The sequence below is a fragment of the Chenopodium album genome, chromosome 26 (assembly GCF_948465745.1).
Source record: "Chenopodium album chromosome 26, dcCheAlbu1.1, whole genome shotgun sequence".
Classification (NCBI taxonomy): Eukaryota; Viridiplantae; Streptophyta; class Magnoliopsida; order Caryophyllales; family Amaranthaceae; genus Chenopodium; species Chenopodium album.
Genome location: NC_137859.1, coordinates 14,619,079 through 14,680,026, shown reverse-complemented (window position 1 = coordinate 14,680,026; position 60,948 = coordinate 14,619,079). Strand labels below are relative to the sequence as shown.

General features: G+C 34.2%; 8 protein-coding genes across 10 annotated transcripts in view; 5 read left to right on the top strand and 3 right to left on the bottom strand.

The window, feature by feature from the left end:
• Nucleotides 1-765: 765 nt before the first annotated feature.
• LOC145616876 (uncharacterized) lies at nucleotides 766-1,323 on the top strand. Its single transcript, XM_081671593.1, has one exon. The coding sequence runs from the start codon at nucleotides 766-768 to the stop codon at nucleotides 1,321-1,323; it is 558 nt and encodes a 185-aa protein (XP_081527719.1).
• Nucleotides 781-5,471, top strand: LOC145617597 (uncharacterized). 2 transcript variants are annotated; one of them, XR_014107761.1, is made up of 5 exons: nucleotides 781-1,273; nucleotides 1,430-1,716; nucleotides 2,598-3,887; nucleotides 3,971-4,646; nucleotides 4,738-5,471. XR_014107761.1 is itself a non-coding variant. In XM_081672312.1 (5 exons), the coding sequence occupies exons 4-5, from the start codon at nucleotides 4,256-4,258 to the stop codon at nucleotides 5,346-5,348; spliced, it is 1,002 nt and encodes a 333-aa protein (XP_081528438.1). In that variant the 5' UTR covers nucleotides 781-1,273; nucleotides 1,430-1,716; nucleotides 2,598-3,887; nucleotides 3,971-4,255; the 3' UTR covers nucleotides 5,349-5,464. The 2 variants fall into 2 exon arrangements, 1 of the variants encoding a protein (XP_081528438.1); XM_081672312.1 differs by having other exon boundaries at nucleotides 4,738-5,464.
• Nucleotides 5,472-5,484: 13 nt separating this feature from the next.
• Nucleotides 5,485-6,009, bottom strand: LOC145617599 (uncharacterized). Its single transcript, XM_081672313.1, has 2 exons — nucleotides 5,775-6,009; nucleotides 5,485-5,693 (listed from the first exon to the last, which is right to left on the bottom strand). Exons 1-2 carry the CDS (start codon nucleotides 5,997-5,999, stop codon nucleotides 5,571-5,573), a joined length of 348 nt encoding a protein of 115 aa, XP_081528439.1. The 5' UTR covers nucleotides 6,000-6,009; the 3' UTR covers nucleotides 5,485-5,570.
• A 16,052-nt stretch (nucleotides 6,010-22,061) lies between these two features.
• Nucleotides 22,062-26,139, bottom strand: LOC145616455 (sugar transporter ERD6-like 7). The gene is made up of 18 exons (XM_081671175.1): nucleotides 25,895-26,139; nucleotides 25,733-25,795; nucleotides 24,960-25,049; nucleotides 24,796-24,855; nucleotides 24,639-24,704; nucleotides 24,464-24,529; nucleotides 24,216-24,291; nucleotides 24,066-24,130; nucleotides 23,896-23,988; nucleotides 23,708-23,788; nucleotides 23,526-23,610; nucleotides 23,372-23,415; nucleotides 23,227-23,289; nucleotides 23,091-23,150; nucleotides 22,953-23,006; nucleotides 22,792-22,851; nucleotides 22,597-22,711; nucleotides 22,062-22,491 (listed from the first exon to the last, which is right to left on the bottom strand). Exons 1-18 carry the CDS (start codon nucleotides 26,051-26,053, stop codon nucleotides 22,376-22,378), a joined length of 1,416 nt encoding a protein of 471 aa, XP_081527301.1. The 5' UTR covers nucleotides 26,054-26,139; the 3' UTR covers nucleotides 22,062-22,375.
• Nucleotides 26,140-29,150: 3,011 nt separating this feature from the next.
• On the top strand, nucleotides 29,151-32,664 carry LOC145617523 (receptor-like cytosolic serine/threonine-protein kinase RBK2). Its single transcript, XM_081672231.1, has 9 exons — nucleotides 29,151-29,200; nucleotides 29,713-29,783; nucleotides 29,884-30,262; nucleotides 30,384-30,635; nucleotides 30,722-30,876; nucleotides 30,974-31,053; nucleotides 31,180-31,315; nucleotides 31,416-31,565; nucleotides 32,202-32,664. Exons 3-9 carry the CDS (start codon nucleotides 29,896-29,898, stop codon nucleotides 32,304-32,306), a joined length of 1,245 nt encoding a protein of 414 aa, XP_081528357.1. The 5' UTR covers nucleotides 29,151-29,200; nucleotides 29,713-29,783; nucleotides 29,884-29,895; the 3' UTR covers nucleotides 32,307-32,664.
• A 10,660-nt stretch (nucleotides 32,665-43,324) lies between these two features.
• LOC145617476 (histidine-containing phosphotransfer protein 1-like) lies at nucleotides 43,325-47,354 on the top strand. Its single transcript, XM_081672179.1, has 6 exons — nucleotides 43,325-43,618; nucleotides 43,742-43,872; nucleotides 43,983-44,051; nucleotides 45,046-45,117; nucleotides 46,726-46,798; nucleotides 47,040-47,354. Exons 1-6 carry the CDS (start codon nucleotides 43,556-43,558, stop codon nucleotides 47,088-47,090), a joined length of 459 nt encoding a protein of 152 aa, XP_081528305.1. The 5' UTR covers nucleotides 43,325-43,555; the 3' UTR covers nucleotides 47,091-47,354.
• Nucleotides 47,355-53,546: 6,192 nt separating this feature from the next.
• On the top strand, nucleotides 53,547-55,559 carry LOC145617529 (uncharacterized). The gene has a single exon (XM_081672238.1). It carries the CDS (start codon nucleotides 54,086-54,088, stop codon nucleotides 55,286-55,288), a length of 1,203 nt encoding a protein of 400 aa, XP_081528364.1. The 5' UTR covers nucleotides 53,547-54,085; the 3' UTR covers nucleotides 55,289-55,559.
• A 4,487-nt stretch (nucleotides 55,560-60,046) lies between these two features.
• Nucleotides 60,047-60,948, bottom strand: part of LOC145616643 (LEC14B protein-like) — a 14,630-nt gene continuing 13,728 nt past the window's right edge. For both annotated transcript variants that reach the window (XM_081671399.1, XM_081671400.1), the window contains exon 10: nucleotides 60,047-60,521. In XM_081671399.1, coding sequence (XP_081527525.1) covers nucleotides 60,330-60,521 — 192 coding nt within the window. In that variant the 3' untranslated portion in view covers nucleotides 60,047-60,329. The remainder of the gene's footprint in view (nucleotides 60,522-60,948) is intronic.

The window sequence follows — 60,948 nt, the reverse complement described above, 5'->3', positions numbered from 1 at the left end:
TAAACGGTTCAACTCCGCTAGGGTGTAGGGTAATTTATCTTGCTTACCTTACGTAGGGTTTAGGGTAATTCATCTTGCTTACCTAAAGGGTAATTCGCAAACTTGGCTGCCTTTAAACGGTTCAATTCCGCTAGGGTCTAGGGTAATTCAAAACCAAAGTACTACCTACAATTATTATTATTTGCAGTAAAGGAATTTTTTAAGTTTCACAAATAATCTCATTGTATTGAATAATAAGGATCAGAGAATATTTTTTTTTTTTTCCCCTTACATACGTTAAGAATTTCTTTTCACTATCCATTGATGCCAAACTTACATTCTTGGAGTTAACAAAGTTAAACCTCATTTAAGTTTTGGCTTTTTAATTTTGTATAGGCTCTAGCATGGCCTGCCGTATTGCATCCTTTTAACTCTTTTAATATTCGTTGCTGCAAAAGCAATTATTGAATAAAGCTCATGTTGCTCACGTTTCATGATTTTGAACAAGATATATTCTTGTCTATTGCATCTAATCTGTCGTAAAGGAAAGAAAAGATCATTTCTTCCACTTTATTTAAAGAAATTAAAGCCAACGTTCAGAACACATAACCAAAAATAGAAGCTTATTCATTAAAAAAGTATAAAATGTTATGAGCAAAGCTATGTAACAAGTAGTAATAGATACGAAATACCTTATTATATATTGTGTACACGAAACCATGCATGCGTTACGATAAACAAGCTTAGACACTCAAAAAAAAAAAACCAAAAAAAAACAACTAAATAATGGAAATAGAGCTTTACAATGCTGCACTATCAGGTGATGTAAGCTTTCTAAACGATGCACGAAACAAAGAGATAGAGAGTGGTAGTGAGGACTATTTTCTTAAGCAAACCGACCACAAAAATAACATCCTTCACTTAGCAATTCAATATCAACAATTTGGGTTCGTAGAAAATGTTTTGAAGGGCTTAGTATCCAAACAAGCCATTGATGAACTGATAAATCAGAAGAACGAAGACGGAAACACCCCTGTCCATGTTGCCGCTGAGGTTGGCAGCACAGACATTTTTAAGCTACTCCATGACTATGTTTACGGACAGACGGTCCAAGTAGAGGGTAGCGCGTTCGTGATGAAGAATGGAGAGGGCAACATACCGTTACATGTTGCACTTATCCATGGTAACGTTGAGGTTGCTATATTGTTGGTTGAGAACCATCCTGAAATGGTTAGTGTTACCAACGATTCCAAAGAGACTCCCCTTCATCTTGCAACCATGCACCAACCTATTGGTAAGTATGAACTTCTACCGTTTTTATTTTATTTTTTTTATTTTTTTTAAAACGACTTCTACCGTATTTTATTTTGACTACTAGTTCAAAACCCGTGCTATGCACGGTTTTACAATAATATTTCTCAACTGCTATTTGTCACTCCCATTTTACCAGGTAACGCTCCCTTTTTGACTTGAATGGACCACTATGCCCTTTATGCAATTTGGGTTATAAAAAAGACCTTGTTCCCCATTTGGACACAATACATGAAACGGTCCCCTTACTTCACGACATTGTTGTCCCGAGCTTCCCAAAATCGGTCCCCACGACCTTGCAACCAAATCGGTCCCCACGACCACCTAAATTTTCTATTTTCAAAAATCGTTAAATTTGCCGACGGGTTTTGGGTCATGGACGGCGAGTGGAACATACGTACGCCGGAGAATGCGTCGGATCATTCTGTAAGTTTTTTTTTTTTTATTTTCGGTAATTAGGACATCCGCCTAAAATTTCCGGATGTCCTAGGTACATCCGCCTAAAATTTCCGGATGTACCAAGGAACATCCGGAAATTTCAAGCGGATGTACCTAGGGACATCCGGAAATTTTAGGCGGATGTCCCTATAATTTTTTTTTTTTTTTTTTTTTTTTTTTTTTTTTTAAGTACGTTTATTAAGTTTTTTTTTATGTATTTTTTTTTTCGTGGTCTTGTGATTATTGTTGTGATTTAGTATTTGATAATTAATGTAATTTTGTTGTATTAATATGATTATTAGTAATATGTTTATTTTTTGTTTCATTATTATTATTATTATTATTATTAGTAATATGTTGATATTATTGTTGTTGTTGTAGTTGATATTATTATTGTTGTTGTTGCTGTTATTTTTATTGTTGTTGTTGTTGTTGATATTGTTATTATTAATTAGTAGAAATATAATTTTAATATTAATATTAATATTATTAATATTGTTATTATTAATTAGTAGAAATATAATTTTAATATTAATATTAATATTATTAATATTATTATTATTATTATTATTGTTATTGTTATTATTATTATTATTTATTTATTAATTAACGTTATGGTCTTATAAATTGTTTTGTAGTTGTTGTTATAATTTTTTATTATCATTAATATAGTTATTGTTTTGTATTTGTTGTTATTATTATTAGTATTGTTATTAGTATTGTTATTAGTATTGTTATTATTATTATTATTATTATTATTATTAGTATTGTTTTTATTATTTTTATTATTTTAATTATAATTATTATTATTATTATTGTTTTTATTATTATTATTTTGACATAAAGCATGTTTTGTTTAATTTGTATAGGATATGGAATCTGAGGAAGGCGGTGACGGTGTGAATTATAGTGGGAATTTTGTCACCGATACATTTTTTCCTACATTTGACGATGCTGTTACATGGGCTGATGGTGTTTCCATAAAATTGGGATTTATATTGGTGAAATCGTCTTATAAAAAAACCAGATATGGTCGGCCGTATCGGTATTTGCGATGTGATCGGTCACGAAGGAGCAAGCCGAGAGATTTGGAGAACGCGGTACGGAAGGACACCAAAACCAAAGCTAATGGTTGTCCATTCTACATCAAGATATATTATGATGTCAGCACCGAAAGTTGGAAGATCATTGCGAAAAATGATCACACCGGGACACATAACCACCCAATGATTGTGTACCCAGAGGGTCACCGTAAAGTGAGCGGATTGAGTCCGGGTGCAAAACAGGTTGTGCGGGACATGACAAAGTCCAAGGTTGCTCCCCGTAACATCATGTCCACTATTGCCGAGCAATTTCCTGATGATCATCCAAACACCCGACACATTTACAATTGCCGAAATGACTTCAGGATGGAGATGTCCGAAGGAAGAGGAGTTGTTCAGCAATTTCTTCATCTGGCGAGAGAGAGTAAATACATTTACTGGTTCACGAATGATGATCACAACGTTTTGCAACATGCATTTATGGTGCACCCGATCATGGTCAACATACTCCGCACATACCCACATGTCATAGGTATGGATTCTACTTACAAGACCAATCGATATAACATGCCTTTCTTTGAGATAGTAGGCGTGACACCGACAAACCAGAATTTTCTAGTTGGATATGTTTTCATGTGCGACGAGTGCACGGCTAGCTATCGGTGGGTGTTCCAGAGATTAAGGGAGTTGATTGGGTTTGATAAAGAGCCATCTGTATTTATTTCAGACCGTGATCTTGGGCTATGTGCGGCTTTGAGAGAAGTCTTTCCAGGGACGTCACATTTACTCTGTCTATGGCACATCAACAGAGATGTGGAGGCTAAGGTGACGAAGATGTTTGGAAACAGACGGTTGGTGTCAGTTTTAGAGCTGGGAGATGGTTCAAAATCGTGAATGCAACAACACAGGCGGAGTATGATCGTGCTCTAACTGCCATGCAAGTGAGGTGGGGAAAATACCCGGAAGTGATTCAGTATGTTCAGAGAACTTGGCTTTGTCATAAGGAGAAATTTGTGAAATTTTGGACGAACCAGGTTCTTCATTTTGGTAACACCACCAACTGCAGAGTTGAGAGCCAACATTCAGCAGTGAAAACTTGGTTAGAATCATCCACAGGTTAGTTGTATTATTTTATTAGTTGTTCTCGTTGTTACGTAATTGTAATTGTATTTGAATTTACTAATTAGAATCATTGGCAGGTGCTTTGGATACCGTATGGGCCCGAGTCCATTGTCATATCGGTAATCGCATCATACAAATTCGTAATGACTTGGAGGCATCAAGGTCTAAAATTGGTCAGATGTACAAACGTACAGTTGCCACTGTCACGTATAAATGGCAAAGTGTCTCAACATTGCCTGAAAGTTCTGGATAACGAGACGAAAAGGATGCGGGATTTGAGTTACCAGGTCCATGAACGGTGTGGATGTGCTATGCGTCTGACCCATGGTCTTCTGGAAGACACTGGTTATTGGTTGTGACCCATGGTGCGTCTGACCCATGGTGCTTGCCAGATACATGAATCGATAGTTGCACAGACGGGATTGTATAGCAGCCAAATTCATTCTTTCTGGAAGACACTGGTTATTGGTTGTGATGGTGTTAACATTCCTGAAGTGGTAAATGATTCGACCGAGGAGGCTGCACATTTTCGGTCCCTGATCGACGAAGTCATGGAAAGTGACCCGGCCGTACGTCGAAATGTAACGCGAATCATTGAGGAGGAGCTACATCCAGATCATTCACACCTTGAAGAACCACATATCAACCTTAACACTCGTGGTCGACCGAAAAGAAATAACACCAGGCGTGATCGTAGCTATTTCGAGCATGTGAACCGTCAACACAGTCAACGTGGTGGTGACCAAGAACCAGGTAATACTACAATTCTATATTTAACATAAAAATATGTAAACTTAATACTTGTAGCTTTACTAATAATTTATCTTTTAATTTTGTGTTGTAGATCCAAGTGACATTAGTCAATGCAGGTATTTGAACTTGCTTCCAGCCCCAATGTTGCCGTACATTTCGTCTTGGAAGGATGTCATTGGTGATGGGAACTGTGGCTTTCGTTGTGTCGTCGACTTCTTCTTTGGCGATCAAAATAAGTGGTATGACGCTCGGGAAACAATAGCGAACGAGGTCGCTGGTCATCCTGATTTGTACGAACGGATTTACGGGCTTGGGCGACTTTGGATGAACGTGGAGCGTATTCGATGGGATGGTGGGGCTGTCGGGGAGCGGCATTGGATGGTTACAATTCAAGATTTATTTCCTATTGCTACGTGGTTCAACGCAAGGGTGATTTGTCTTGGAGTAGGCCTAGTACCAACTTGCTACTACCCATGCATCACAGTCTTACCGCTTAGGGCACGCAACGGGGTTCGGTCACCGACTCGAGAGTTTGTGATTGCTACAGTTGGTGGATCACATTTTATCCGTCTTGACCTTGTACCTGATTCACCACTCCCGCCGATTGCCGGTTGGTGGACGGAACACCACGAGGATAGTGTCAATGGATGGGATCAAGCATATCAATTGAGAAGGGACATGTGGGATGCATTAGTTAGGTAGTTTGTAATGTACATTCGCTAACTTTGAACATTTGTAAGAAAATTAGATTTATGAAATTAATTTTATATGTATTTGCTTTTAATCTAACATGATATGCAACAAAACATCAAATATAAAATAAAATAAGTGTCCAGTTTATACATTACATTTTTAAAAATAAAATACAAATAAGTTCATAACATAATTAAAACCATCACTAACAGAACATCTAATCAAAATAATCTAAAGTCCCATTTTTGACTTCCAATCAAATACAAGTTGCTCAGTCATTGTTCGAGTCTCACTCGACATTTCAGGATACTCAGCTAGTGCTCTTTGGTGAATCTCCATGGACCGACCCATCCACTGCAAATAAAACAATAACATATTATAACACAAAAATTAATAGAAGTCATTGTTAATATAATATTAAGCATTAATACTTACGTAATCAGTGTTAGTCCGCTCAGGCAGGTTGCTTGTAACTCCTGGACCTGGAGATACCCGCGGGTGAGAAAACCTGTACAGCCACTGCATGTAACCGGGCGCAACCGAAGGAGCTGCAGCACTAAGCCTGGGTAGGGCACCTAAAACAACACTCTGAGATACCCCAGGGACAAACCTGTTCCACATCACAGCTGTCATCTCAGTCGGGAAGTCTACCCGATACATCTTCAAGTTAGTCGGCCTCTTGGCCTTCTCTTGCCTGATGATCTCGCGGGGAATGCCTTGCACGAAACCAAGCTGGCGGACCACTCTATCAGGCATGTACGGCTCAATGATGTTACGGTACTGGATGCAGCCAATGAATAAAGTGGGGGGCACTCGTAATGCAGGATCAGCTCCGTACGGTAGCCAGTTCACCTCACGGTCGGTAAGCGCATCAATCCTAGTACGAAAAGCTAACAGGCGCTCCAGGTTCTTGCTAGGACATCCCGCTCCTACATCCCAAGCAGACGCACGAGGCATTTGAAGGTCCCGGGTCAAGGTACCCTGCTGTGGCCGAAAGCACGGAAAGTACTCGTAAATCCACGCTTGCAGAAGCGTGAGACAACCAGCAATCGAATCAGCACCTTTCCGTGATGCCGTGCCCAGTTGCCGATACAAGTAGGCCAGTGCAGCTGTTCCCCAAGCATACTCGTTAATAGGGACATCCGTGTGACATAGCTCGTGGAGGAAGGAAGGATGCGTACGGTTACCATTCTTGTCTACAAACAGTGTACCTCCAAGCACTAACCACAAGTATGCATCAAGCTGCTCACTAAAATCCCGGTCGACCGCCAATGTCGACTCAAAAATCTTATCAGTCAACACCCCACTACCCTGCCAAATGGTCTTTGTGCCGCAAACCTCAGACAGATCATCTGGAGTCATATCCATGGTGACCGAGCACTCGTCCCGTAACACGTCCATGCTAGGAGTAGTGGACACCATATTGCCTGCAACCCGTAACCCAAGTATGTTGTACACGTCGTGCAGCAAGATCGTAATCTCCCCAAATGGCATGTGAAAGGTGTTCGTATCTGGCTGCCACCTCTCAACAAAAGCAGAAATCAACGGCCAATCAAGTCTCTTAAACATCAGGCCGGGCAAGTGAGACAACCAACTAGCATCAATCTCCGCAATGTCCTCCACAGATTGACGGCCTCGCCAAGTACACAAGTCAGAACATAACTTTGTCCTACTCAAACAGCGCAAAACACTACGCTCCTGCTCCATCCAGATATACCGTGCCACGTGACCGCAAAAACTAGGGATAACTGACCCATCCTCAGGCCCACCCGGCATCGGTTCCTGCACTAACCATGCCTCTGCAGAGCTGGAAGTAGGCTGACTCGACCCACTACCAACAAATCTCCCAAACTGACCCCTATATACCATATGGAAATCCTGAGGGTCCTGTTCTTCATCCCGGTCACCAGCATGACTACCCGAACATTCGTCTTCCTCGTCAGATATGGGTGCTCCACTTGCAGAGTACAAAGGCCGACTACTACCAGACTGTTGGTCTCTCGACCAACCACTAGTAGACCCGTATTGCTGCTGTTCGGGCTGAACCGGTGAAGATCGAGATGTCTGTCTCCTAACAGACGCATTCAGACGTCGTGATATTGCATGTCGAGCACCAGAACCCTCGATCTACATAAAATTAAAAAATAATCCGATTTTAGTAATAATAATAACCATAATAACCATAATAACAATAACAACAATAATAATAACAACAACAAAAACAACAACAAATACAAATTAACAACAACAAATATAACCTTAACAACAACAATAACTAACAACAACAACAACAACAACAAATACAAATTAACAACAACAATAACCATAATAACAATAATAATAACACTAATATCAACAACTATAATACTAATCATAATTAAAAATATTAATAATAGTACTACTAATAACACTAATAATAATATTATTATAACAACAACAACAACAAAAAAAAAAAAAAAAAAAAAACAATTAAACAACAACAATAACCATGAAAACCCTAATATCAAATTAGTTTAATAATAATACTAATCATATTTTTAAAAATAATAACACTAATAATAATTATAATAATAATAATAATGATAATAATAATAATAACAATAATAACAATAATAATGATAATAATATCAACAATAATAATAACAACAATAATAATAATACTAACCATAACAGTTCAAAATAACAACAAAAATAACAAAATCCAAAAAAAAAAAAAAACAAATTAACAACAACAACAATAACCTTAACATTAATAATAAAAACCTAATATCAACAAAATAATAAAAATTATCATATTTTTTAAAATATAATAAGCACAATAATAACAACAACAATAATAATAATATCAACAATAATCACCATAACACTTCAAAATAACAAAAAAAAAAACCAAAATCCGAAAAAAAAAAATAACAATTTTATTAACGGGCCAAAAAAAAAAAAAAAAAAAAAAAATTGGAACTTCCGCCCAAAATATCCGGAAGTTCCATGGAGGACCCGCCTGGAATTTCCGGATCCTCCATGGAACTTCCGGATATTTTGGGCGGAAGTTCCTGGATCCGAAAATAAAAAAAAAACAAATACCTCGTCTCCACCATCGCCGCCGCCTACGCCCCTGCCACCAGCGCCGTCGAAGGTCCTCCCTCCGAATCTCAGCCTAATCCGCCTCGAATCACCCATTTTCTTTTGTGTTTATGATGATTGTTGTTTTTTTAAAAAATGAAGAACAATTTTGGAATTTTTTTTTTTAAAAAAAATTGTTTTAGAGAGTTAGAGAGTAAGAGAGTTTGAGAGTAAGAGAGTTAGAGAGAGAAGTAAAGAAGTGAGAAATGTTGGTCGGGAAGGAAAAACCGTATTTATATATTAGGGGTAAAATTGGAATTTCAAGAAAAAAGGGGAGCGTTACCCGGTAAAATGGGAGCGACAAATAACAACCCCCTAATATTTTACTATTTGTTTATTAGAAACTGTACAAAACGAATCATTAGAAATTGCAAAAAAAAAAAATATAAAAAAAAAGTAAAATAAACATTGTGGTATACCATAAGATTAATCTCAATGTCTAAATTACATTACAATTAATATGAGACGGAAGAATTAATTAGATTTTAGTATTCGTAATATGAAAGCTACTATTTTTTTAATAAAAAAAAGTACTAACTATTCATGTTATTCTGGTTGATAACCAAAAAAAAGAAATAAATAAATAAAACTTTTTAATGATATCCTAATAGTACTCGTATTTTATAATTTTACCTAACATTTCATTCAATACCACTATATTTTTTTAATTTTATTTAAATTATTATTGTTGGATATCACTCCCTAAATTTAAGGCAAAAATTCTACTTTAGATATAGTAACAAACTTATATCAATAACAAAAAAAAAAAAAAAAAAAAAATAACAAAATATTTTGGCGGGAAAATTTTTTATATGGTGATGACACGTGTACTTAAGGGATAACTACGGGGATTACTTTAGTATATAAGTATAGATATCTGTGAGGTATTTGACAAATTAGAAGAAGAGAGAATAGAATGGCTTTTGTATTGCTTGATCATTATTCATCAATAGGTTGAGTATTCATACAAAACCTATGCTCATACTCCGTAATATAAAAAACAATCTTTTTAAAAGATATAACATATATCATAACGATATATTCATTAAATATTATCTTAACATAAATAAACCTAAATATATTCTTCTCACGATAAGATATATATACGAAAAATATATCGCACGTACATTTTCCGATATCTCGTATCTCTAACACCCTCCTACAATCGTAACAGCAGTAAAACGAATGTTGCGATTGGAAATTCTTCACTTTGTTGAAGTCAATCGAGTTGCACTACTCTGTTGATGTCGCCTTCATTAAAATTTGTTTTCATCAATCAAGCAGGAACGTCATTCTTTTCGAACATGCAAATATAACAATTTTAGTTTTTCCAGAGCAAAACCGTGATCCAATCAAATATTGGTCTTTTAGAGTAAACCACACTAAAACCTCTTAAAGGTCTTTCAAAGTAAACAACACCCAAATCTCTTAATGGTCTTTTAGAGTAAACCACACTCAAATCTAGCTCTCGATGGTCTTTCAGAGTAAACCACACTAAAATCTCTCAATGATTTTTGAGAGTAAACCACACTCAAATCTCTTATTGGTTTTTCAGAGTAAACCACACTCAAATCTCTTATTGATTTTATTTTAGTGAAAAACCAAACTCATATCCAAAGGAGCAAAATCATGCTCGAATCAACTCATAAAGCCTGTCTCATGGTACAAGGAGAACCACATACATGAACTTTGTCTCACGGCACAAGGGAAACCAATATATCTTATCTGACGACACAAGAGAGTCAAAAACTTTTTTTTTTTTAATCAAATCAAGGTCAAAGCTCATACCCTAATTCAGGCCTATTCTCTTCAGATTATTTTCAATTCAGTTCAGTCAATTCAGTTCTTAATTTCCTTCTCTAATAAAATATTCAGTTCAGTTCAATTTAGTTTAGCTCAGCTCAGTTCACCCTCGTCAACTACAAAAAACCAAAAAAAAAAATTCCTCCCTGGTTTAAATGGAAGCATCACAAACCACAAGCATAAGTCTCAATAAAATCAAACCTCACATATGATAAGTTTTTAGACAAATCTATAATTTTGGTTATCCCACCGGGTGGGTTTAATATTTTAACCCACCGGCAGGGGAAAATTTGTGTAAACACTCCCAAGATCTAACCTGCTCTTAATACCATGACAAATCAGAAGAACAAAGAATAGAATGGCTTTTGTATTACTTGATCATTATTCATCAATAGGTTGAGTATTTATACAAAACCTACGCTCATGAGATAAAAAAAACAATCTTCCTAAAAGATATACCATATATCATATCGATATATTAACTAAAAATTATCTTAACATAAATAAACCTAAATATATTATTCTCATAATAAGATATATATGGAAAATATATCACACATACATAAAAAGACACATGTACCCCTCCATTTTTACTTGAAAAGACAATTATGAATTAACTGGGTACAGCTCGTATTTAACACCCCTTTTTATTTGGGTATAAAGCCCTATTGACTAACTTGACCATTTCATATTCACAAATTAACATAATTTCCATAATTCGTATTTTCATATAATAACATATATATCTTTTAATGTTACTTCTTTATCGTTGTATACGTGTGACATAATTGTAATAAATAGTTACAATACTAGGTTAGGTACCGTGCCATGCACGGTAATTTGACATTATCTATATTTTTATGGTTTCACCAAAAAACTTATACGGAGTATCATTTTCTTCTTATTAACTAAAATACATATCTAAAAACTGTGTATTTAACTTGTAAACAGATTTCTTTTTTACATATTAATTCACTCTCTCTTATAGGAAACTAGGTTAGATCCCGTGCCATGCACAGTAATTTCAATACTTTTAATACAATTATTTTACAATAAAAAATAATATCAAATTGCAAAATAGGATGAAAGTTTTGTAATTACAATTTTTTTGAATCTTTAAAGAAAACAGAGGAAGAAATGCATGCACGACTAATAAAAATAACCATGGATTACATTACAAAGTTATAGATAATATTACATTATTGTATTATATGACTTTGTTCCCGTCATAAAATAAATAAATATATAAATCTTTGTTGAATGTGTAAAAATGAATACTTGCCAAATAGAAAAGAAATATTATTGTAAAGTAAGTATTAAACTAAATACTTCTCTAAGAAGCTTTGAAAAAAAAAAAAGAAAAAAAAATAAAACCTTTTGGAGGGAAAATTTTTAACCAGGTTATGACAAGTGTCATTTCTGGTTTCGCCTTTAGTATAGGTATATTGATTGATATTTTTTTCTTAATAGTCAACATATATCTTTCATGGCAAGCTTCATAATTTGATAAATTAATCTAAAAATAAATAAATTCTTGTTGCATAGTGTGTCACAAATTATGTTAAGAATCTGTTTTTTTTTTTTTTTTAACTTGAGTTTATGACATAGTACATCTAATTTTTTACTTTATGTATTGTATCAGTTTTGTTTCCAAAATAGATTTTTTTTACTAAGGAACACACTAAAAAATGACACATTTCATAATTGGCGTGTCTTTTAGTATATAGTAAAATTATACACACCACTTTAATTTGCTATGAATTCTAATCACTTAGAGAAGCGAAAGAGCGGAGTTATTATTATTATTCAAAGGATAGTAAAAGCATACTCACTTCTTTATTATGAATTATAATCAATAGATAAACAACTAAATTTATAGATAAACAATAGGTAAGAAATACGAATATTTTCATGTAATGTATTAGAATATATCGCACATATTTTATATGTTAGTATTTTCTATTATAGTCATAAATATTTGTGTGGATATCAACTCTTTTTTATTTTAAGTAATTATCTTTGTTATTAACGTATAAGTATAAGAAATTATTTTTGTGTAAGATTTATTATATGATTGAATTTTTTTTCAAAAAATAAAAAAATAAAAAAAAATAAAAAAAAATAAAAATACTAAGGACACACTAGGAGATGACACATGTCATTGTTGGTGTGTCTTTTATTATATAGTATAGTTATTGATGATTGATGATTATATATAATTTTCAAGATAATCACACACAGCTAGCTTAGATAAGCGAAAATATGTCCATGTCACCTACTTGAGATCTTTAGACATTAATAATTAACTATAATGATGTGGAAAATTTGTCAAATGCATCATTTAAAGTACTCACTTAATCAATTGAAACCTTTTAAATTAAAAGTTGTAAATTGTAGCCCATGAGCTTTTATAGCTTGTTTTTTTTTTAAGGTTGCCCACCTGGTTCACCAAAGCTTAGGTCTGATTACATTCGGTTCCGACTTGGGTAGCACACTTGGCTTATGGTGGGTGAGTCTCCCAACAAGAGTTTCTTGCATTCGGTGAGGCTTGAACCCGTGACCTCCCTTAGCGACATCAAGTTGCTTACCTCTTGAGCCAACTCTTGTTGGTCTTTTATAGCTTGTTAATTGACACTCATTCTCATCTTTCGGTCATAATTTCAAGAGAATGATCATGCATTTTGTCACCGCCCATGAATTTTATTGAGTGGATGAAATCTCCTTGCAATTGCGCAATTAAAAACCATAAAGAGGAAATTGATGTAGGGGAAAAGAGGAAATTAGGTATCTCATTAGTTAATATGCTTCTAACAACGTTGCATTCTTAATGTAGGGGAGATTCAAACCAATATTGTCAAAAATTTTACTGGGGAAATTCCCTGTTTTTCATGGTGAGAAACAAAATTTGTTTCTCATGATGGCATTTTCGTGAATAAATCAACAACTTTTTCAATATTGTGGGCTCCACAGTTGAATAAAGTTGAAAAAGTTGTTGATTTATTCACAAAAATGCCCCCATGAGAAACGAATTCGTTTCTCACAGTGAGAAACTGGGGCTTCCTCTTTTTACTGATATAACACTGTTGGTTCGAAAAACCGTGTTTTAGTTCTTAAGCTTTTAACGTTGTTGTAAGAAATTGAAACGCCATTAATAAAACAAAGACTGGTTTAAATTTAACACCTAGATAACAACTCGAGCTAGAGGTAAGGGAATGTAAAACGACAAAATTTTCATTGCCAATTAAAGCATAAAGTAAAGGAAAAATTCACTTTAATAATCCCAACTATGGGCGATTTACCTACAATAATCCCAACTATCGTTTATTCTACAATAATCCCAACTATGCCCTGAGTTTCCTCTACCAGTCCCAAAAACCGGTTACCTGCTAAAAGGGTAAACTTTTTTTTAAAAAAAAAAAAAAACAACACATGTCATAACATGATTGGCTTAATATACAAAAAAATAAAATAAAAAGAAAAAAAAATCAAAAATTATCCCAGCCACCCCCTTTTCCCTTCAGCCACCTTACACCCACCGTGAAACCCAAGACCATGGCGGCTCTACCTTTTTTCTTCTCCCTACACCGCGGCTCCGCCGCCTCCACCGTCGCCTATCCCCTCCGACCAACCGCAGCAGCGCAGCCCCACCCGATTGACCCGAAGAACACCCACGAAATTCTTTCTCTCTCCTCCGCTGACGAACACCCACGATTCCACGACCACCCACGCTGACGAACACCCACCGAAATCTCAACGTCGACCTCATCTTCAACCTCCAGACCCAATCCACGCTTGTGACGACCTTTCAGGTGGGCCAATTCGAGGCGATCGAGGGTTGTGGTTAGGGTTCCGGTGAGTTTATGGGTGGGAGAGAGAGTGGCTGCCACTTTGGAGGAGGTAGTTGGGCTGCCATATTTATTTTTTTGGTTTTTTTTTTATTTTTTACTTTTTTTTTATTTTATACTTTTTTTTATTTAAATTTTTTTTGGAACCACTCACACACTGACACGTGTCAAACAACCTACAATAATAGGTTGTTTACTTTTGTTGACCGCCGGTTAGGGACTGGTGGAGGAAAACTGACCTAATAGTTGGGATTATTGTAGAATAAACGATAGTTGGGATTATTGTAGGTAAATCGCCCATAATTGGGATTATTAAAGTGTATTATTCCTAAAGTAAAAAGAACAGGATTTAAAAAATAAAAAATAAAATAAAAAATTGTTTCAAATCAAACAACCATGTAGTAGCACTTTGTAATTCAGTTAGAAAATAACTTGAAGCTTATTCGATGTATTTTAATAAAATTTATAAACAAGCCTATTATGAAGGAATCTTTTTAGCCTCTAATTTGTATATTTATTTGATATCTCACTATTTTATAATGAATCAATAGATGTACCAATCGAGAAGACAGAGGTTGCAAGTTCGCCATATCTTGACATGATAAAGCTTCTATTAGAGAAAGATAGATTTATTGCTTGCCGTCGTGATGAAAAAGGAGCAACTCCATTACACAGGGCAGCATCAGTTACATCAGCCTACAATCTACTCATTATTAGACTTATACTTGAGCATTGCCCACATTCCGCGGAGTTGCGTGATGGTTTAAGCAAGACCGTCTTACACCTTTTGAAAACGATACCAAGCTACAAACAAGGCAAAGACTTGCTTAGTATTAAAGAAGTATATGGTCTCAGGAATCATCAAGACAAAGAAGGAAACACACCGTTACATATGGCTGCAAAACATTTGAACTTTAACATGGTGCGAGTTCTAGTGGATTCCTCGGCCAAACAAAGCATTCGAAACAAAGATGGAATCTCTGCTGCGTCTTTAATTCAAGAACAGTTTGAGGTAAGAGCCATCATAACCAATAAGTTTTGTATTGCTCTTTTAATTTACTTGAATTTGGATGTACATAATTCTTTTAGTTAAGCCCTTGTAGTCGAGCTAGTAGCACCATTACATAAATCCTAATAAGACCAGGTGGATAAAAGTATAACTATAAGAAAGTTTGGCCTATTAGTAAGGATCGAGCTTTTGGGGTTGAATTTGTTAGGGTTGATGAGTGCACAACAGAAGCAAATTAAAGATGTTAAGATTGATAAAGTAATTAGGAGAAAGATAAAAGGAAGATAAGTAGAAAAATTATCAAAAACCTTGAGATATAATGAGTTGGGCTATGGAATTTGGACATTTTCTAGATTATTCCACAATTCTCCATTATTTTTTCAATATAATAGAATATTCTAGAAACCTTGATATATAACGAGTTGGGCTATGGAGGCCACACTAACCCAACAGAATTCCTCGCTTGATGCATTTTAAGGGTAGGAATTTCCCTTACCCTTCCCCTCTATATTCAAAGTGTTTAACCCGCATATACTTAGTCGGATTGACATGTGAGAAGTTTTGAACTAAAAGAAAGGTTGGATCAAAACATAGCTAATAACCTGGCATAGCCTATTAAGCATTTATATCAAAAACTAAAATTATTTCATTCTATCTTTTGTTTTCACATTATGACTATACAATTACTACTATATTTTAGTTTATTATGACTAAAAAAATGTGTATCGTATTTTTTTTTTAATAGCTATCAAACCATGCCTATACAATTACTGCGAAGTGAAATTTTTTCTGTGGAGGCGGATGCACGCACGATGCTCCGTGCATCCGTTTTTTTTAAAGGCGGAATGAATATTTAATTGTTCAGTAAAGAACATATAGTTCGTTGTTCAGTAAAGAATATATAGTTCGTTGTTCAGTAAAGAACATATAGTTAATTTATAAAGAACATCACATGTAGTTGTTTTGTAATGAACATATAGTTTATTTGTAAAAAAAAACATCCAGCTTTATGTTCTATATATATATATATATATATATATATATATATATATATATATATATATAGAACATTTGTAATAATAATAAAGAACATGATAATATAACGTAATGAACATTATTTTTATTCAACCACTATAATCTAAAGACTTTATTCAAAGAACATTATAAAATAAACTATTAACATTATGTCACAAATAATGTACATTTTGACAATCAAAGAACATGGAGATAAACAACATTATTTAACATCATGTTCTTTTCACTCTAGGTATATGTTCATTACATTTTAATAGTATGTTTTTTTCACTCTAGGTATATGTTCATTACATTTTAATAGTATGTTGTTTACATTGTAACTATATTATGTTCATTATATTTCTATAATATGTTCATTACGGTTTATATAAAATATAGAAAGGAACATTTTACTGTATTTTAATGTACATTGTATTATTTACTACAACTTTTCTGAAGTTGTTTATTTGCTTGATTTCTTTTTTCAAAATGCAATAATTGGTAAGTTTTCTTCAAGAATTCATATTGTTTCTCATTGCAACACCAAAATCACATAATCACAAATTAATTCCCCAAAAAAAAATATATAATCGAAAATTACAATTTTCAGCCAAATTTATATAAAAAAAAAAAACAAACACTTGAACTCAAAATAAACAAGTATGAATATCAAATCTGATCTTACCTTTTGTCTTTGTCTTTCATCTTGCACCAAAAAGTTCAAAATTCAAAATTTTTTCTTAGGGTTTAATGAATTTGAAGCGATTTTCAGTATTTTTTTTTTTTTTTTTTTTTTTGGGGAGAGAAATCTTCTAGAGAGAGAAAACTTCTAAAAGATTATATAGTTTGAAATTATTTGAAATTACTGTATGGTTTTTCCTTTTTTAACAAATTGAAGCTCAAAATAACTCGTGCACTTAAGAATTGAACAATATGTTCTTTGCTATAGCCATGTACATTATGAAATAATAGGATGTACATTCCGTTTTTTTAAAAACAAAACATTTGCGTTTTATTCACAACTCAATGCGTATTGCAGCAGATGCACCATGCGGATCGTGCATCCGCCTGCAGGAATTACATATTGTACTACGAAGTACTTTTTATTCTATTCTATATACTTTGAGCTTTAGATATGGACATATCGAAACTCAAATTAAGGTTCAAGACATTTAACAACATACACAACCTACATGCTATGATGCTATTAATGATAACGTTTATGAAATGGTATGCAGCAAACCGCAGAGAAAAATCAAATGTCAGTGGAAGTATGTGAAGCAATAGAGAGGGCTAATATAAGCTTTTTAAGAGAAAAATTGCATAATTTTGGAAATAATTATCTATTCTCAAGAGATTCCAAGAGGAGGAATGTCCTTCATAAATTAATGCACATAAGCCACGGAACACCTGTTATACCTAATGACTTTGCTAATTTCATTGAAGAAGTTCTTGAAAGCTTTCCCACGGCTATAGGTCAAGTAGACGTTAACGGGGACACTCCGCTACACATCCTCATGCGAAATTCTCCGAGTAACTTGATTCGTTATGTCTCGGCGTCGGGTGACTATTGCGTGTTATCGTTGTCAGACTTGAGTTTTGTGTTGGAATTATTAGAGCTGTGTTACAAGTATTTTGAAAGGTATAAAGAAGAGGCTAGATCGAAAGGAGCTCATTATGATCTGCCATGGTTGGCACAAAACTCGGAAGGGAATACACTACTTCACGAAGCACTACTCATTAAAAATCAAGATCAGAAGGTGGTGGAAAAATTGCTAGAGTTTGAAATAGATACTATTGCTAGATTAACAAACAAGCTTAATGAGACACCTCTTCATCTCGCAGCTGAAATAGTCGACTGTAAGTCACTAAGCATTAGCTTTTATCTAAATTTGTATTTTTCAAACTCATTTTATTTTTAAATTGATATTATAAGCTAATAACAGAACCCTAATATAACTTTTAAATAAGTTTTGGCCCAAAAATTAATTTGAGCTTCTTAATTTTAATTGATCAATGTAAAAAAAAAATATTGTAAAAATACACTTTATTAATCCCAACTTTGCCCAATTTACCTTAAATGATCCCAACTATCGATTATTCTATAATAATCCCAACTTTCACATTCGTTTTCCTCTAACAATCCCAAACCGGCTAACAAAAGTCAACAACCTTTATTTTAGATTGTAGGACACGTGTCAAATTGTGAGTGATCCAAAAAAAATTTTAAAAACAAAAAAATAAAAAATATGTAGCCACCTCCTCCAGCTCCCAACCGCCACCTCCTACCCCCAGCCGCACAACCACACCACCCAAACCACCCTTTCCCTGACCACCGAGCCGGAAAAAACCTCCCCTCCTTAGCCCCGAAATCGGCCGAAACTTCATCCAAACCCTTGCCCTTAAAACCACCTCCCAAAACTACGCATCGGTGTTTTGAGTTATGGGCGGTTTTGAGGGATAGAGGTGGTTTTTAGGGCAAGGGTTTGGAGCTTTGTTCGATTTCAGGAGAAGGGCTTAGGAGGGGAGGTCGTTTTCGACTTTATGGTCGAGGAAGGGGGTGGTTTAGGAGGTGTGGCAATGGGTTTTGGTGAGGGTTATGGTTGTGCGGCAGCGGATTAGAGGTGAGTGGGTGGTTGTTGGGGACAGTGTTATGTTGGTGGTGGACGAGGGAGAAGGTGGTTTCCGATGGCACTAGGGAGGAGGGGATGAGTGCTGGGGAAGGTTTTCTAGTAGTCAGAGTTGGGAAAGAGAGGTGGTTGTGGTTTTTTTTAATTTGTTTTTTTACAATTTTTTTTTTTTGTTTTTTTATTTTTTTGGACCTGTGTAAAAAAAAAAAAAAAAAAAAAAAAAAAAAAAAAAAAAAAACTTCTTAGAAGGTAATTAATTTTTGAGATTATTGTTTAGAAAAACGGAGGTGAAAGTTGAGATTATTGTGGAATAAACGATAATTGGGTTTATTTAAAATGAATTGGGTAAAGTTGAGATTAGAAAAAGAGTATTTTTTTTTCAAATTTATTTTCCCTTACTTGAACTTATGTTAACCGAAACTCAATTACAGAACATAGCCTTTCAATTTATGCATATTTCATTCCTTGTCACACACATAATAGCCAAAGAAATTTATTAAAACCAGCTAAATTATAAGCCATTATTGCACGCATACACATTGCATTGCATATAATATTATGATATTTATACGAGTATTTTTTTTACAAATAATTAATTCATTTGTGAGTATACCCTTCATAAATTATGCTGATGTAATAGTATCACCATCTTTATTTGATATTGTTTTACTCAATTAGGATCAATTTATAGTGGTTGTTTGAAATACAACAGCCACGTTTTGATGATTATGCAGTCTATAATTAACTTAATTTTCTCAAATTGAGACACTACCATTTCAAAATTTTCTTGTTATAATTAACTATAATTAACTTGTTCTTGGTTAGTTAGTTGAAGTACGTCAAATGAAAATAGAGAAATTATAAACATGAATCGAATTATTACTATCTTCCTTTGACAATAGTTATTTTTTGGTTATGTTAGACGGGGACCCAGATTATGTGGAAAGTGTAATAGCTGTTTTGGCGAAGGCACATGAGGAAGCGGCCTATACATATGACGAAAATGGTCTAACACCTCTTTTAAGGGCGGCTCAAACTGGTATTGTGATCACAATCTCAAAATTACTCAAGTACTTCCCAGATTCATTAGTGTTACCTGATAAAAAACGTGGCCAGACAATGTGGCACCTATTAATACAACATCAACCATATTGTGTTCAGTATCTCTGTAGAGCACATAGAAATACAATTTTTGGAAATCAGATGTTTTTTAAAAACTGTGAGGGAGACACGCCATTGCATCTAGCTGTTAAAGGTGGACACTTCTTCCATGCAATAAATTTTCTTCAAGGTATGGAGAATGATGAAATGATCTCGAAACTTCTTGAACAAAAGAATATTGCTGGTGTAACTCCTAGTGATTTATTAATATCCTCACAAGAGATTCCAGTACGGGTATGTTCTTAATCCTACTTAAACCTTTTTTTTCTTTTTTTTTTTTTTGCAGTACCCTACATTCTACACAAAGTAACAAGTAAAAGTGTTTATTATATGCAAAGCTCTCACATGGTCATTTATTTCTTTTGTATAAATCTTAAATTTTTGTCAAAGTTAGGCCCTGTTCACTTCACTTTAATTTTGTTGAAGTAGACTTATTTTCAGTGAACTAAAATTATTTTTGTTAAACTTAAATTATTTTTACTGAATTGAAATTATTTATTCTGAATTAACATTATTTTTTATTGATTCTCTATTATATTTCTTCTTTACAATTACTGATGAAATTATTTTTGTTGAACTTAAATTAATTTTATTGAACTGCACTTATTTTTATAGAACTAAAATTATTTTTACCGAACTGAAATTATTTTTACATAATATCATTTTTTTTTTAGTTAAAAAGTAAATAGGGCCTTATTTTATGTTGACGACATGATACTAAGTCAAATTTTCAGAAACAGAGGTATTAAATTTATTGTCGCCTAATGAGTTTGAATCTAAATTATTATAGTCATTATGTACTATGGTTATTACTAACTATAAATCATATTATCGTGTACTTCTTTCATCTATAATAATAACTCAATTTGATTCCTTTCGATGCAGTTGGAGAAAATTCTAAGGAAAGATCGTAGCTTTATAGGGTATCGAAGTATGTATGGAATCGCAACAAATGATATGAATGAATATGTAAACACAATTGGTGTAATAGCAGCATTGTTGATGACAATAACGTTCACAGCAGCATTTACTGTACCAGGTGGTGCAATCCAAGACACAAATAAAAAAGATAAAGGGTCTCCAGTTCTTGTGAATGATGCAGCATTTCAGGTTTTTATGGTATTTGACATATTGACAATGAGTCTATCAACAATGGTCTTATTTTGTCTTCTTTGGATCCTAGCTGCCGGGAGTAAGCGCAACTCGATGATGTTATTGGATACAAGCATCTTGTTACTCTTAATTTCATTCTACACAACTCTTTTTACTTTCATGGCAGGAGTTTACGCTACGACAATTAATGTTAAACCCTGGATTGCAATCTACACTTTGGTAATATGCTCTTCGTTGATGGTACTCATGCAAAAATGTCTTATTGTCAGTTATATAGGATATGTTGGTCCAATTCTGTCTTTTTATACTAAAATGCTAATAGACCCACTTTTGCAACAATGTAAGAAAAAAGATGATGAGACAAAATAATGTTGTTATAGCTTCAATGGTGTCGATTTATGTACTCTTAGTTGGTATAATATTGGACTTGTAGCCATACTAAACTTCGTGAAAATGGTTTTCTTTGTAATAAAATGAGAACTCAATTGCATTGTTCGACTTTTTTTTTTTCCCTCTTTGATTTTGTTATTGATACAAGGAAATTTTGTTAATAACTACCAATTAAAGCACGTGTTTTGAAAACAACTGCCTATTAAATTTTTTTAAAAAAAAAACTACCACAAAGTTGTAAAAAGTTTAAGTAGCACTACCACTTTAACAATTTTGGCTAGAATCTCCGGTATTTTAGTATCACTTTTTACCTTTGTGAAGAATAATTTAGTCAATTTAGATGATGAATTTATGAGGTAAAGGTAAAAAGTAGAACCGACATACCGAATATTCTAGTTGGAACTATTAGAGTGGTAGTACTACTTAAATTTTATACAACTTTATGGTTGTTCTTTTAAAGAAAAAAAATAGGTAGTTGTTTTCAAAACACGCGCTTTAATTGATAGTTCTTGATAAAATTTCCTTAATACAACGAACATCGTTAAGTATTTGGTGGAAAGAGAAATTGTGTTTAATTTCTTACAAAACTTGTAACTTTGCTAGAGTATTAAATAAAAAAATAAAAAAATATTGCTAATCAGTGAATGATTGGTATAACATCTAATAAAATGGGTGAAATCCTCAATTGAGAATGAAAGGACTAACATTTGACAACAGATACACCCTGTTTATATGCACTTTTATGGATCAATCTTCATGTCAAAAAGAATAATAATAAGTGTATGAAACTTGCCAATGTATAAGACATAAAGATTTAAAAAAAAAAAAAAAAAAAAAGAATTTCTTTTTATTCCAAAGAACCAAGGATGACAAATTTGTGCTATAATTGTTTATCCTCTTGAAAGAATTTTATTCGTCTGATTCACAAGAAAATGAGGTGTCACTGGTTTAAGCATTAATGTCCGTTTGGATTTCCTCAAGGGTTCTTCCTTTTGTTTCAGGTACAACCATGACAATGAAGACGATTGCTGCTGCATTGATTGCTGCATAAAGAATGAAGGTACCTAAGGAAATACAGAATCACACAAACATGTCATAAAATGATATGTAGTAGCTTCAACACCACATATTTAACTCAAACATAGCCAAAATTAGGCATAGGAATATACCACAAGAACTCCATTCCATCAAAAAATTAAACGTATAGGAAATCGCCCAAGCACCGAACCAGTTAACGAGTGTTGCCAGGCTACCTGCTACTCCTTTCACATTTATAGGGAAAATCTGCCAAAAAGACAAAGTTTTAGATATACAGACTGTAATTTGCATATTAAATAGTAGTAGCTTTTGTGGTATGCCATCACCTCTGACATTACGACCCATGGAACTGCTCCCATGCCTGCTGAAAAGGCTGATATGTATACCTAAATGGAGATTAAGATAATAGCATACAGCTTTAGCTTCCGCTCATCCACATTAAACGACAAATTTACAAAAAATTTCTTGAAGCCGTTAAATGCTCTACCAGTATGCCAGTGACTGCTAGTACTGACGCTGCTTTATCTGATAGCTCATGAGCCTGATTCGTGAAGAAAACAAAACAAGAGATTTCACCTTAGATAATAATTGAAGCAGGTTCTGTTTGATTTTTTCCATTAGTTACCTTGAGGTAGAATGCGATAGCAGTCAATATGCAACCTGCAACCAGCCCAACTGCAGAAACCTGTAAAAAGAGAGATAAGATCCTGGTTAATCAGAGAATGTAACAAACTATGCGAAATAATACAGAACATATTTACCAAAAGCAGTGGTTTTCTTCCTGCTTTGTCGATTAAAGTCGCTCCGATAGTTGTAACCACAACCTGTAGTGTAGAAATTCTCTAATAATTGGAACAGTTACACAAACAAATATCTAACAAACAGCATGAACTGTGCATTTCAAACCTGCAGCAAAGCGTATATTATAGTACCAATGCTTGGGGAAAATCCTGCACATATGTAAATATGAATCAGAAAGATTTTGGTAGACGGTGGATTTGTGCAATTCAGTAAATATAAATACTTCTTGCTTGCATTGTTTTAAGTAAAAATTGCTTACCAGCCATCTCAAAAATATTGCTGACATAGAAGCAGATACCGTTAATTCCCCCAAACTGTTGGAAAACCATCAATCCAACTCCTATCTGGCATCAGAACATTGAAACCAGTTTTTAGTTTATGGATTCACAGAATTGACACTAACTATCAGCTCACAAAATATAACAAGGATGGAAGTCTTACCGTGACAGAACGTAGATACCTCTTTTGAAACAAGTCAAACATACTAGCTTTTGGCAGTTGTTCAAGTTCTTGTATGTAATTCTATCAATTAAAAGACATAATATGCAAATATGAGTCTGTCAATTTAATGCTTAGCAAGTTAGCATTATTATAGCCAAAGTAATAAAGTGTTGTTGAGCATATCGTACTTGAATCTCATCAGCCTCATGGGTTATATCTGCATCTTTGCCACGGAGTTTCTGAAGTGCAGCTACAAACTCCTTTTTAGCTCCTATTTTTGCCTGTAATTACTTAGAATCGATATTCTTATTCCAATTGCATTTTATACCCAAAATTTAATGTGCTTTTGTATTCTTACCAACCATCTAGGAGATTCTGGAATGAAAAATAATCCCGAAAGCAGAACAGCACATGGGATAATTCCTGCATTACATTATCCAAATGAGTCTCTACTAACCAAACTCAGCAATATGCTCTATCGCCTCTATGTTTTCCCCTAAATCTTTACCGGTTAATGCTAAAGCTCTCCACGGTAATACTATGCCTACTATAAAAGCCACTGAGACTCCAGTACAGATCATGACCTGTAATGGGAGGAAATGTGAGTAGATGCAATTCATGCAAACTTTGTATAAATGTAGATATTAAAAATTTTACATAGAAAATACATATACATGTAATCAGATAATCCAATGAATCTTGAATAGTTGGAAATGACAGAATTGCACATTTTCATTTGCTAAGGTACAAAAGTACCTGGTTTAAGGTTGTGAGTGCTCCTCTGAGATTTACAGGTGCTATTTCCGCAATGTAAACAGGTACCTATTATATTTTCATGTCATGGTGACTAGAACATTAATATATATCTGAAAACAAGTATATGTCGAACAGCAACTTTCTATACGATGACATAGCTCCAAAACATACATACCACATAGGAGAAGGCACCCATTCCGTATCCTCCTGATAGTCTTCCTACATCCAATGCTAAAGAACCCTGATTTATTTAAAAAACATTATTGGTAAGTTATTTTTCTGATAGTAAATATACTTAGGATTAGAGAGAATAACAAGCTTTGAAGTTGAACCTTGGCAAAATAGATGGAAAGCCACCCTCCCACACAGAAAGCAGAATACACTCTCATTGCCTGCAAAAAATTCCCAGTTCACAAGAGTTCAAATGAATAGATGGAAGTTCTTAGTTCATATAGTTCAACTCTAATAAGTTAATCGAATTTATATTACTTCATACCCATTTCCTCCCAATAAAATCTGCAATTGGTCCACTCGTGATAGCTCCAATCATCGCACCAAAAGTCAATATAGAACCGAAAAGTGAAAACTGCAAGAAAATGAACAATGAATTATAGAATTGGAGAACAAATAAAAAACCGGAAAATTCAAGTTAATCTTGTTGATTGCTAAAAAAATGTCCAAAGAATTTTTCATTTATAGCTAGCATAGGCATCCACTAAAATGCAAAGTGTGCACAGGTCAATAACAATGTTTTCCTATAATGATGTCCACTACAATGCGAAATATCATTGGCCTTTACTGGGGTATCTTAACTCATGTGCAAGGGTGAAGTCCTACTATGGTGACCACTACAATGCAAATCATCATTGGCTTTTGAAATGAAAATAATGGAACAAAATAAAAACAAATTTAACAAGAAAAAAGAACAACTAAAAGATTTTCAATCTTAGACATCAGAAGTACCAAAACAGAAATTTACATTCATTAAACCTTGATAGTTCTTTCTCCAGTCAATTTCTATGCAGTTTTGTTCTTATCAAAATCCTAAACAATTCTAATCATCATTTTTCGATCCGACTCTAACAAACTCATCAATCAACACCAAGAAGAACATAATACAACAGCTTAACTTATTGTCAATCATGTAAATATACCTCCTACAATTAAAATAATTTAATTAAAACCCAAAATTGCTAGCAAAAATTGCAAACTCCCAAGTCATAAATATAAACATAAATTAAACAAAAAAGAAGTAGAAATTGCGCAAACCTCAGCAGTAGAAAGACCAAGTTCTGCAGTAATGGCAGACTGAGTAGGAGATGAATAACCTGCCTGCAAAAATCAATTCATTATAAACCTTAATTAAAATGGGGTCCGCTACATGAACCAAGATTTTATCTCCGACAAACATCGTGTACAGTTTTAACTTACACAAGCTCCAAACTCATAAGAGCCACAAACAGCAACAAAAGTGCTAAAGTAGACCATCCAAGGATGACCTCCACCATTTTTGTCCTGATTTCTGCCATCAGAAGAGGTGATTTCCTTAGGCTTTATCAATGGCTGTTGAATTTTCTCAACATCAGCCATTTTTCTGACAGATTTTAGCGTGTTTGATGGTTACACTGACTTTGCTACACATAAATACAAGATTTATGTGTATTATAGTAGAGCCGTGTTATTTGTACGATGTCAATCTGCCTGTAATGGTTGGGGAATATTTTAGGATATACGTTATTACGTTTACAATTTTAGATCAAGGTAAAATCATTGGACTGGCCCAAACTAATGGAGCTGAGATCAAAGTGACTAGTGAGTGACTCAATTAAGCCCAAACTAATTTGAGATTTAAGTTCATCACTTGGCTTATTTCTCAAGTACAATAAATTCTATTCTGTAATCGGTATTAGTTTGTCATGCCACATAAGCTTTTAAGCTAATTGTCATTTTAGTTCTAATGGCTAGCTAATAGCTTATTATTTAAATGGAACACGCCTCCTTAATTTACGTTGATAAATTTTATGGTTAAGTTAGAGCAACTACAATGGTTGGCAAATTCATATAATAGCTTGTTATGCCACATCATCTTTTTAAGCTACAACAATTCTAGCTATTTGTTGCTCCAATGGTTAAAATTAATTTATTTTTAAATTTAAAATAATTTTTATCTATTAAATATTTACCAAGCTAATTAGCTCTACAAAGCTAATTTGCTTGCCAAAGCTAATCAACAACATGTGCAACAATCGTATAGCTATTAGCTTAAGAGGTTTAATATTTGCAAGCTAGTAAGAGCAACTCCAATGGCAATCAAATTTGACAATTAGCTTGACATGCTACATAAGCTTTTAACCTATTGTCATTGTAACTACTTTGAACTCCAATGGCTAGCTATTAGCTTACAATTTAAATGAATTTCACCTCTTTAATTAACTTTTTATATTTTAATTTTATTGATTCTATTTTTTTATTTTTTTGGTAAGTTTTCCTCCAAGCAAATTGCTTAGCTAAGCTAATTACATTTTGCAGCTCCAATGGTCAAGCTAATAGCTATGGATTATTTAATATTGCAAGTAAGTCCCTAGCTACAACCATTGGAGTTGCTGTAACACCAATCTTGTAAATATTTAACTAACTTTTTTCTTTACAGGAAATATTTAACTAACTTTATTTTATGATTAATTTGTAAATTACCACCCAAAAAGGGATCTGTTTTGAAATTACCACCCGTTAAAAATTTTATTTTAAATTACCACTCTTAAATTAAAAAAATCCAGATTACCACCTTTTTAAAAAATCCGCTGGAATTTTCGTTTGAAGGCCCCACCTTATTAACTTCCCTCCTTTTTTTTCTTCCTTCCCCTCGACCTAACCCTCTCACTGTTGAACTTCCCTCATCAATTCCTTCAATTAATTGCTCAAACATCATCAATCTTTTCCCTTTTTCTTCCTTTAATTTTCTATCAAATTTGCAATTACCCCTAAAGTTTTAAATCAAAACCCTAACTTTTGTTTTTTCAGCAAATTGAATGTTGTACTGTACTTGCCCAATTCAATTGCCCCAAGAACCCTAATTGTAAAAAAATACCCAATTCATTGCCCCAAGAACCCTAATTCCTAAATATAACCATTTACCCCAATTATTGTTGGCAAAAAACCCTAAATTAAGAACAAGTGGATTAATACTTTGGTTGTGAATTGAGTGTCTGCACTTGTGAGGATAAATTTTTCAAACACTAACAGGTGAATTTGAGAAAATTTGGTTGATATAGGGGAACAAATTGTGAATTGAAGTTCTAAACAAAAAAATCGGGGAGGGGGAGAGTAAAAAGAGTCAAAGTAGCTGTTACTAACCGTTAGGTGGGGCCCTCAAACGGAAATTCCACCGGAATTTCTTAAAAGAGAAGGTTTTGCGTAGAACGGACTCACGTGAGACCGGGCTCAATAACAAAAAGGCGCTAGTCTGGAAACCCGATGATAAAAATTATCTTATTCCTGACTAAAATAGTCTTATTCCTGAGTAACATCTTTATTTTGTTTATGATAATCCTGATAAAAATAATCTTATTTCTGATTAAAATTTTCTAAATCCTGACAAATATTAAACCAATTAATATTAATCTAATACCTGACAATACTTTCTCCTTCACCAATAACCTCCTTCTTCTTCCATGACTACAATATTTTCTCTCTACACAACCTTGCACCAACTAAACCGAAACCACACCCCATCACCCTACCTTAACTGCAACCACCACCCACCTTAATTGAAATAGCTAGATTTTCACCGACCAAGATTCACGCATTTCTGGGTCAAGTCGAAGTGGGTGACGAGGTGAGCGATTATGGTCAGTGTCGGGTGGGTGTTTCTGGTCAGGGTCGAGGTCAAAGTCGGGTGGGTGTTTCTGGTCAAGGCCGAGGTCAAAGTTGGGTGGGTATTTCTAGTTAAGGACGAGGTGGGTGTCTGTGAGTTGGTGTCGAGGTGTGAGTTTCTGGGTTAAGGTCGGGGTAGGCTGGCTGCCGAAGATCGTGGTGGCGGCGGACTCACGGTGAGTCCGTCTCACCCAAAATTTTACCTTCTTAAGATGTGGTAATCTGAATATTTTTATTTAATTTGAAGGGTGGTAATTGAAAATAAAAATTTTAACGGGTGGTAATTTCAAAACAGGTCCCTTTTTTGGGTGGTAATTTACAAATTTTCCTTATTTTATTTCAGTCTTAATACTAAGCGTTGGAAGTTAGAACACTAACATTAGTTAATGATGAAATTTAATGTTTCTTTATCAAAATGTATACAGGGATTTTTTTTTTTTCCAATTAATGGGTGTTTTTTTTTTTTCCCCATATAATGGGTGTTACTTGGACGTGTTAGTATATCTTACAAAATCAGACCACTCGAGTGCTATTAATCTTGAATAATACACAAGTCTTATGTAATAATTTCCCTCCATAATTCCTAACATAAACTATAAAATTTTATCTTTCTTTATAATTTAGAAGGACCTTTTTCTCTTTCATGAAAATTACTGATGTAATCGATTACTTGACACCACATTAACTTAGAATTCCAGCTTCATTTAAGATCTTAAACCGTTACCTTAATACTTTATATATCATACTATATTAATCTATACATTATATAAACCAACCAACCATTCATTTCCCCTTTAACACTACGCTTAATATTGCAACTCTTAAAAATCATGTTCAACTACTTGAACACTCATCTTCAATAAGGTACATTATTATCCTTAGTCTTTGTTCTTCATATATTGTTTGGTGAACTAGATTTTGGTAGTTGAATATTCTTTCACTACTACCGCTTCATGTTAGTATGAACGGGGTTCAATCTCAAGTTTTCGGTATTATATTACTGCACGTTTTAAGACTTTTAACCAACTAAGCTAGTTAACCTCTCCTCTCTATATTGCTTTTAAGTGGCTATCTTCGTCCGATTTATTCGATCAATTCTCTCTTGTTTGTATATGGTTGTTTTTAATGTTAATCCAATCTCTTAGTTTAAGACACACTCCCATTTTTTCTTGTACTCTTTTTTGGTTTAATAAAAAAATTGTTTCAATTTTTCATTTTATTTGTTTGTTTTGTTTATTTGAATAATGTTTCTTACCTGCATAAATTTGCAAAATAACTTATTACGTTGTCATATATTGTTAGTTTGTTTGTTTTATTCAGGTTAAATTGTCTAAATTTTACTCAACCAATAATCTTAACTTTTCTTCAATTTTCAGTACCCCACCACATTGAATTTCAAAGTAGTAGGTTTGATCTCACTTTCATTGAAAATCTGTTTCATTCCAAGGTAAATTTACTACTATGTTCTTTATATTTTTAATTTCAATCTGTATTTCAGTATTCCTCAACTTAAATTAATGATAAAACATTGGTATTATTGAATTCAGTTGAACCAATAAATGGAAAAAACAGGGCAGGATGATTCAAATTCTCCTGTTGGTGTTCTAGAGGACTATTTTCGAAGTGTAGAATCTGATACAAATTCATCCAATGATGCAAATGAAACCCAGAAAAACCCGAAAACAGGTTCTCGTTTTCGCGGTTTTATGGACTTGTTAAGGTCTAAATCCAAGAAGCAATTACCTGCATTGGGGTCTCTGAATGTGCCCAAGTTATCAGGGTTGAGAAGTAATAGTATGAGGGAGAATTCGAATTCGAGTTCGTCGTTTTCGATGTCAAGCAAGTCTTATTTTGGCAATGCTGATTCACCTTCTAGGAATTTCACTCTTTTTGAGCTACAATTGGCAACCAAAAATTTTAGTCAAGGTAAAATAAATGAGTTTGAATATAAGTTTTTTTGTTAGATTGTATGTTTTTTTTTTTTAATGTTTGTTATATTGTCATATAAAAGTATGTTTTTGAAATATGTTTAGTTGTAATTGTGTAGAGAATTTCATTGGAAAGGGTGGATATGCTGAAGTTTATAAAGGAGTATTGAGTGATGGGCAAGTTGTTGCTGTGAAAAGACTTGCTCGAGGCACGCCTGAAGAAAGGATCGCGGATTTTCTAACCGAACTAGGGATAATGGCTCATGTTAGCCACCCTAATACGACGAAGTTGATTGGTTATTGTGTTGAAGGAGGAATGCATCTTGTTCTTGAATATTCACATCTTGGCAGTTTAGCTTCATTGTTACATGGTTTGTACAAATCATTGTGTTTTTTACATGTTTAATAATTGTGTGTTATTATTTGTGTTTTGATTAAAGGATAATTTATATAATAGGTTCAAAGGGAAAATTGAATTGGAGTGCTAGGTATAAGATTGCATTAGGGATTGCTGAGGGACTAATGTACTTGCATTATGGTTGTCAACGGCGAATTATTCATAGAGATATCAAAGCAGCAAATATTTTGCTTAGAAAAGACTTTGAACCCCAGGTATATGTTTCCAAGATGGTACAAATTCGAGTGTGATTTTGTGTTTTCTTGTCAGGGTAGAATTATGTTGGTCTAAATATGCATGACTTTGTTGCAGATTTGTGATTTTGGGCTTGCGAAATGGCTACCGGATAAATGGACTCATCACATTGTTCTGAAATTTGAAGGAACTTTTGGGTATAGTTAATAAGCTGTTTGAGTTCGTTTGTATCAACTATATAAAGTTTATTTAATTTAACATCTATTGCATGATTCCATCTAATGTGGTTTAGTTAATTTATTTCCTGATATGTATCTGTACAGCTATCTTGCACCTGAATTCATGATGCATGGCATAGTTGATGAAAAAACAGATGTTTTTGCATTCGGTGTGCTCTTGTTGGAGCTAATTACTGGTCGTCGTGCTCTTGATTGCTCACAGCAAAGCCTTGTGTTGTGGGTAAGCCCTGTAATTTACTTGAATTTCAGTTCACTAGTATAGTAGTAAAGTATAGACTGATCAACTGATGCTCTTTACATTCGCTGTTCTGTTGTTCTAGGCCAAACCTTTATTAAGAAAGAATAACATCAGAGAGCTTATCGATCCTGCTCTTGATAACCGCATCAACTCAAAACAGATGAGGCTTATGCTTTTAGCTGCTGCCTTGTGTGTACAGCGCTCTTCAATTCGACGACCTCAGATGAATCAGGTACTTATATTTGTTGTATTGTCAGAGTGTGAAACTTTCATGACATAATCAACTTAGAAATGGAAATAAGAACTTTAAAAAGTGACAAAAGCAAAATGATGCAATGAGGAAAGTTGATGTTAAAGACAAGAAATTATAATTGCTCAAAACTAAGAACAATTGTATCAGTGTACAATAATATATGCATCATTGTTGGCAGTTAGGTTGGCACTCATAGATACATGATGAGCTTGAAACTTACTCCAAATTATGCAAATAGGAAAGGTGATGTTAAAGACAAGAAATTATGATTACGAGAACTAAGTACAATTGTATAAATGTGTGATCAAATACGCATCATTGTTGGCACTCAGACACATGCTGAGCTTGTAACTTACTCCCTCTATCCGGAGATAATAGTCAACTTATAGTCTTATAGTACTTCTGAGTCTTTGATAAGCTCGAAACAAATTGTTAAATTTCCGAGATTCTAAGTCCAAATACACCCCCAAGGAAAGGGAGTGAGTGATGGAGAGGAGATAGCTAGGGAAATGACAGAATTTTTAGCATTAGTAAAATCATAGTGAATCCTTGCTTAGTGTCAGATGATTGGGAGGGACTTTACCGCGTATGATTCCTTTGATCTTTTCTATTCAGGTTTTACAGCTTCTGAAAGGAAATCTTAGCAGCATGGAGTCAATGAAGAAATATAAAAAGTCATCATTTTGGAAGATATATTGTGAAGAGATTACTGAAGCATAAGATGTACAGATTCAGAGCAACTGCTTTTTTTAGTATATAGGTTTAGACAGCAACCAAAAGATTTTGCTAAACTCATCTATATAAAATTATAAACATACTGTTTTTAGTCACCAAGTATCAACAGGCAGCCTGTTAGTTTTGGATTAGCTCGATCCGTTGATCATCAGTGTTATACAAGAGCCTCAATGCCTGATTACATCAGCTAGATTGCAAGAAATTGTAATCGCAATTTTTACCATACAGGAATACAAACAGAATATTGTAGTTGCAGCATAAAATAGTATGAACTATCAAAAGAACTTAGTTATCAGGCTTTGTAAGATGTACAGTTTGTAAGATAGGAGAAGAATTGGAAAAGTTGAAAATCAACACAGTTGCCTTGTTCACTTTTTATTTATAGTATGTAAATGCTAGTATCAATTACCCTTAATAGTAATTAGTAAGAGGATACATATACGAAGTCCTATAGGCTAACCTTTTCATTTGGCCAAAAAAGTTTTGGCTCACATGTGAAGTAATCAGGGAAGGAGGAAGTCCTATAGGCTAACATGTTAGACATTGAATGTTGTTCAATATTGCCGCAAATTGGGTAGCGAAAGCCAGCGACGGATCCAAGATTTTACGAGTGCTAGGTCACCGTCACCCATCGACTGTATACCCATAGATCCAAAAAGTGAATTTTAATATGTGGAGGATGATTTTGTGATGGAGGTGGATGATTTTGTGGATCTGTGGATGAGCAATGAATTTTGGACTAAATAAACTTGTTATATCACACTTTTTTTCCTTTTCATTTTGAAAATTAAGTCACAATTTCAATAATAGGTATTGATATTAATTAATTGATATTGCTCAAATAATGAATTTAGGTTACCGTAATGGATCAGACTAAATAGCTAGAATTAAATAAATTAAAGTATGATTGTGTTAAACATTAGACGTAGTATAGCTGTATAGGTTAAGGGGTTTTGACCCTCATCCTCCCAATCATAAAATTTGTTAGATACACCTGGGTGTACCGTACACCCAACTCACTCAAAATTAGGTTTTGCTTTTAATTTGATGATTAAATGAAAAACAATCATCAAAATAAGAACAAAATACTCATGAGTAAACGGTACACCCGGGTGTATATAACAATATCTCCTCAATCAAGAGTACTCTCTCCATGTTTTTTTAAGTGTTACACTTACCAAATTCGGCCGTGTTTTAATTAGTGTTACACTTCTTATTTTGGCAAAAAGCTACGTTAAAACATTATATCTCTCTCCTCTCATGGTCCCCACTCAAACTCACTACTACTGTTTTTATTATATCTTTCCTCTCACATTCATTACTTTTCAATAAATTATTAAGTATTAACCCCACTATCTTTCTTTTATAATTTTTTAATACTCCAAATTAGGGCTGTCAAACGGGTCGTGTCGTGTCGGGTTCCTGTTCGTGTCGATGTTAAATGGGTTGAAAAACCCTTGACCCAAACCTAACCCATTTATTTAACAGGTTGAAAACCCTTGACCCAAACCTAACCCGCTTATTAAACGGGTTAGCCGTGTAACCTTTTACCCATATAGTATGTAATAAACTATAATATTCAATTTTAAAATATAAAATACATCATTAATTCATTAATGATACTACAAGAGTTTAAAGTTAGTAATTTTAGCAAAAGTACTACAGGAATTTAAAGTTGGTTGCTTTAGCAGCACAACTATACATAAGAATTGTCCCAAATTAATAGCCAAATTTTAATTAACAAAAGTTGAAATTTATTTTATCCGCCAAATTAATTGCCAAAAATTACCTTTTTGTATACTTGGTGCCAAGGTAATTTACAAAATTATAAGTTTAGAATAAAATTTTTGGTTTTTTTTACTACTTAATTAATAGGTTAAGCGAGTCGGGTTCGGGTTAGTAGGTTGTCGTTCAACCTATTTATATAATTGGGTTATACGTGTCGGTTTTGGGTTGAAAATTTCAACCCAAACCTAACCCGTTTAATTTCGTGTCGGGTTCGTGTCGACCCAATTATGTAAAAGGGTCGAGAATACTTGACCCAAACCCGCTTATTTTTTTTCGGGTTCATGTCGGGTTATCGTGTCGTGTCATCTTTTGACAGCCCTAACTCCAATTACCCCACTTATCTCTTATTTTATTTAAGTCAATTAAATTGCCTAAAACTATATAACGATCAAACTGTAATACTTAAAAAAACACAAAGGGAGTATCAACAATCGAGCACACCCCGGTTTCTTTTACTAAGAAACATTTTTGGTTTCTCTAGTGGCATATTTGCAACTTAGTGGTGAATGGTTTGATGAATATTCTAGTGATTGGACATGTGTGAGGACTATTGATCGAGTACTTGAGTTGTACTGTTAGGTAAATGTAATTGATGACCTTAAATGTAAAACCTAACAAAATTCACGATTTTTTCTTACCTTTACTTGGGAATTTGTTTTGTTTCTATGTTGCACCAATACAAGTACAGGGGCATATACGGGGACGGGGACGGGATGGTGACGGGAAACGACAAAATTGTCAGGGGGACGGCTTTGTGTTCGGCGATATTTTAAATGTCACAAAGTTTTATATGCGGCTGGCCGCACTGTACGGCCAGCCATAATTTTTTATTCTTTATTTTATTTTTTTCTCTCTCTCTCTCCTCTCTTCTCTCTCCTCTCCTCTCCTCCATTTTCTCATTCATTGAAGCACCGACTTCATGCTCCAACCCAGATTTTCGTCGACTTCCTTCTCGAATCCGGCGAAGAGCTTCACTCAGATCACCGTTGCCTTCGGACCTATCATTGGGTGGTGGTAAATTTGTGGGCGGGTAGTGGTAAATTCGTGGTTCGGTGAGGGTTTGGATGGATATTGGGTGTGGGTTGTTCGTGGGTGGGTTTGGTGGTGGTTCGTTTCTGGTTTGGTGGTGGTTTCGTGGGTGGGTGGTGGTAAATTCGTGGGTGGGTAGTGGTGGTTCATTTTTGGGTAGAAATGGTTTGGTGGTGGTTTCGTGGGTGGGTAGTGGTGGTTTCGTGGTTCTGAGTTCTAGATCTGTTTTGTTGGTGGTTTAGGTTTGTAGTTTTTCGTTGGTGGTGGTTGTTAGCGGCGTGGGGTAGTGGGTACGGGAGGTGGTGTAGGTTAGTCGGGGGTTACTTGGTCGATTAGGGGTTACTAGGTCCGGTCAGGGGTTGCTTAAGGGGTTACTTGGTCCGGTAAGGGGTTACTTAAGGGGTTACTTGGTCCGGTCAGGGCTTACTTAAGGGGTTACTTTGGGGGTTACTTGGGGCGTTACTTGATTGGGGTTACTTTGGGGGTTACTTGGTACGGTCAGGGGTTACTTAAGGGGTTACTTAAGTGGGGTTACTTGGGGGGTTACTTAAGTGGGGTTACTTTGGGGGTTACTTTAGGGGTTACTAATAGGGCACCCTGTCGCACCGTGCGGCCAGCCGCACCGAAAACGCACCGTTTAAATGTTAATTCAAACACTACCTCCGGTTCTTGTTACTTGCAACAATTTCCTGAAACGGATGGTTCACAACACCTACAATCAGATTTTTTTTCTTTCCTTTTTAGTAAGTTTTTTTGTTTAAAAAGTAATGTGAACAAGGTATTATTAAAAAAATAATGGAACATTGTAAAAATTTTAATACAACAAATTAAAATGATAGTACAAACAATTTAGTCCAATGTTTAACACAACATTTTAAATTAAAAAAAAAAATTCATGAAATCATAAAAAATAAAAAACATGAAAACAGAAACATAAAAACAAAATAAAAGTGTAGACATCACTACAAAGGTTCGAAGAGAAGGGAAGAAGAAACTCAGAAAGTGAGAAAGAGAAAAGCCGCTGCCATCACCGCAGCCTTCATTATCGTCGGCGTTCTCTTCATCGGGGAAATGTTAAGTCCGTATATATTGTAATTAGTTTGCTAACGGGCTATGTTTAGGCCCTTTGCTTAGGTTGTATAAATACCTTGTTTACTCATCAATACAAATAAAGGATTCACATTCTTGACATGGTATCAAGCCTAAGTAAACCCTAAACACTGAGAAAAAAAAAATCCCCTCTTCTGTTGATCAAAATTCATCCATGGCTAAGGAAGGAAAGCTTGTTCCCTCTTCTCCGTTTTACCTAGGCGCGGGAGATCAACCTGGAAATTTGATTACTCACGTAATCTTAAAGAATGATAATTATCTTGCGTGGTCAAGGGCAATCATGTTGTCCCTAAGATCTCGTCGAAAATTCGTCGTTGCCGATGGAACCATCATAAAGCCGATTGAGAAGAAAAAATTGCTTGATTGGGAGACCATTAACTCAATGATGGTTTCTTGGATTTTACGGTCTATGGACCCAAAGATGGCAGCAAGTATACACTATTTTGATGAGGCGAGAATGGTGTGGGATTATCTAGAGAAACGGTTTTGTGTGTGGAATTGTCCTAGTGTGCAGCAATTAAGGTCGAGGATCACGGATTGCAAACAAACCAAAGGCATGTTCGTTGAGGAGTACTATACCAAATTAACGGGGTTGTTTGAGTAGCTCACACGAATTAAACCTCCCCATGGTTGTGTTTGTGGTCAGTGTACGTGTGATGTTGCCGGGAAATATGCGCTTGATAGGGATGAGGAAGTATTGCACCAATTTTTAATTGATATAGATGATGACCTATATGCGTTGGTGAGAACCAATTTACTATCTCAGCAACCCATGCCTAATTTAAATCGAGCCTATCAAGCTTTCCTCCAAGAGGAGGAATCTCGTGGGATTGCGAAAGGGAGAGCCGAAAAAGACCAAGTGCAGTACAACTTGTCTTTATCTCGTCTCAGCAACCCATGTCTGTTCCACCAGCTCGTTCGAAGGGGAATTTTGATCGCCAAGATAAAGACAAGTTGTACTGCACTCACTGCCAGAAATCAGCTCACGACAAAAAAGGTTGTTTTGAGCTCCACGGCTATCCTGAATGGTGGTTTGAGCTGAAGCGTTCTGGGAGAGGTGGAGCTGCTGTTGCTGGTTCCACAAGGCAGTCTTCGAAGCCTCATGTTGCCCCTGTCTAGCCAAGGTCTGTTTCCCCTGTTGTCCGCGCTTATGTCCTCACCGGCACTTCACAGGCTGGTGTGGATGATGTTTCTTTGGCAGACCTCAAACCCGAGGACGTTCGAGTGTTGCTGAATATGATTATTAATCATAACCAAGAGCGAATGCAAGGTGAGCCTTTGTCTTCTTCTTGGATTATTGATACGGGGGCATCTCATCATGTGACCGGGTATGAGTCTTGCTTGGTGGATGTGTGTTCAATCTCGTCGTGCCCCGTGGGTCTTCCTAATGGTGCACAAGCAGTAGCCTTAAAAGAGGGTCGTGTTTGTCTGGTTGGTGACATAATATAATTGGAACATGTCTATGTTCCTCAATTACAATGCAATTTGATATCAGTGTCTAAAATGATTGATGATTCACATTACTTTGTTCGTTTCACTAATTCTTTATGTGCTATACAAGACCAACATTCGGGGAACCTGATTGGAGCTGGTGAACGAAAGGACACACTCTATTATTTTTGGCAAATTCCTACAGTATGTGCGGTGCAAGTTCCAGAATTATCAGTGTTCGAGTTATGGCACGGAAGACTTGAGCATCCGTGGGATAGAGTTGTCAAGTTAGTTCCTGTTGTTAGTAATAATACTACTATGAAAATTTTGAATAAAGCTTGTGATGTGTGTCCTCAAGCTAAACAATCTAGGGATGATTCTCCTAATAGTGATAGCAAAGCCAGTCGTATTGTCAATTTAATTCATTGTGATCTGTGGGAGTCATATAAAACTTCTTCTACTTGTGGTGCACATTGTTTTTTTACATTAGTTGATGATTTTTCAAGAGGTGTTTGGGTTTATTTGTTGAATTCCAAAACTGAAGTTTATTCCGCATTTTTATCCTTTTTTGTTATGATTAAGTGTCAATTTGAAACGACTGTCAAATTGGTGAGGAGTGATAATGGCACTGAATTTAATTGCATGCTTCTGTATTTCAATGAACATGGCATTATTTTTCAAACTTCATGTGTTGGGACACCTCAACAAAATGATCGTGTTGAGCAAAACATTAACATATATTGAATGTGGCCCGTGCTTTGATGTTTCAAGGGAATTTGCATATTGGTTTTTGGGGTGAGTGTGTTCTTGGGGCGGTTTACTTAATTAATCGTACTCTGTCTCATTTGTTGCATAATAAGACACCATATGTGGTTTTGTTCATAAATGAACCTAGTTTTGATGAGTTACGGGTTTTTGGCTCCCTTTGTTTTGCTCATAATCAGAAAGCTAAGGGGGACAAATTTGCACCCCGGAGTCGAAAGTGTGTATTTGTTGGCTATCCTCATGGTAAAAAGGGTAGGAAACTTTATGATCTTGATACGGGTGAAATTTTTGTGTCACATGATGTTAAGTTTTTTTAGAATGAATTTCCTTTTGCTAGTGAAAAATCATTGCCTAAGGACTCCGATAATAATGTGGCTGAGGGTAATTCAGGAGTGGATTTTGATTTTTTGGATGACTTAGAGTGAAGCTTCCCTTGTCCATGACACACAACACACTGATGCTACTAGTGTGGACGAGCAAGGGGAGGCTGCTTGCAGCTTACACCATAGCCCCCTTGCAGCAGACAGTAGCAGCCTCAGCCCCCTTGCAATTGGCACTGCTGCTGCTACTAGCAGCCAATAATTGGGCAGCAACAAGGTTGCTGGTAGCTCTAAGCAGGCTGCAGACCACATCCCGGTTGAGCTTGGGCATGGTACTCGAGAACGACACCCCCTGGGTTGGCATAAAGATTACGCCGCACATACTGTACAAGCAACGAGTCCTCCTAGTTCATCTTTTTCATGCTCCTTAGGTACTCCCTATCTTGTAGCACATTTTGTTAATTGTGAAAATTTTTCCATGCAACACCGTACCTTTCTTGCAGTTGTGTTAGCAAGCACTGAACCCCGTAACTTCAGGGAAGCCATGATAGATGTGGGGTGGAGAGAAGCAATGCCAAAAGAAATAACTACCTTAGAAGATAATCAGACTTGGGTCATGGAACCACTTCCTCCGGGGAAGAAGGCTCTTGGGTGTAGATGGGTTTATAAAATTAAGTATAATTCTGATGGCACTGTTAAACGATTAAAGGCTTGTCTGGTCATACTTGGTAATCATCAGGTTGAAGGCATTGATTATATGAGATGTTCGCTCCCGTGGCTAAAATGGTCACAGTTCGGACTTTCTTAACTGTTGCAGCTGCGAAAAATTGGGAATTGCATCATATGGATGTTCACAATATCTTTCTTCATGGTGATCTTAATGAGTAAGTATATATGAAGCCACCTACTGGGTTTCATGGTAGCAAACCATGAATGGTGTGTCATCTTCAGAAGTCGCTTTATGGTCTACGTCAGGCACCCCGTTGTTGGTTTGCCAAACTTGCCGGATTACTCAAAAGGTATGGCTTCAAACAGTCATACTCTGATTATTCTCTGTTTACTCTGAATCAAGGGAATATCCATCTTAGTGTAGTTCTGGTGTATGTTAATGATTTTTAATAAGGAGTATTTGAGTCATTGCTTTCATATGGGAGTGTTGAAATATTTTCTTGGTATTGAGGTTGCACGTAGTCCGGAGGGCATATTTTTGTGCCAACGGAAATATACTCTTGATATTATTACAGAGTCTAGTTTACTAGGGGCGCGCCCGATAGGTACTCCTATTGAGCAAAACCATACTCTGGCAAAATCAAAGACACCCCCTATTGCAGACCCCAAAATGTATCGGCGTCTTATGGGTCGTTTGATCTATTTGTCCTTCACTAGACCTGATCTGGCATATACAGTTCATATTCTATCCCAATTTATGCAACAACCTCGTCAAGATCATTGGGAGGCAACCCTTCGTACCGTACGGTACTTGAAGGGTTGTCCGGGTTAAGGGATTCTCTTGCGTTCAGATTGCGACTTATATTTGACAGGTTGGTGTGACTCGGATTGGGCTAGTTGTCCTTTGACGAGACGTTCAATTACTGGTTGGTTGGTGCTTCTTAGAAGAATAAGAAGTAGGACATTGTTCTAAAACTTCTGCCGAGGCAGAGTATCGTTCGATGTATAAGACCACTAATGAGTTAAAATAGTTGAAGGCACTACTTGGCAGCTTGGGAGTTTCGTAGCCGCGTGTGATGAGCTTGTTTTGTGATAGTCAATCTACGTTATATATTGCGCAGAATCCGGTCTTCCATGAACGCATTAAGCATATTGAGATTAACTGTCATTATGTTCGAGATGCAATTTAGGAAGGGATTATTAGTCCGTCGTATGTGAAGACCAAGGATCAACTAGCGAATACTTTTACCAAGGCGTTAAGTAAACAACAGTTTTTGTAACTACTTGACAAGTTGGTCACTTGTGACTTGCATGCTCCAACTTGAGGGGGGGTGTTAAGCCCGTATACATTGTAATTAGTTTGCTAATGGGCTATGTTTAGGCCTTTGTTTAGGTTGTGTAAATACCTTGTTTACTCATCAATACAAACTAAGGATTCACATTCTTGACTAGAAAGGTCAGCGAATCTAATTGATTTATAATTTTCAGTAAAGTTGATGGATGGATAATCTCTCTGCTAGCCAAATTCATATCATCAATTAAAACAATGAAAGTCGAATTCATATAATCAATTAAACACCCAATTCAATCAAACTCTAGAATCAAATTAAGTACTGCCAATTCCATAAAACTCAGATCCCCAAATAATTATACCTGTCAAATAATTAACTATTAGTTGAGTTCAATTTGGATGAAATTAGATTTTGCTCGTCAATAAACACTATATGCAACAGTTAACCCATGTCAAACAGTTAAAATTTTCTATCCTCTACCAAGCCAACACGAGTCTATGACTTGACCTGGAAAAATTGGTTGCCTGGTTTTACCCAATCATATTATTAGACCACCTCCAATGGTGAGACTCAACTTTGAGTATTGAAATACAAAATGAGTTGTTTTTTACCTCCAATGGTGAGACTATACCTACTTCTCAATTTAGCAACCCATGTGATGTCTAAATTCCCAATGGTGAGACTCTCTAAAATATACAAATGTTACTTTTAATTTATGACCCATCAATTATTTTAAGAATAAAAAAAAAGGTAAAACTTAAATAAATTAAAAAATATATTAGAATATTGACAAGGCCCCACACTTTTTGTCAAATGAGACTCAAAGTTGAGTATCTAAACTTAGCAACTTTCTTTTGGAGTTGCTAAGTTTAGATACCAACTTATTGATATACATTGCAAAAAATACCCTCGCTCTCCTAAAAATACTCACTTGAGTCTCACCATTGGAGAGGGTCTTACTAATTGGTTGTTGATGCAGTGGTGATTGGACAACATTTGGTAGGAAGGACCTCGTATAGTTGTATTCGATTCCCCACAACAACAATTGGGAGGGAGACTGAAACCTAATCACCCAGAACTCAATAGTTAATGGCTGAGGTCAACCTCAGCCAACACTAGCTGAGGTCACTGCCAAATTGAACATTTGGTGTAATAAAAACGAACATTTTCTAAATGAACCTATTTTACAATAATTTTGTATTTTTTAATAATTAAATGTTCATTTTCATGCACTATAATGTTCATTCTTATAAAATAAATGTTCATTTTCATGTGTTATGATGTTCATTCTTACAAAAAAATAAATGTTCATTTTATTTTTTATTAATACGAAGTACAACTTTTTGTGTTTGTTCAGTTGTATAAAATGTTCATTTTTATAGTAAAGGATGTTCAATGAACATTAGCATTTTGTTCATTATTTAAAAACATATTGTTGATTTATTTAATTGGTATTATATATTAAATCATATAGCTCAATTGCATGATATTCATTTATAGCTCAATTGCATGATATTCATTCAAGAAAATTGAACATATAAATAGGGGTGTCCGTTCGGTTTTCGGTTTGGATTTAGTCCAAATCCGATCCAATTCGAAATATAATTCGGTTTTCAATTTTTTCAATCCGATCCGATCCGAATTTCTCTCTTGATCCAATCTGATCCAATCCGAATTAAAATTTGGTTATTTGGATCCGATCCGAAAATCCGAATTATAATACATTTTTTTTAGCTCCTAATACAATTATAAAAATAAAGCTTTAATACAAATAAAAGTCTTTAAAATAATGAGTAAAATAATTAGTTCAACGTCAAGTCATTAATTAATTAATACAAAGTCTCCCTAATTTATTTTTTGTAGTAGTAAGTATTTGAGCTAAACTTCAAAAACTAAAGAAATCCATATTTATACAAGCTTAATTTTACAATTCGGTTTTCGGTTTGGATTGGATCCAATTAGGGTAAATCCGATCCAATCCGAAAATCCAAATTTCCAAAAAATCTCAATCCGATCCAATCCTATTTAAAGTTCGGATCCGATCCGAATTGATAATTCGGTTTGGATTGGATTGGATTTCGGTTTTTATCTGAATTATGGACACCCCTACATATAAAGGTATTTAATTTGAAACTTAAAAAAATGTTGATGAATAAACAATAACATCATAGGTTTATTGTTATTTACAACTGAAATGTTCAATTATATAATATTAAATATACATTTTTTTTTTCAATTTCATACTCTCTTTATTTTACTCTTATATTATAAATGTTCATTTTTATATAATGCAATGTTCAGAAACAAATGTTCATTTTTTTCTGGTAAATGTTCTTTTTTTTTCTAGTAAATGTTCATTTGCTGGGCGCGACCTCAGCGAAAAATTTGCGCCCAAAACTAGTCCCGAATCCGAATTAGCCTAAAAAGTGAACCAAGTGAAACACAAAAAAAAAAAAAAAAAAAAAAAGAAGTCATACCCATATTAGTATATTACATATCCATTTTGTGTTGATATAAATCGTATCCGTCCTCGTGACCTCGTGCACATGTCTCAAATCCGTAGTCCCCAATAAAATGATTAAGAACTAGTACAATACATTGAGCTAAAACGAAAAAGATAAAAAGGGGTTTTGACCCTCATCCTCCCAATCAAGAGTATCAACACTCAATCAACTAGTGAATCAATTTTATTCCTTTAAAACTAAACTTTGTCTGAAAAAAACTGGGATATATTCCTTTCTGCGTAAACTTCATTTATTTCAGTCTCAGTTTAAATCAATCAAACATTTGCTTGCTTTGTGTGTTAGAGTTCAACAAGAGAGAGAAAATCATGGATGTTGTTCAGCTCTTACAGAGGCAATTCATCGACTATATGAAGTCTTTGTACAGGGAGGTAAATCAGTAAATCACCCCTTATATTTTCTGGGTTTTAATCCATTAATTCAAACTTTAATTGGGTTTTTATGTTTTCATTTTTATCTGATCATGGATCTGATATTTTTGACCATTTTTGCAGCATTATTTGGATGATCAGTTCAACCAATTGCAGAAATTGGCTGATGAGAGTAGCCCAGATTTTGTTATTGAAGTTGTTACTCTTTTTTTCCAAGATTCTGAGAAGCTCCTTGAGAATTTGAGCAAAGCTCTGTGAGTTTTATTTTCTGGGTATTTTTCATTTTAGTTTGTTGTGATTTTGATTTAATTTTACTTTATTTCTTTGATTTGTAATTGATTTTTTTTTTTTTTTTCTTATACAGTGAGCAGCCTGCTGTAGATTTCAACCAGGTGGCAAATCATGCTCATCAGTTTAAGGGGAGTAGTTCTAGGTATTTTCCTGTCTCTCAATCTTGAATTTTGTACTTTTCTAGGGTTCTACATCTTTTTTGGGCTTTGAAATTGTATCTTGAATTAAAATTGATGTAATTTGAAATTTTGTTGAATTAAAAAAATTGACATAACTTATAAATTTTGTGAATTAAAATTGGCATAACTTGAAATTTTGTTGACTTAAAATTGATGTAACATTATAACTTGAATTTTGTTGAATTATCTTGATTAAATGTTTGGTCTTCTGTTGATCAGCATATATGGTGTAACTGTGTATGTTGCTGTCATAATTTTGAAATTCACAGGAGTTCAAATTAAATGACTAGATGGAAGATGTTAGATCATATTATTCACCCTAAGAATTTTAAATTGATGTTATTTTACATCATACCCATTTCCTCCCAATAAAATCTGCAATTGGTCCATTCGTGATAGCTGCAATCATTGCACCAAAAGTCAATATAGAACCGAAAAGTGAAAACTGCGAGAAAATGAACAAATTACAGTTTTTTTTTTTTTTTTTTTTTTTTTTTTTTTTTTTTTTTTTTTTTTGACAATGCAAATTACAGAATTGGAGAACTAATGTTGTTGAAAGAATGCTTCAATTATAGCTAGGAATCCACAACAATGTATAATATATATTTGGTCTTTGGTAGTGTGATAATGTCTTGCTCGTGTGCACGGGTTTGTATCAATGTTTTCCTATTATGATTTCCACTACAATGCGGAAATTATTGGCCTTTACCGTGGTGTCTCAACTCCTATGCACTGGTGAAGTTCTATTATGATGACCACTACAATGCAAATCATCATTGGCCTTTGAAATATAAAGAAAATATCTTAATGTCTTTAGTATATAGCTTCAATTATAGCTTGGCTTGTTGGTAGTTGACGAGTATGTAATTAAGGTTATTGAATGTTCACTAGATAATTTGTTGTTGAAGTGTTTAAAATTGCGCATCTTGAGGATGATTTGTTTGTTGTATTTGACAGCATTGGTGCACATAGGGTCAAAAATCAATGTGCTAAGTTTCGAGCTTTTTGTGAGGAGAAAAATCGTGATGGGTAAGTTGTCTACTGATACTGAATACTTGATACTCAACCTCCCTTTTTCTGAGGTTTAAAGTGTTTGAACTTTATACTGTCATTTACTTCATTTTGTAGGTGTAGCAATTATATATATGTTCATGTTATTGAATGATTGGAAATTAATGCATCACTCTTGGCAGATAAAGAGTACAAGGACTATGTTGTAACTTTACATCTTACCTTACCTTTTCTTCTTCATTCTCAATCATATATGTGTGATGCCTCCAAAGATTTTGATAGGATTAATTTGGTATTGACATTTATCTCATCTGATCTCTCTGATGCTATCACCCCATATCCTAAAATCTGTGTTGTTTCACGAGCTTTTCCATTGTAGATATGATTCAAAGTTGACTAAGATCAAAATAACATCTCGTTTGGCAGACTATACATGCATTTGTATTCAAAGATTGAGAATTTTGAGATACTCAAATGAAGTATTGCTAGTGCTATGCTGATAACATAACTCGTAAAAATATTTAGGGTCCTAGCCTCCTAGGTCTTGTTTTCAAAGAGAACTTATAATTATTGATAAAATCACTGTGCTTAATCAATATGGGTGAGGTCTAAGCTGATTATCTAGCAGCTTAGTTGATATGACTTAGTTGCTTATATGCTCTCTATATCAACTATCAATATAGAGCATATACATAATCAATAGGTTAATATGACTTAGTTGCTTATATGCTCTGTCCTTTAAACGATGTTATAGTTGATATGTATTGTCGTGGCTATAGCACATTGCATTTGAACTGTTTGTGAGACTATAATGTAAAATGTTATAACATTGTTGGCTTTGCTGGAAAGATATCATAAGGTTATGTATTTATCTTCTAGTCAATCTTGCATCCACACCGTAGAGTACATCTTTTGCTGAAATGGCATTGTAAAATTCCATCTCTTCTGTTTTACTGGCTAGCTATATATGAACAGTTGATTAGGATCACCATTATGTACCTATTAATGTGCTGCATGTGATAAGGAAGATGTCTTGGTTTGACGCAAACTCCAGAATACAGCTGGTGCATACTTCACATTGTTTGAAAAGGCAACCTTTGTGTAAAGGTCATCATATAGGTAGTCCAGTAAATTCACCCTTATCGTACACTCGTCTTACCTTAAGGCTACTGCTAGTTTGATGATGGGGCTTCTGAATCCTCCCCACCCCCCCTCCCCTCTTTTCTGTTGACTGTTTGAAACTTTCCAAGAGTCAATTTCTTCCCCTGATGATCTAATTACCCTTTGGTTTCTTAGTTTTTCCAAGAGTATATCAAATATTTAAATTATCTCTCTTTTGAATGAGTATGGTCATTATTTCTTATCATGGTCAATAAAATGATTTTAGTATTTCTTCTTACTTAATGGTTAGTCTTGCACAATTAGCACAAGCTATTCATTATTTATACAGGGCTTAGTCAATCAGGCTTTGAAGGATTGAAGGGTATAAATCATATAATATTAACTTTGTATCATGATTCTGATTTAACATCTCATGCTTTTAATCCATTAAACTATTGCTACAATTACATCATATTTATGCTGATTTAATTTGATAAACTCTGATCTTTTGTCCATTTGGTGCAGATGTCTTGCGTGTCTGCAAGAGTTGCAGCAGGAGTATGTTGTTCTGAAAAAGAAATTCGAAATCCTTTTCCAGGTACTAACTGGTAGCACTTGAGGCAGTTCTCTTCTATTATAATTTCTTGTGTATTATTGTGCCTAATGTCAATTGTTCTCCCGTTTTCCCCTTTTGGCAGAGAAATATTGAGGAAATTTCTTTTTCTACTTTCCGTATAATTTATATTAGCATATTACCCAGCATCATTTCTTCTGCCTTAAATCATTTTCTTTTCAGAAATCCTGATAACACCTCATTTTTCTGTGATTTTTCATTGTAGCTGGAGCAAGAGATTGTGAAAAATGGCGGGACAGTTCCTACCATGGATTAAGTCTTTGAAACCCAAGGCAAAACGGAAAAAAAGAGACTGGGTAGATTGCGCTTGATGATCCAGACCCTTTTACAGGTCTCCGTAACCTTCTCTTGAGAACCACTGTGAATAACCATTTCTAAATCTAATACTTTAGATATCATTTTCATGTGAGATATATTTCTGGCTTTATCTGTTACCATGTAGGTGACAAAATGTTACATGATGTTCTTGATGTTTTTTAAGTTGTGTTTAGTGTTGAAGCTTCTTTGTGGTTGACTTGTAGTCCATTTATATCTTACTATATTGAATTGCTTTAGGTATTGGGTGGTTGGATGGGTAATGGGTTTTAAAATTTGTCAGAACGTTTACAGGAGTGTGAGTTGTATACTTTCTTCCCTTTCGACAGTTGAGGCTCTTTAACTAGATTTAATTGGATACATTCAAGTAATCAACCAGTTCATGGCTTTTGGGACATAGTTGGGGAAATTTGGGGAATTTAATTGGGACTGATGCTAAATACGTAGTTGGCTTTGAACCTTTGATCCGGGGGTCCCTGTTCTATATGTATCAATGCTTGTCTGCATCGCTAACCTTTACACCCAAAAAAAAAAAAAATTCCGAAACAAAATTAAGGTTTAATTCCTTCGTGTAGCCAACTGAGTTTGAGGGGTTGAGAGAGGCGCCTAGGCGAATGGCGGGTTGGAGATTGAAGCACATTTAGGTAGAGGTGATCAAGTTTTGGACAACTTTTTCTGGCCCTAAATTGGGTCGGGCCCGGCCTGATGTTTTAAAAAAATTGGGTGGGTTTGGGTAATCAATTTTAGTACATTTTTTGTCCGGCTCGAAATTGGCCCGAAAAGCCTGCATGACCTGCCTAGTTTGGACACACATTTCCCTGCAAATTTTTTTGACCTTGGCCCGGCCCGAACATTGATCACCTCAACATTTAGGTGAATTGTTTGAGTTTATAAACTTGTCTACTGATGCAGACATGCAGTACCATAATTTTCAATTCATCTTCCTAGGCACGGTTTGGGCCTATTTGTTTAGGAAGTATTATACGTAGTAGTTTTTTTGTTGCTCTTTTTGTCGTGTGCATTGCCCAATATGTGCTTCTCAAGGAAAATATGGTCCAAGCATGATCCTTGACTTGATGCACACTAATACACTATAGTAAGTTGTGCTAGTGCCATCTTTATTAATTCAACAAAATGATCTGTTGGCTAAGTCTGTGTGCAATGTGACTTATTTATCTACATTCATCACCAATGCGATGGCAAGCTTCATCTAAGTATGAGTATTGAGAAATAGAGATGGCTACAAAATATTTGTGCACGAGATCTAATCATAAAACCAAGCTATACTTTTGATAGCATACTTGGGTGAATGACCTTTGCCATTGCGGTAGATGGAACTCCTCTATCTTCAAATAAAAGAAGCCCTATTTGGTTTTAAAAATAAAATAAACAAAAATAAAACATTTCCCCTGAAAGATGTTCATTTCTGCATTATTTCTTTGTTGTAATCAATTACATATTATTCTTTTTATTTAGAAAAATTATATACATAGTTTTTAGCACGATATAAAAAGAGCTAAAAGTGAAAAATATGAATGATAAATGAAATATTGCATATAAAATGTATACATTGAATTACATGTGATTTTATATGCATTGCTATCTTAACACCAAATTAAGTAAAATTTTAGTTGTTGATAGAGCATATAAATCGATTCTGGGATTTAACAATTAGCTTAAATTTTTTGTTGAGATGGTTCTCTAACAAACTGTAGTATCTAGAGCATCTACTCCTTACTTTCAACTGGAATATTTCATACAGGATATGAGGGGTAGCCTTAAGAGCTACATATATTATAATTCTTTTTAATTCGCTTTTAACCAACCAAATTTAATTCTTTGATATTTACCTTTCTTAAAAACATGTACAAAAGCAATGAGACTTATATCGGGGAACATATGAAGTATCTTATTTCATCCAATATTTCCCCACAAACTCATTCTAATAATAACTTATTCAATTTCTTATGTGGCGTTATTCCAGTATTCCTTGCTTTACGTCATCTATTCACGTATTGAAAATCATAAAATGGTTTGTATTTGATATTTGACCACACTAAAAAGTAATAAATTATCAAGTAATATGTTACATAAAATAAATGTCATAAAAATGAAAACTTTTTTTTCTTAAAGATAAGGCATTAGTTCATGTAATAACTAATTGTTATTCACGTCCTTAAAAAAAATAAAAATTGTTATATGGGCATTATCCAGGTTTTTTTTTTTGGGGGGGGGGGGGGGGTGGTGGGGGGGGTAACCCAAACATGATGCACAGTATATGAATATGACCCAAGATTTCACCCCACGACCAGTCCATAGGATTGGGTCCAAATAACCCATGACCTAGATAGTTAGCGATTCATGGGGAACTTCTTTTGTTTTTTTAATGATTAATGGGGACATTGACCTTTTGGTAAAATAAAATAAATTAAGTAGAAATTTACCATGTCAATAAAAAAACGTGTGTAAAATGGTTATTTTGGTCGGCAAAGTTTAATTACATTAGTCAACATTAATTCAATTAAATGGGTAGAAATTTCCATGCTAACAAGCTATCAGACTGTAATTCTTAAATGAGTTTCGCACAGAAGAAAATGTGAACGGCCTCTAATAAGTTTGTAATTGTTGAGGGATTATTGCACCTGCATTGGTCAAGCCTTAATTAGTTTGTAAGGACATTAGACTGTCATTGAGTAATTATCGTAACTTAACGCTGTAAGAAAGTACTTGTTGACTAAGTAGCTTCCCATAGGGGTTTTTTTTTTACTCTTTTTTTTTTTTTTTTTTTTTTGTATTATTATTATTTTTTGAGGTATTGAAAAAGTGTGGTCATGCAATATTTTATGATTGCAATTGTTTTTATTTTGGAGCCAAGGTTACTATCTTGTTTAATTAGCCATTTTCATTATAGACTCGAGAGTCGATTTTAAGTTGGGAAATGGAACCTGAAATAAACATGATCTAAGATATATTTGAATTGTAAAGTTCAAACCAGTCAAAATTGATGATGCGACCTAAAACCAACTTGAACATAATTTAATTCGACCTGAAATCAACCCAAGTGAAGTTAATTGAACCCAAGTTAAAATCAACTTGAATTGAAATTGAGCCAATGTAACTAAGCTCATTAGTTATCACGAGTTCACGACGTATACTAATCTATGACTTAATTTAACTTATTTATATTGATTTAGTATAAACTAATGACTCATAAATGCGTAAATTAAGCGAATAATGTTTTCAATATTCACTTATTGACACTCATTGCCTGGAGAGTTTCACCTTTTGTAAGTTTTTTGTATTGATAGTATGTTGATGTATTAAATTATGTAGCTTTGTATTTCAAAACATTGTATAATTTCATGCTATTACAAGTTTTAGGAAAACACACTCTTTTTCACATTAACATAGTGACTAAATATTGAAAACAAAAAAAATATAAACTTTGACTAGACCTGAAATTGACTTGATACGAGTCCATGAGTATGATTGACTCAATCGGCCCAACCCAAATTGTCCCGACATATATTAGATTCGAACTACTCATTTGTTAGATCTAGCATATATATAGAAAAGAAACTATTCCAAAAGCTAAAAGATATAAAGAAAAATGAGTCAATCTTAATAAAGCGAGTAAAATATGTGGTTACTGAAAAATGTCTACGGAATGCTCAGAAGTTATGATTGAAAATATGATAACTAAACAAGTTTGTTCAAAGTGTTTGGTTGAAGACTATTGCATAACTTTCTTTTCATTTGTACTTAGGAACATTTTTCTTTCCAACATGTTTTAAGAATAAACTCTGTACTTATATATTTAGATTTTCTAAAAAATAAAAGTCATATGATATTTATAAAAAAAATTTTGAGTAAGGGTTTGTTCACATTTACTGAATTGAGCTGAACTAAATTGAACTGAACTGAACTGAATTGGTTGGAGCTGAATCGAATTGAACTGAATTGATTGGAGCAGAGCTGAATTGAATTGAACTAAATAGAGCTGAAATGAATATTTTATGAAAGAAGGAAATTAGGAACTGATTAAAGTTGAACTAAACTGAATTGAAATTAAGCTAGAGTGAACAGGCCTTAAATCTAAAAAATACTTCCTCCGTATGAGAATAGGCCCTTACTATACTCAAATAATGTAGTTTTATTGACATTAATAACAAAACATTTTGAAGAAACCTTGAGAGAGAAAAGGCCAAAAGAGAGAGGAGGGAACGGATAACATAGTTTTTTTTTTTTTTTTGGAAATAGTTTACTTATATACGAAGTAATAATTATAGAATATAATAAATTTACCCATCAAAATCACTTAAAATACATTAGAAGAGTTGAATTTTAAGATTGTAAATCATCCAAGTGCAAAGTATTAATGAAACGAATTACTATTCTATATTATCTTATCACTTCTTTAAAATACTCAGAAATATGTTACTTTATTCGTTACTAAATAAATTCACCAAAACTATGAAAAAAATTGTCTCTCCTCTTTTCTCTCTCCAAAACCCTAGCCTCCATTGTTGAATTTTGAAGGGGCTTCCATCGATTTTAATCGGTGGAAAGCCCCAATCCTTGTTTCTTTATAGTTTTTTTTTTAGGTTTATAATAATGCTTCCTCCTTTTGGGAGGAACTTTCTGTAGGAGTTTATAGGTTCTACGCAGCGGAAATAACATGAATCATATTCATAAAGCACCTAAACCAAGAATCGCATGCATAACACACAAGACACATAATCATACCTTTGATGCGTGAATTCCATAAAGCTATTCGACAGGCAAATCAGGGAGAGAATACTAGATTGGTCGAGTGATTGAGGAAAACTGCGATCACAACTTTTTCGGACAACCGACCACCGCACGAACCACCACCACCACGAGACACCACCGCGCGCCGGGGAGGAGGAGAGAGCCGTGAGAGAGAGGACTTGGAGAGGGGGTTGGGTTTCGTGTTTGCTAATTCGAGTTTGATCAAATTAAAAGATCAGTAAACTGCTTCCTAGCAAACTTAGGCACCTAGTCTATTTATAATCTCATTATAATTAGACTAGTGCACGAAGCCCAAATCCCTCCTTATTCCTCCATATGGCCGGCCACCTAGAGTGATGAGGCCCATGATGGGCCTCGTCCTCTAATGCTCGATCTAGCCCCTTTGTGTGACCTTATAGGATCCGTCCAATTGGGCTTTGGCTTATTTTACTAGTCCAAAGATCGTAAGTACCTCTAGCTATGGCAAAACGACGACCCAAATGTCCGGACTTAATTATCTCCATAATTTGATCCAATTATATATCTAGTAATTGCACACGACGAAGACATAACTCCTTCACTTTTCTCTCTCGAAAGAAAGGGTTTCCGATCTCCTTCGAAAGACAAGGGTTTTTCGACCTCCTTCGAAAGACAAGGTTTATGTTTATCTCCTCTTTTGAGAGAGAAATTTCTTAGTTTTAAATCCATGGTAGTAGATCTAATGGATTGTCGTGAAATTATTTCGTTGGTGAAAAAGTTATCAAGTTTTCGAATACGGACAGATGAATCAGAAGGAAAACATCCTCACGGCTACAAAGGATCGTTAGATTGTCTCTCCAACAAGGATGTAATTTTCAGCGATATAAGCGGGAGATGCTCCGCAGTGCAAGATCTACTTGACGATCGTAGTTTTTATGAAGGAAAATTCTATTTGATTCAATATCTTATGTATTTGTTAACGTCGAATCTCTATTGTAGATGTCGTATGACTTTTAATTAGATGTCGTATGACTTTTAATTAATGAAATATTTTTGCTATTCAAAAAAAAAAAAAAATTCACCATCTTTCATTTCAAGGTCATTTTTTTTTAGAATTTTGACCATTGAGTCTAAAATCTCTCAATACTTTATAAATGGAAATAGAGTCAAGTGAAATCTAATTAGAAATATCCCAACAATAATTCCGAAATATATATATTTCGCATATGATATTTAACAACTTACAATTAAAGATACTTATGGTGAAACTAATGTATCAAATAGTGTGAAATGTCAAATGATGCAATTATTTAGCAATGAACGGGATGAGTGTCATGAGTCCAAGTATGTAACAAGTAAAACAAAAACACCAAAGAAAATTATCCAAATATTTTGTCAAATAGGAAATATCAATAGTGTCAATCCACTTCAAAGAAAGCAAAAGGAGTACTAAAATGGTCTAACACAAGAAAAAGACTTCACGAGAAAAAAAGCTAAAAACAAAAAGGAAAACAAAATAAAGGGATAAATATTGTCAATAGCTTTTAGGAGAAGATGAGCTGTTTCCTCTTCTAATAGTAGTATCAGCTAACCGCCAATTCACGTGGTCCTCGTTTACTACAATATGCTGACATGGCACCCGAACCTAATAAACCCATTGCCACGTAGGCTCGGACAACCGTTTGGTCCCCTAACTCAAATCCCCATAACAAACCTCAAACCCATTAAAATAATAATAAAATAATACATGAAAATTTGCTCATGTTTATGTTAGTTCCAAGTATAGTATAGCAGTTGGAAGTAGTCATTTCCTCTTCTCTTGTAAGCGAACTTAACAAAAAGTTGCAGAACAACAAATACTACATATTCAACCATTCATTCTCTCTCTTACCTTTCTTTGTTTTGCTTCTTTGATAAGCTAATTTTATCTCTTTATTTTTTAATTTTAATTTTTTTTTTATTTTTTTCTATTTCATTTACTTGGCTTTGTCTGTCTCCTCCATTAAAGCCTACACGAGAAGTTTGGTAATCTCCTCACGGAAAAGCAAATTTCTCTGAACTTTTGTCTCCTCCATTCTTTCTCTTCTTCTCCTTTATCTATATATACATATATGATCATCATCAAATTATAGCTTACAAAACAAATAATAAACTCATATACTCATATATATAACACTATTGTAATTATATTTCAATTTGTTCGACATGGGTTGCTGTTGGAGGAATAATGGGGTGTTTTACATATTGTTAATATGGTTGCAACAATGTTGTTTTCAATCAGTGGCGATTCTAGACCCGCTCGATTTCCTAGCATTGCAATCGATACGGAAATCGTTGCGAGATGTTCCGGGGTCGAATTTCTTTCAGTCATGGGACTTCACATCCGACCCGTGTAACTTCCCCGGTGTTTACTGTGATTCCGACAAGGTCATCGCGCTCAACCTCGGCGACCCACGGGCCGGATCACCGGGCCTTACGGGCCGGATTGACCCGGCGATCGGGAAGCTTTCTTCTCTCGCGGAGTTCACCATTGTTCCGGGTCGGGTCATGGGTCGAATACCCGGTACAGTATCGGAGTTGTCGAATCTTCGGTTTTTCGCCGTTAGTAGGAATTTCTTAAACGGTGATATTCCTGCTGGGTTCGGAGAGTTGAGAAGTTTGCACACTCTTGACTTAAGCTACAATCAGCTTACCGGTTCGATCCCACGACCTCTTGGTTCACTACCAGTTCTTTCGAACCTTATACTCTGTCATAACCACCTTGACGGTCCGTTGCCTCCTTTTCTCTCAAACTCCTTAACTCGAGTCGATTTGATGCACAACAATCTAACCGGTCCCCTCCAATCCGACTCGTTCCCGCCTTCGGTCCAGTACCTCTCGCTCGGGTGGAACAAGCTAACCGGACCGGTTTTCAACACACTCCCCAACCTAAACCGGTTGAATTACCTTGACCTAAGCATGAACCAATTCACCGGTTTAATCCCATGTCAAATATTCACCTTCCCAATTTCCAACCTCCAACTACAAAGAAACCAGTTCTTCGGCCCGGTTCAGCCCGATACCCAAGTAACGATTTCAACCATCGATTTGAGCTACAACAGATTATCGGGCCAAGTTTCGCCAATGCTATCAACGGTTCAGAATCTGTTTCTAAACAATAACCGGTTCTTCGGTTCGGTTCCGGAGAGCTTTGTGGACAGGCTGATGGATGCAACGATACAAACGTTATACTTGCAGCATAATTATCTGACAGGATTTCGGATGAATCAGACGGCTGAGATTCCTCTAAGTAGTGTGCTGTGTTTGCAGTATAATTGTATGGTCCCACCAACACAGTCAGCTTGCCCGTTGAAGGCTGGGGATGCCAAGACACGACCTACTGCGCAGTGTAACGAGTGGCGAGGGTAATTTTGGTATTTCATACTAGACATATTATTATTGTCTAAAAAAACATAAAAAAAAAAAGGTTTTTTTATTTTATTTTTTATTTTTCTCTAATTAATTAAATTTTTTGTTGTGTCTAGTTAGATTAATTTAGTTTATGTGGCAAAGATTTTTGCTTTGATTTATTTATTTTTTTTGTTATATGAGGTGAATGAACTCAGAAGAAATAACGTGGAAAAGCAGAAATGTGGATAGTTTTATTTTATTTTATATATTAATTTGTAGTTTATTATCAGTATTATTGAGTACATTATTATTAAACTGTTACTATATGTTATTTACAAGTTTTTTTTTTTTTTTTTTTTTTTGAAACCATTTATGAAGTATTTAGCTGTACTCAGTTTTGAGTTGTAACGTATTACTATGAACTTATGAAGTATGGTGACTTAATACTACCTCCGTTACATATTATTTGCAACGATTAGACACTTTCCCTCTCTACTTTATGTCAAATCATTGCAAATAGTATGTAACGGAGGTAGTAATTAATTTTATGGTTAGTATGTGGTTTATAGGCATACTCTCTATGTCTTAATTTAATTTTTACTTTTATTTTCTATTGATGTCGGAATCTCTACAATATGGTTGATCTTAGTGTGTTAGCCGCCATCTCATGTCTTCATCCACGCCTCTGCTAGGCAAGTAGGCAGTATGAGGGCGAACCTAAGTCGAGTGAAGTGTCTTGCACAAGATTCATTTTGATGATCCTTGTATACCACAATATACGAAGTAATAATTTTGAGTATGCCACTTTAATCCTTGTATTGAATACGGAGTACAACATGATTTAAAAATGGATATATGGAGCAATTAAACAAAGACGGATCGAATAATTTTATAACTCGGAAGGTGTTCAAGTTTTAATGATGACTACAAGTACATAGAAAGAAAAGCAACAAACACAAGTTAAGAAGACATCGAAGCCTTGGCTTCTTTTTAAGAAGCTTTAACCCGCACGAGTTGGTGAAGCATATCACAATCATTCCATATAATAATACTCAATACAAAAACAACTTAATAATTATAATTATTAAACATTAAAATCATAACCAAATAAACAAAGAAAAAGGTAAAGGCTTAATTAAGACACTTTGTCAATTAAAGGGAAAGAGACAAATACATCTTTCTAATCTTTTTAGCTTAACATGAAGACTACAAGATTTTGAGTTGAATATGATTTATCTTACGTATGATTTAGAGGAAATCATTAGTTAATGAAGAGGATTTTAATGGTCCACGTGGTCCCTAATTTGGGCCAAAAAGGATGATAGTGACCCAAATGGGCCCAAAATATTTGGGTTCAATTATTTATTTTTCATCCATTAGACGTAGCTGTCGGAGGATTCTGCTCAAAGTGGAAATTTACCATCAAACTCGATCTTTTATCTCATTAAATCCACATATTTCCATTTTGGCTAAAATTGGATAAGAATTGGCCTTTGTATACACCAATAATACATGAGGTTTTTGTTTAAGATTAATTTGTGGTTATGTCAAATTAATTCTTGATTCATTTAGCGGTTTAAGAGTGAATGAATAATCGAAGAAATGAGACTCGGTGTGTAGTAGAATAGTTTGCATAAATCTAATACCCCTCCGTCCCTAAATTACATTCTTATTTCTAGCATTTATTTATCACATAATAGAATATGAAGTATGAAACTGGTAATTGAAGTAGGTTAATAGTAGAATTAATCACTAGTTGAGTTAGTAGTGCTTTATCATTAATGCATTAGAAAAGTTAATTGATTTAACCATAAATTGTTGACATGGATGAATAATAGGATTTTTTTTTTTTTTTTTGAAGGGACTTTTTTTAAGTTTATTTAATGAATTTTAGAAAAAGGTCAAATTTTAGCACAGTTTAATCTTTTATCGTTACAATAAATCTTTCGAGAATTTAGTTAACCGCTCAATTTTATTACTTAACGGTTATTTATTAATTTCACTTTCTCATAGTATCAACATTTCTTTATTACTTAGGTTCCCAACATAATTCCCTCAAAAAAAAAAAAAAGGTTCCCAACATAAAATTTCTTTTCATTCGTAGGTTTTAGCTAATTTCATCATAGTTTGAAAGTAGTAATCAAGGTTGATTGAAAATACTCTTGACTTTGGCAATTGTTCACGTCCCTAATGAGACTCATCCATACATCAAAATGATCTTATTATTCAAGGACTATTTTCACATATCATTCACTATAATTTTACAAATTAATAATCAAATATTACCTATTACTCAATAAATACACGGACAAAGACTAATTAGTGTTTTATTATCATTTTTGTGTACAAACAAGCAAGAAAATATGAGAGAAATAGTACCAAAAAATGATACAAGTACTTAAGGGACCATAGAAGTAACAAAAGATGAAGTATATAAAAATAGAAGATCCATTCATCATAGAAGTAGGTGAAACATGTGTATAGAAGAAATTAAAAAACATAAATACAAACGGTTGTAATTAAGGGACCAAGAAGTTTCTACTTTTCATTTTCACAAGAAGATGATCATCAAGTACTTGTCATGTGAATTCATCATAATGGAAATTTATGATTTCAAGAGGTCCACTTAATTTGTAGTTATGGGATGTCACTATCTTCCATAAATTTCATGTTAATTTGTCATTAATTAAATAAGCCTCAATCTCCAATACACAAAGAATGTCTTTCACTTCGTTTTTTAGTTAACTTCAACTTAGTATTATCTTGTGATTTGTGCCTTGGCACCTTTGGGGTTAGGCTAACGCTGGATTTAAGTGTATGGACGTATCCAACAAGATATTGTAAGAATAAGTTGTACATGAAGTAACTTTGGTGCATACTGCATACATCCTTGCAATTGTGAAGGTTTCGGTGGAAGTACATTCTTGGATCGAGTTCTTAAACTTGAGCCCTATTCTTTCCATCTTACTAACAAGAAATGCCTAAGTTTAAATTACGACTACAATACATTTTATTAAAACGGTTTGATAAGTTTATATTTTAATTATGTAAAAATCACATGACTAAAACACACCTCTGATAGTAATTAATATCTTTTCATCATCACTTTATTACACCCTTTGTTTCTAATTAAGTGTAACAGTGTAGGATCAATTTACTCTTTTTAGTTTTTATCTCTCCCTCATTTGCATTATTTTTAAAAATTAATTTTCTTTGCTGCTTTATACTAAAACAATAACCGTGACATCACTATCATCCATGTGTCACAGTGTCACCGACCTTCTCATTAAAAAAAAAAATAAAAAAATCCCATCAAAACTATTACTAAAAGGCTTGGAAAAGGTAGACCACTCCTAAAACACGATTTTATGGCTAAATTGACCAACTACACAACTTCCTATAAAGTTAAAATAAATGGTGATTACTCCTTCATTTCTCTATCTTTCATTTTCCAAGGAAGTGTAGATGGCACGTGACACCTTCCTCAATCAATCAAGTCTTTTGTTCACTTGCTTAAATATGGTTTGGACAAGATTTGAATTCACGACCTTAAGTGTTAAAAATATAAATTAGCCACTAATCTATTATATGTCATTTTATTAAAATTAAATATAATTAAGGATTTTAATCATGAAATTAATGCGGTAACTGGGGAATAGCCTGGGCCTAAGAACTAGTTATTAGTGAAATAGTGATTCAATGAATTTAGGTTTTCCACTTTTTATGTAACATTCTTCAATTTGTTTTAATGAAACAAAACCATTAAACTAATGCTTACATCTTTAACTTAAATTTTATTTAAATTAGTACATAGTATAACATGTAACAAAATTATTTAACACTATATCTTTTAATCTTAGTGTAATTTTTCCAACGATAAGGCTTACAACTTGTTATGTTTTGCTTAAATAATTTTTATTACAAACAAATAAGCAAAATTTTCTTTGGTAAAAACTGTATATTGCAAAGGACTAACCTAGTTTATAATATCGCTATCAACAACTATACTTTAGGTCTGTTCTCTTCACCTTAATTTCAGTTCAATTCAGCTCCAATTAGTTCAGTTCAGTTCAGCTCCAATTAGTTCAGTTCTTAATTTCCTTCTCTCATAAACAATTCATTTCAGTTTAGTTCAGTCAAGCTCCAACCAGTTCAGTTCAGTTCAACTTAGTTTAGTAAATCAGAACAGACCTTTTGTATAACTTACACAAAATATAGGATTATATTGCCTTAAAAAAAAAAGGATTATATCTTAATAACATAGCCATCACCAATGACTTGAGAATTCGGTCAGCATTTGATCTTAACTTAGAAAAATTATTGTAGAAAGAACACTCTATATTGTAATCAATAACAATATACTAAAAGACACACCAGCAATGACACGTGTCATCTGCTGGTGTGTTTTTAGTATTTTTATTAATTTCACGTGACACCAGTAATATTGTTCAATTTCACACAAATAAATGTTACTCCGTACCAGTTATAATATGAATGCCAAATTATGAAATTAGACGATATTTGCAGAAGTATGAGCAAGTCAATAGCTAGGTACTTGCTCGAATATGAAAATGTTAAAAATTCGGATTGATCAGTTTTTTTTTTTTTTCTTTTTCTTTTTTAAAAAGGTAAAAAGAAGAAGCATATAAAAAAGAGATTCTTTCTATCACTAAATTATAAGGAACCAAATTATAAAATTATGTGCGCACTTCTTATAAAAAAAAATATAAAATAAAAAATAAAATAAAATTATGTGCGCACTCAAAGCAGCATATGTAAATCACGAATAACTATCTTTCCAATAACCCTTATCTTCAAAGTATGGCCACAAACAACTTCCACTCAAAACAGAATAATTGTACAACAATACATTTCCCTATAATACATGTAATTATGAAGATTATATTACAAGGATATGGAATCATTACATAATCATTTGTTATTTGGTATGGTATAATTTACACTTAATTTATACCTTAAGACGTGTATTAGTGCACCAAGAATGAAATCGTTTCGGCATCATTCCATGTTTGTTGAATGATGATTGAGGAAATCTAAATCACAGATGTCGTCTCCGCAGATCTCGTTCATCGCTTGGAGGTGCAGGCGTTTCATCACTTCCTGAAAAGTCCCACTTTACTAAACTCCCATCCCAAGATGAGCTAACAAGCATTGGGTAACTAGGGTGCCAATTGCAGTCTCTCACCACAGACATATGGTGATCAAGCTTTGCTACGATGGCTCCACTAACCTGTGACAGGACACAAAACAGACCACTCATCGAGTAAAGGGAGATTCATTCACCACATTAATGCAGAAACAAGAGTCGTCCTCGAAATTTTTTAAGAATTCTCTATAAAAATTCAAAACAAATCTGCATGTATATTAATGCTCATGTATTCTTCCTATAATGATTTGCGTTAGCTATTCTAATGTCATGAAGTTGGAGAAAATAATTGAGTCTGACACACGTCTACAAAAAAGGTTAACAATACTTTGTTCCAATATTCAGATGACATAATTATATATCAAGAGACGTTGCATAACAGCGAAGAAAGGATAAAGATCTTTAGGCTCTATACATTCTATAAGGCTGATCCAAAAAAATTGCTCAGGCATTATGGAGAAAAGCAGACATAAAGTTATGATGTGAATCCCAGAAACAAAAGCTAGCACAA

Bases quoted from the DNA above. Each gene is read 5' to 3' on its own strand.
- LOC145616876 (XM_081671593.1), top strand. From the start codon at position 766: ATGGAAATAGAGCTTTACAATGCTGCACTATCAGGTGATGTAAGCTTT.
- LOC145617597 (XM_081672312.1), top strand. From the start codon at position 4,256: ATGGTGCGTCTGACCCATGGTGCTTGCCAGATACATGAATCGATAGTT. The intron at 4,647-4,737 runs GTAATACTACAA...TTTGTGTTGTAG, and splicing joins TGGTGGTGACCAAGAACCAG to ATCCAAGTGACATTAGTCAA.
- LOC145617599 (XM_081672313.1), bottom strand. From the start codon at position 5,999: ATGTATCGGGTAGACTTCCCGACTGAGATGACAGCTGTGATGTGGAAC. The intron at 5,694-5,774 runs GTAAGTATTAAT...TTTTATTTGCAG, and splicing joins AGCGGACTAACACTGATTAC to TGGATGGGTCGGTCCATGGA.
- LOC145616455 (XM_081671175.1), bottom strand. From the start codon at position 26,053: ATGGCTGATGTTGAGAAAATTCAACAGCCATTGATAAAGCCTAAGGAA. The intron at 25,050-25,732 runs GTTTGCGCAATT...ATTTTCTTGCAG, and splicing joins TTGGTCTTTCTACTGCTGAG to TTTTCACTTTTCGGTTCTAT. The intron at 23,290-23,371 runs GTTTGAAATGCA...TCTACACTACAG, and splicing joins TAATATACGCTTTGCTGCAG to GTTGTGGTTACAACTATCGG.
- LOC145617523 (XM_081672231.1), top strand. From the start codon at position 29,896: ATGGAAAAAACAGGGCAGGATGATTCAAATTCTCCTGTTGGTGTTCTA. The intron at 30,877-30,973 runs GTATATGTTTCC...ACTTTGTTGCAG, and splicing joins GAAAAGACTTTGAACCCCAG to ATTTGTGATTTTGGGCTTGC. The intron at 31,316-31,415 runs GTAAGCCCTGTA...CTGTTGTTCTAG, and splicing joins AGCAAAGCCTTGTGTTGTGG to GCCAAACCTTTATTAAGAAA.
- LOC145617476 (XM_081672179.1), top strand. From the start codon at position 43,556: ATGGATGTTGTTCAGCTCTTACAGAGGCAATTCATCGACTATATGAAG. The intron at 43,619-43,741 runs GTAAATCAGTAA...CCATTTTTGCAG, and splicing joins TGAAGTCTTTGTACAGGGAG to CATTATTTGGATGATCAGTT. The intron at 43,873-43,982 runs GTGAGTTTTATT...TTTCTTATACAG, and splicing joins GAGAATTTGAGCAAAGCTCT to TGAGCAGCCTGCTGTAGATT.
- LOC145617529 (XM_081672238.1), top strand. From the start codon at position 54,086: ATGGGTTGCTGTTGGAGGAATAATGGGGTGTTTTACATATTGTTAATA.